The sequence below is a fragment of the Ictalurus furcatus genome, chromosome 7, assembly GCF_023375685.1.
Source record: "Ictalurus furcatus strain D&B chromosome 7, Billie_1.0, whole genome shotgun sequence".
NCBI lineage: Eukaryota > Metazoa > Chordata > Actinopteri > Siluriformes > Ictaluridae > Ictalurus > Ictalurus furcatus.
Window position 1 is genome coordinate 11,422,327 of NC_071261.1, and position 71,549 is coordinate 11,493,875.

The following is a 71,549-nucleotide window of genomic DNA, read 5'->3' on the forward strand; positions in this document are numbered from 1 at the left end:
TTAACAAATATGCATTTTGGGTAGAAACTTGTCACAGATTTGCCCTCTCAGAGTTGATGTGCTTTTGTTTCTGTTTTCCTGTCTCCATCCCTCTCCAGTCATTGATTTGCTACCTGAATGTGTTCATCTGTTTCGTGTTTGGTCATTGATTAGTTTATCTATTTAAAAGCCTACTGTTTCATTCTCTCATTGTGCAGTTTTATCAGGCATTCATGTCGTTAATTCTAAGCCGTGATTGCATCGTGCCGTAGTTTCCAGTTCAGTGTGTAGCATTTCCTGGTTTTTGACCTGTGCTCTGTCCCTGTTTGGATTTCTGACAACGTTTCATGGATTCCCCTTAAACTAAATTAAATTTAAATTTAAACTAAATTTTCACACTTCACTCGCTACATGATACAAAACTTTTGAGTTGTTATCTACAAGTGCAATACCTATATTTTTTGCATGTTTGCATGCCGGCTAACTGCACTCTGACAATTTTGTCAGATTTCCAAATGCAAATTACTACTCTTTATGTGGTATCTTTGTAAATCAGTATCAAACTATTCAGGCTACTGATATCATGGTTTTGTCTTCATACAGCTGAATCGATCCGCTTCTTCAATTAAGGCGGCAGCAGAGTTAGTGATAGACAATCATGTGATGCGTTTTAAAGGACAGGCTTCACAGACAAAGCTTGGATTCAAGCAGGCGTTGGAGCTTTACCACTCTTTACCTCAGGTACAAATGAAATTCTCAAGCATTAATACTGTAATTGAAGTCATGTAGATGAAATGAAAACTCTATCATATCAATATTTGTGATTAACAGCACTCTTTCTCTTTCTTGATCTTTATTTCTGTTTCTGTGCAGCTGATGTCAGTTCCCAGTAGTCTTGTAGTACAGACAGGGTATGCTGGGCACAACGGATCACATGTCCTCACACACCACACACAGTGGAGGGATGAAAACGCAGCTGCACCTAAGGGGTTACAACAATGGAAATCGAGACAGATAGGTACCAGTGCTATTATTAACTAAGGATTAAAACTGTGCTGTTATAAAAAAGTAATCAATGGCGAGGTGGTTTGACATAACCGTGTTTTCCAATAACAACAAATCCTGAAGTGTTTTATTCCCCTTATAGCAGAGCAGTTTCTACAACAGAAGGCTTATAGGTTGATTTTTTTGGTCCAAATCGTTCTGTAATAAATCAACATCAGTAATAAAACAATCCTTTTTTTTTCAGTTGATTTTGGGCCTGAGTCTCGGGGATGGGAGCTGGAAGTGAGGCTTGAAAATGAAACTCAGAGCAAACGTGGAAATGTTCTCATTGACTGGAATCTGATCGGAGTACAGGAGCAGGTAGGTAGTGGATGGAGATCTCTCCCTTACGTCTCTTCTCAGGTGTGAACTTTTCCCCCCCTGAAATATCCATGTCTGCTTCCCTAAATTCTTTTTCACAGTGAACACAAGCACAGCTGACAATTTGACGTTTAAACTTGAGAATGAAATGTAATCATTTACTGTGTGTGTGCAGATACAAGCTACAGGTTCTTGGAACTCTGCAGGAAGACAAACTGAGGCCATGGTCCAGCTCAAACAACCTTTTACATCCACTCTCTCCCACTTGAAAGTGCGAGTGCTCTCACATGACCACGCACAAGGACATGGCAGGAACAATCAGGTACACGTTTTACACACACATACACATACACATATCCTGCTCAGGTTGATATTCACACAAACATTGGATGAGAAATATATCATTCTGTCAATAGGTCCATCTGTCCTGGGACTACGGGACGCCTGTGAATGTCTCTGTGACAGTCAGTAACCGGAGCCATGCTGAGGACTACAGCATGACGCAGGCTTGTGTTTTTGTGTCACCTGGACAGGTAAATCATGCTTCCTTTTGCAAAACCGTAAAAATAAAACATTATTACAGATCAGTTTTTAAGTCTTACTGTCCAGCAGAGGGTGCTGATTTAGTGCATTAGGTGCACCCTCATGTATGAACACACAAAACAGAACAGAACGCTGGTTCTTGCTAAAGGGATCTGCTCTAGTCTCTATACAGTTATGAATTTAAATCCCAATCCATCCAGAAAGCCACCATTCCACTCTTGAACACAGTCTTTAATCCAAAACCGTCTATCCAAATGCTCAATAGGGTGTCTGCCAAACGGATATGTAAAATAAAATCATATTTAGAAGTGGAAGTTGAAATTATCCTTGGGGATAAACATAAACATTGCTCAAATGTAACTCAGATATTTAAAAGTAAAGCGTGAACAGATCTAATTGAAGTTCGACGTCAAGCCATGATTGTTTATGTATTTGTTTGTTTGTTTAGTTTAACAAGTCCCCCACCACACACACCCAAAAAAGTACATATTAAAAGTTATGAAGGCTAAAGTTTAAGGGAAGGATTAGCCTTAATACGACTTTATTAATACGAAATTGAACAATATTATCAATACCAGGTCAATATTTATTTTTACGCAAGTAATAAAACACTTTGTGCGTGCTGTTATAGGAAAACAAGCAACAATGGGGTGGTGTGATGTTGTCAGACATGAAGCGGAGTTACTAATACCACCACAAAGTTGATTATTCTTTCAATAAATGAAGCCCTGAAGTGTTTTATTCCTCTTATACAACAGTAATTTGCCAATTTATATGTCAATGAATGACGTCATACTCTTTTTTATTATTTTTTTAGTCTGTTTCGAGTTACAAGTCATGTCATCTACAGCCTCTTTCTCTCTCTTGAATTTCATAAGACAAAAAAAATGCAGCTCGACTTGTTGTATGGAAAGTGCAAAGTGGGGAAGGAGAATGTATTAGTGCATTAATATCAATCAATCAGCATTTCCTGACCAATCCGATTTTTTATACACACGTTTTTTATTTTGTTGCTTCAGGGTTCCAGTGTTGTACTGATACTATTCTAAACCTCAGATGTTCCCTAGCAACAACCATTTCAGAACAATTAAAATGTAACATGGATCCCATTTATCATGGACTAGATGCTGCAGGGATTTCACAAACCTGAAATGCCCTTAGATGGAATTTTGTGTGTGAAATGTGTTGTGTGTGTGTGTGTGTTTTGGGAGCATGAACAATGACTAACAAGAATGATGCTTGGATTTATTTTAAGCCTGTAGCCTATTTTAACCCTGAAATATGTCTAGGATTATTTCGATGGAAAATAAACAGGGATTTGACAAAAAAATCTTTTTTTAGTGACTGCAGATTTTGTAACAACGAATTTCAGATGCGGTCAGTTCTCCCTCTTGTGGAGGCCCACGGCTGCATCTTGATGGCTCAAGAAGGAAAATTTTCCTACTCCCAAAGCACAGAACTCAAGTGGGGTGACAAGAGAATTACGCAAAGCATGAAATATCAGGTAATTACAATGGCAAATGGAAAACTTGACTCATAATAATAACAAGAATAAGAATATCATTCCTTTAATCCCCACATGATTACTCAATTATTCATCGTATTATTTAATAATTATCTGAATCCATCTATTACCAAAGATATTACAATTGTTACAGAGTTATGATTACGCGTACTTATTAATTAGTTCAATTAAACAGTCAAGTAAGTATAAGACTGTTTGACTGATCCCTTGAACCGAACCAAATTTTGGTCTAATGTTCACGAATGAAAAAGATCTACAGCTCTAATAAAGAGCCAAAATATTATTGTACACATTTAAATAATTGTCAGGAAATAAATGGATTTGGTTTGGATTTATTTGATAGTTAAAGGATACAAAACATTTGAGCTTTAAGAGAATAGCCACACACACAAACACACAAAAAAGATCATATTAAATAAATATTACATATGATTCAAATGGAAAAGGACACGCACACATTGTCACATTCATGTGGTGCTAATGTAAAGGTGGTGATGATGATTCTGTGAATCCTCTACATCCACACTGTTCTTCTCCAGGAAGAGAAGGAAGTGTCCGGAAGCTATGCTTCATCTCTGATTGGCTCTTGCTATAGGCGGAAGGTTCCAAAATTCACCTACACTATCATCTACGCTTTCTGTTCTAAATAGCAGGAGCCTGAAAATCTGGTTGCATCTGCCAGGAGGTTAAGGCTTAGATAGATCTTTCAACAAAAAAACTAACTCCAAACAAGCATCCAGATCAACCCAAATAACTGCAGGAACACCCACTCGGTTTCGCAACACCCATCCCTATCTATCTATGGCTTAAATTTGAAATAAGAATATAAAGGAACTTGAAATGTTCTGCAGGAACATTAGTAGGGTCCAAGATCCTTTAAAGAAAGAGGCTCCATCTCTCCAGGGAAGGCTTCATCGTGTAGTAATATCAGGGTGATTAAATAAATAAATAACTGTACAATATCCCGATATGTTTCTTTTCAAAGTATCGCCTATTGCACGACTTTTGCTCATCTTCACGAAAGGTATCAATACTTTTGGATTTTACTTTAAGCGCTTAACACGGTGTTGTCTATTTGTAGTAAGTGAAGGTGATGTTTTTGGGGTAAGTGGCGTGCTGCTACTGGACAAGTTGAAGGAAAAGCGTCGTTAATGTTTGTGTGCGTGTATTTTCTTGCTATAATAAACAGAAAGCTGACAGAGGAATGCACACTGTCCAGATGGAAACTTCAGCCCAGAACATCTCGCCTGGCCCATGTTCTTCTCATACACTCCTGGCTCAGATACATTCTAACCTCAAAGACGTCCTGGAACACCATAGCCTTCTGGGGCTCTGTCCTCCACAACCAGTGAGTACACACACACATCTTTGTATACACTAATAAGTGTGTTTGTGTATGTGTGCATGGTATGAATGTCCATAAAGGCCTGGCACTTACCAGGGACATAATAACTTGCAGCACATTTCTATTTCTCTCACGGCGTATCTGAACATGATATGATTCCACCATGGCTGGGTTTAGAATAAGCTACCCTCATTTGCATAATAAACAAACACTTTAGGCTAAATTGTTTTCCCGTTAATGAACGGCACATTATAATTTATCTCTTGCAACTTTATAGCAGGTATAAACAGATGTTTCCTCACAGCTTATCACGTTCAGCTTCAGAAGTCCAGAAGACTTTCCCATGTTGGGAAATTTTACAAGTCACAGATTTACGTCTCCTGACAAAAAAAAAAAAATTAAAAACTCAATGACGATAGATGTTTTTTAATCCGTTTATGTAAAGCGTCAACCATAAAAATTACTGTGAATTAGCTGTTACCATGGAAGCAGTAACATAGCTGCTGTTATACAAAATTAATCAACACCTTCTGGCCAATCAGAATCCAGAATGCCTTCAAGTCAGTTCACAAATTAAGAACTGCTCCATTTCTTTGTGGTTAGTTTTGTTGTTGTTGTTTTTGTAATACAGGGCATGGTTGAATTTTTTTCCACAGGCTCTATCTTGGTCTGGTTCTCATAGAGTGAACTCAGGGAAGGACTTGCTCTACAGCCGCACCAGCGTATCACTATCTGGTCAGACCCAGCACAGCACACTTGTTTTGGCGGTCAGGAACAGCAGCAGCGCCCAACGCAGTCACTTCTCCCTGCTCACTGAGGTCCATTTGAATACCATAAAAACGGTTTGAATTGCAACCGGCAATACAGTCAAAGCTGCTGTTCTAGTCGACACTTTTGACCAATCAGATTCAAGATTGCAATTACACTGTCATTTAAAATGTGTAATTGTTATAATATTCGAAGTTCGGAACTTTGGAAAGAAAGAGTATGATGATGAATTGTGTGTTGCAGTGGACGATGGGAAACTGGAGCGTTGAGTTGGGAGGAAGCGTACACTCCGCAAGCAGGAGCTCAGCGCTGCAGGTTCAGGCGAAACTCGACCGTAGTGAGCTCATCTGGCTGCAGACCACACTGGGAAAGCGCTGCTTACAAGCTGCTGCTGGATATGATGGTGGTAAGAATTCAAAGCTTCTTTTTTCCCATTCTGTATGAGCTGATTATGCAAGCATAGAGCCCTCTTCAGTCTTCATCTTCACCCAGATTCATCTGATGACCTCCGGACGACCCTCTGCTTGGAGGGAAACCATTGGCTAACTTTCAAGACCCAAAGAGGAGGCAGTGGCATTGAGAACGAGACATTAGCGCTAATCTCCATGGGAGTGGCCGATCGTGGCCTGGTGTTTCGTGCCAAGGGATGCGAGGTGTGCTTAGCAGCAACAGAGGTGAGGTGAAAAGTATATATATGTCCATGAGGTCATATATCTGCTGCATTCCATGATTCGTCTGAGCTGATGATTTCCTGTCTCGGCAGGCACGGCTGCAGCAGTTAGGCACGCACATGAAGAGGAAGCTGCTTCAGAGAGTCCAAAGGCTGCACCATCTTCTTCTGGAATTCGGGAGACAGGTTAGAGGAGGACAGAAGAGTATGATAAAATAGTCAAGATTTATTACGTTCCACGAGCGCTTTTACTGTTTATGTAATGATTAAAAGCCACATTTTGTGTTTTTACTTATGGAAATAGATGCTTCACTAATTTTTCCTAATGGCCAGGGAATGATCACATTTGTGAGTGTCTATAAGAGATGCTACAAGGAGAAAGACTCAAGTACATAATGTAGGTCAGGCAGACAATTATAAACAGGGATAATCCATATTGGAAACAAGAAACAGGCTCAAACCTTAACGAGATGAATAGCATGGTAAGACTTCATGAGAGAGAAAGCGGAACAACAGGGTATAAATAACCAAGCTAATCAAAATGAAACACATAACTGCTGAACACATTAGGGAAATCAACCAATGATAAGACGGGTTGGAGACAGGACAGAAACCAAAACAAATGCATCTAGCCATAACGTAAACCAGAGCACATAGACTCAAAACCAAACAAAAGAGTGCAGTGATTGTTGCTATGGGAAACACATCATGGGCTTGAGAGGGGAAATTCATGACACATGCTACTGTAATCATAAAGGTATTAGTCACAATATGCTCATACCGAACAGTATTTACTCTTCTACACCTGCATATTGTAATATTCTATAATCGCACTATCCAACTAGTGAGTCTGTGTCCTCTTGAGGTTTCTCGTCATTCTTTCAGGGAGTTTCTTTCTTGCCATTGTCACCCCTGGCTTGCTCATCAGGGATCTAAATCCACATTCAGATATCTCTGTGACCATGGCAATTGTTAAAATTGCTATAAAAGTATATTTTAATTGAATTTTTTTTTTAATCCCTGTCCAGGCCGGAGGAAACGAGCCGATGCAGGAGCTGAGCCACGCAATCCTGTATGTGACCCACCGAGCTGAAAACCTGCTGCTGCAGAGAGCACCAATGCCGTGGGACCTCTGGACATCTGGTTCCATCCGTCACACGCTCATGCACAGCCTGCCCCAAACACTCCAAATTCTACAGCACATGTCTCAACTCGTCCAGCAAGAGCTCAAAAGTGAGTGGGGCCTCTGTGGACCAAAAGACAAGTAGAGTCGATAATGAATAGATGCAGGTGAGATCGGAAAATGCAGATCAGAACCAAATATGTTCATACAGAGTTTTCCAGTTAGGGAGGCTAAGCAACAAGTTCTTGTTGGAAAATGTTGAACATACATAAAACAACTGGGATTTCTCTGATTCTTGATCGAGCTGGAGAAAATCCGAAGTCGAAAATCGAATGCCGTGAAGTTGATTCACACACCAGGCACCAAGTTTATTCAGAATTGTACCACATTGACTTTCCTCCCATATAATTTACCGATCAGTTCATTCCTTGTATACCACAGCGATTTGCCAACAATTACATGTGATTTTATTTTATTAATAAATGACAACATACTTTCTATCCATTTCTAGTTACACATAATGTTGTGAAACATCTCTGAAACGAGTTAATGTTACCACTTATGTTGTTATACACTGTCAATCCCATACCAGCCACTCTAGGCTGACTGCTACAAACCACTGACACTAGAGACTCTTTCCATAAATAAACTTAAAACTTCACCATTCAGTGCATTGTATATGAGTCATCCACAAGAATAGTTGTATTTATATTCTGAGAAACAAATGCATTTTAACTAGGGTTTTTTTTCTTCTTCAACAATACTGATTACCGATTAAAGGCAATATGGAAGAATATTAGTGTACGCTTTAAGCAAAACCGATAATATCACAACAATTTTTTTTAAATGCCTAAGATTGATTTCTTATTAAACATAGACACATATAAAACTGGCTCTGCTTTAAATCACGTATTCTTAAATAAAATATTTCACATAAAATGAGATAAATGTGTACAGATTTGGTAATCTAACATGTCTACGCCCAGAGCCACTGGCCACGCTGGCCGGAGCGTACCATGACGTTACAGGAGAGCGTCTGGACATGATGTGGCATGGCTTACTGGACCTGTGGAGCCGAGACCTGGGGCAGATGCTGCCTGCAATTCTACATAATCACCACCTGAGGACGCCATCTATAACTGCTCTCCGCACTGCCATCACCGCACTGGACCTGGTGAGATGAGGACAGTTCATGTACATCCTGGCTTCTCCAGTTCTACGCTGAACACTGTGTGTGTTCCCTGCATTCAGTTTGACCCTGGGGTTACAGATCATTCGATATCACCGCCCCAGGACTTGCGGATTTTTTAACCTGCACATTTTTAAAGCCCAGCTTGAAACCTACCTTTTTACTCATTACCGTCTTTTGTTAGTTGCTTGTTTTTTTTTTTTTGTTTTGTTTTTTAATGATATTTGTTTTTCCATCAAAAAGCACTATGTATGACTGCTTGAGCATTCAAATTCCAGTCTAACTTAGTGCCATGCTGTTACATTAATCAGAGTAAAAAAAGAATGAATAAAGCTTTCCATTGGCACTTCTTTTTTTCAGGTCATGCAGCACACAGTCCAGTGGGCTGAATCCAGATTGGCCATGATGTTAGTAGGATTTAGAAGACAGCTTGCTTTCATGTACAAGTTCTCTGAAAGGTGGGATTGCAAAATGGGTGTGAAGTGGTTGGTACTTCTTGTGTAATGCATGAACTACATATAAAATATGAACGCTGTACTGATTTTTTATGATGACATGCAGGGAGGACCCATTTTGCTACTAATGTTCATGTACATAGTAATTTCATTGACTTTTTCATATCAGTAATCAAAATATATCATATATCTACTAGATACTGTATAAGCAGTACAAACAGTTGCTTAGGTCCCCCAAGCCACCAGGGGGCACCATGAGAATGCAGGTAATAGAAACAAAATAGCAAACAAAACAACAACATAATACAAAATATGTTTAAGGAACGGTGAGCCCATGGTTGTAACCCTATTTTCACACTAGCAACCAAGAAAGCAACATTAATTTTATTTTCTATGGACATGATCAACAGGGAGCCGTGATTTCAGTGACAGCAGCAAACAACAAAATGATGTTTGAATAGAAATTTTATTAATTCTGTTGATTCCTCAGAGCAATCCTATGGCGTATTTGTCCAACATTTCTTTAGTTCCTACCTGCAATTAGTTCCCATTGAAGTGGCCACAACATGCCTGCAAAGACAAAGTACAAATGCTTAACTTGCTGCTTGCTAACGTGAATGGTTACCATGGTTCATGCTTTTTCCCAATCTTTATTCCAAAAGATGAAACATGTTTTATTTGTCTTGTGATCACATTCTGTGCTGTTGCAGGGATGGGGAAGTGACGGTGAGTCTTCCTCTTCTGCGTAATCCATGGACAAAGCGGTCAGTGGTCGGGATAGCAGAAGTCATGGTGGAGGAGTTCCTCATAAAGCCTCTCCTCTCACTGAACTCAGCGAGTATCACAGCTGAGCTCTATAGGCTTAAGAGGAAACTGATGGATAGTCCTTTCAATCGTGAGTCTCAGGATTTCATTTCGTGATTACTATAACACCTGAAAAAACAGAACAGCCAATATGTCTTGTTATCATCTCAATTATAATTTACAAACCCATTCCCTTGGTTAGGGATCTTCCAGAATGTGCATGTATAGATGGGAGTGTATGAATTCCATAAAAATAAATTCAAGGACAGCTCTTACTGTCACATATACAAGTACAATACCGTGAAACTCTTTTCTTTGCATATCCTAGCTTGGGGTCGTAGTGCAGGGTCAGCCATGGGGCTGAGAGGGCTTAAGGCCTAGCTCAAGGGCCCAACAGGGGCAGCTTGGAGATGGTAGGACTTGAACTCACAAGCTTCTGATCAGTATACCAGAGCCTTAACCACAGAACAACCACAGAACACTAACCACAGAATAATCTCTGGTAGTCACATTACTACTCAAAGGCCATCATCAGAAACTATACAGATCTACACTTTTTCTTACACCTAGGATTTCCATTAGCCCTACAATAAATATTGACTGGTCCATCTACACGGTGACTGGATTTCACATCATGCAATGTGTCTATCTGCCCGAGTATCCTCTTCTTTCCTTCCACTGATTTCCTTCCTTATTGTTCAAGTTGCTCCTAGGAGCCGCAACGTTCACCAAGCATGACCTCTTCAAGTTCTTCCACCTGTTCTGCATCTGAGAAGGAAATTAATAGAAGACTACATTTATCACTGGTCAATATGATGTCTGGATAATGCCTTTTGAATGAAACAATGCTCCAGCCGTACTCCAATGCCTCTCATCTCAGTGAAATGTTACTTATTCACTTTCAGTACCTGATTTATCCTGGTCAGGATCATGGTGGATCCCAAGACTATCCCAGGAACACTGGGTGTGTGGCAGGAATACACCCTGGATGGGACACTTGTCCAACCAGGGCACTATATACATAAACATTCACACACTTACTTGCTCCTATGTTCAATTTATCTTAGTAATTCCACCTACTAGTTTGTTTTTAGGGAAGTGGGATGAAACTAGGAAACCCAGAGCAAACCCACACGAACATAGGGAGAACATGCGAATCTCCACACAGGCAGTAACCCGAACTCTGTATTGAACCAGGAACCAAACCTGGGCGTCACTCACTAAGCATATCTGCCATGCCTGAGAAGAGCATTACCCCCATTTAGAACTGTCTGTAAGTCAAACCAGACACACATGAGGTTTGCTTCTTGTAGTTAATCATCTCTAAGTGTCCAGATGCATCCTTGGAAGACTCAATATTCCGAACTACCACCTATCCATCCATCTTTCACAGAAAACTTATTGTAAATTTAGCAGTTAAGCAGCACCTTTCACTGCTCTGGCTAATAAATCCCACAAACAACATACTCCTGAAGCATAAAAGACATTCCTTTCAAACCCAAGCAGCATTTCAGTTTGGGCCTAATGTATAAGGTCTATCCTAATCCAATGCTTCCTAACAATGTAAACAAGGATGCATGTAGGGGGTTAGTAGAGGTGCTGCCTCAGGGTCATCCCTGTGCATTTTATTCATCATCTTTCCACTACACAGAGAAGCTATTAGTAGCAATTAACTGCTGGCTATTAAACAAGCCATGGAATAACAGCTGTTGGACCTAAACAAACCTAAACAACCCTGTCTTCAACAAGAATGTACCAGACGGCCTTTCCAAACAGTTTAAACCTTCAGAGCCAGAAAACTAACTTGGCAACACTGTCCCTAGTTCCTAAATTATGATTTCATCTTTGATGGGGCATAGAGGCCATGGACCAATAGGCAGCACAACAGAGAAACTGGTCCCACTGCCCATAGTCCAATAATTTAAGAGACAACAGAAATCATCACCATTCTTTTGCTGGATGGAGAATATTCTGAAAAAGATCTGTTAAATCAACATTGTATCGGTATAGTGCTTTTCATACAGGTTTGCACTTCAAAGAGATTTCCTTTCCCTTGACTCTTGGGAAGGGATTTAGAGAACATTCAGCAAGTATATCAGTCAACATCTCTTTTCATCCTGAATCCCATAGCCATACTGAGAGAATCAATTAAGGTATGAAAACAATCCTATACTACATAGCTTTGATAAATCATTCCTCTTTTAGCAGTCACACCGTATGAGCTGAGAATTTACAACACGCTTTATTCTCATCCTTTCAAGTGTCAGCCTTGACTTTTTCAGGACCAGGAAGATGAGGTAAGAGTCCCATCAGTGTCAAGATTTGCTTAATAGTAAGGACAGATTTGATGGTCCAAGAGCTTTAAGTCAGCAGTAATAGCTTTGTCATGGGCAAAACGGTTGCTCTCTGCAGGTGGAATCCCACAAACTGACTCACTTTAAAGTGTTCGAGAAGTGTTAATCCAGTGGTGCAATGGTGACTTGTAAGATTCTTTTTCCACCACAATACTGTTCTCTAACTCCTATGTGGTCTCTGCAACTGGATATAATTTGAGCTCAGGCCCAGATCTAGGAACAACCCAATTACAGAAGGAGTGTGTAACAGCAACAAAGACTTTTCTTTCCTGTTTTATTTTACTGTGTTGAACTCTGGTCAAAATCATAATCAAAAGAAGATTTTTTTTGTGAGTTTAGCTGAATCAAGCATACAAAGTTACAGATTGGGGAAAAATCCTTTGTAGTACAGATCAAGTATTTAACTTCTCACTTAATTTCATAGGACATTCTTGTTGTTTGTTTGTTTTTAATTCACTTTAAATCATTTTTTAATTCTTCACCCCATCCAGATCAAGCATTTCTTGTGGCAGATGGATTCATCGTGTCATTTGATGGACGAGTGTTAAAAATACCACATTCCTGTGACCTTGTATTAGCTGCTGCTGTCACCAAGAACACGTTTGCCATCACTTTAAAATCTGACTGGACAGAAAAACATCATTCCCTCATGGTTCAGCTGCAAAACACCACTGTAATGGTCAGTTCAAAAGAGCAGGTATGTGCACAATTAACAATAGTGTTTATGACCAAGTACTGGTTTTACTCCTTTCGTTATTTCATCAACAAAATGACCTGTACATTTTACACTGGCATCAGAGAGAATCATTTCTTGGTTGTGAACTTAAACCACGTTAGTAAGGTGTTGGGCCACCAGAACAGCTTCAATGCACCATGGTGTAGATTCTTCTTAATCTGTACTAGAGGGATGAACACCCTTCTTCCAAAAGCTATTCCCTCAGTTGGTGTTTTGAGTGCACTGCCAATCCCAAATCTCCCATCGGTGTTCGATTTGGTTGACATCTGGTGACAGTGAAAGCCATAATGCATGATTTGCATAATTTTCATCCTTGTTAAACCAGTTTGTGAGCCCTCTTTCCCTTTGGATGGAGGTGGGGTCATCCTGAAAGAGTCCATGCCCCTTAGGATTGGAACACAGGGCCAGTGTTTTTTTTTTATAACTGGTCACCCATCTTTATATTAAGTCTGTTGTTCTATTACCAGATGGAAGTGGATTGCTGTAGCGTACAGACACCCTTCATTAATCCTGATGTGACTGTGACCAGAGAGCTGAACCTACTTACAGTGTCAAATAGAAGAGGATTATTGGTGTCATGTGAGCCCTCTCTAAGCATGTGCAGTGTAACGCTAGATGGATGGCTGCACGGTAAGACATCTGCTCTTTGTTCTGCTCCTGTGTATTATTAGATGCTATACTTATACCAACATGTGTCTAACATTAAAATGTCTTTTGTTTATTGGTGCCCCATTGCTATATTCCATCCGCTGGCTTCCTGTAGCTGGCAGATTAAATACTGATGCTTTACAAAGCCCAGCCATGCTTATCAAAATCCTGTTCCTTTGAACCACTTGCATGGCTTGACTTGGAAGACAAGGAAGACATGCTTTATTACTGTTCGCTATACTGGCCCCCAGCTGCTGGAATGAACTTCCCGTGGCTGTCCCATCTCTGTCTGTTTGAAAGTATCTGTCTATATGTATGTCTATCTCTGACTGTGTCTCTGTCACTGTTTTTCTGTCTGTCTATGTGTATCTCTCTGTCTCTGGGTATCTGACTGTCTCTGACTGTCTTTGTCTGTACCTCTGTCTCCTGGTATCTGTCTGTCCTTGTTTGTCTATGGGTATCTGTCTGTCTTTATATGTCTGTCTCAGTCTGTCTGTCTCTGGGTCTCTGTCTGTTTGTCTCCCTTTGTCTCCATCTGTCTCTGTCTGTTTGAAAGTATCTGTCTATATGTATGTCTATCTCTGACTGTCTCTCTGTCTCTTTTACTCTGTCTGTCTGCCTGTCTATTTGTATCTGTCTGACTCTGGATTTGTCTGTCTCTGTCTTTGTCTAACTGTCTTCTTTCTCTGCTTGTCTCTGTGTGTCCATCTTTGACTTTGTCTCCCTAACTCTGTGTGTCTGTCTGTCTCTGACTCTCTGTGTCTATATCGCTGTGTGCTGGTATCTGTCTGTCCTTGTTTGTCTATGGGTATCTGTCTGTTTCTGTCTGGGTGTTTTGTCTGTCTTTGTCTGTTTGTCTTGGGGTGTTTGTCTGTCTGTCTGTGTATGTTTGTCCCCATCTTTCTATGTATCTGTTTGTCTATCTCTGTCTGTCTTTGTCTCTGGGTGTCTTTTTGTCTCAGCCGCTCCATCCCAGAGTGTCTGTCTCTGTATGTCTGTCTGTCTTTGTCTCTCTCTCTTTTTTCTGTCTGTCTTTCTTGGTCAACCTCTCTGTCTCTTCTGTCTGTCTCTTTCTGCTTCTCTCTCTCTCTCTCTCTCTCTCTCTCTCTGTCTGTTTCTAATTCTAACTTGTTGTTCCCATTAGGTATATCCAGTGGACTTCTAGGAACCAATGATAACGAGGTGGGAAATGACTATTTGCTGCCAAATGGCTCTCAGGCCCGCAGTGAGGACGATTTTATGCAAGGATGGAATGTGAGCTCTTTATCTTCTGTTTAACTTTAAAAAAAATTACCTGTTTGAATTTCTTTCTTTTTTTTACTAAAAGTGGAACACTATGAAAACAACTTATTCCAAATGTTTGTTTGCGTTTTGATACAGTAATACCTACCTAAATGCTCATATTTATGTCATGCCAACGTTTTTCTGCAGGTGGGTTCTATCTGTGTGAGTGTGGAATCTGAGTCCTGTGCAAACCAAACGGCAGCAAATCTGTCCTGTTCACTTTTCTTCTCCTCTACAATGTCTCCTCTCAGCTCCTGCTTCAGAGTGGCAAGTAGACACAGTCAAATCGAATCCATGAGCTCAGTGTTTGCTAAATGCCTTATGAATAAACAATCCTTTTTTTATAACCATACAGCTTCTTTAAAATAAAATGGATTTATTGTTTAGCACGAAACATTAATAACTTTGCATTTTTTCTGCAAATGTTTGAAATAAAAACTTTTACAGCCCCAGAAAATCCCTCATGAGCATTAAAAAGTTTGAAAGGTAGTGAATAAGACTTATGACCCTTCAAAATGCAGGCCAAGTATATATACAGTATCTCACAAAAGTGAGTACACCCCTCACATTTTTGTAAATATTTGATTATATGTTTTAATGTGACAACACTGAAGAAATGACACTTTGCTACAATGTAAAGTAGTGAGTGTACAGCTTGTATAATGGTGTAAATTCGCTGTCCCCTCAAAATAACCCAACACACAGCCATTAATGTCTAAACCGCTGGCAACAAATGTCAGTATACCCCTAAGTGAAAATATCCAAATTGGGCCCAATTAGCCATTTTCCCTCCCCGATGTCATGTGACTTGTTAGTGTTACAAGGTCTCAGGTGTGAATGGGGAGCAGGTGTGTTAAATTTGGTGTCATCGCTCTCACACTCCCTCATACTGGTCACTGGAAGTTCAACATGGCACCTCATGGCAAAGAACTCTCCGAGGATCTGAAAAAAGAATTGTTGCTCTACATAAAGATGGCCTAGGCTATAAGAAGATTGCCAAGACCCTGACACTGAGCTGCAGCACGGTGGCCAAGACCATACAGCGGTTTAACAGTACAGGTTCCATTCAGAACAGGCCTCGCCATGGTCGACCGAAGAAGTTGATTGCCCGTGCTCATATCCAGAGGTTGTCTTTGGGAAATAGACGTATGAGTGCTGCCAGCATTGCTGCAGAGGTTGAAGGGGTGGGGGGTCGGCCTGTCAGTGCTCAGACCATACGCCGCACACTGCATCAAATTGGTCTGCATGGCTGTCGTCCCAGAAGGAAGCCTCTTCTAAAGATGATGCACAAGAAAGCCCGCAAACAGTTTGCTGAAGACAAGCAGACTAAGGACACAGATTACTGGAACCATGTCCTATGGTCTGATGAAACCAAGATAAACTTATTTGGTTCAGATGGTGTCAAGCGTGTGTGGCGGCAACCAGGTGAGGAGTACAAAGACAAGTGTGTCTTGCCTACAGTCAAGCATGGTGGTGGGAGTGTCATGGTCTGGGGCTGCATGAGTGCTGCCGGCACTGGGGAGCTACAGTTCATTGAGGGAACCATGAATGCCAACATGTACTGTGACATACTGAAGCAGAGCATGATCCCCTCCCTTCGGAGACTGGGTCGCAGGGCAGTATTCCAGCATGATAACGACCCCAAACACACCTCCAAGACGACCACTGCCTTGCTAAAGAAGCTGAGGGTGAAGGTGATGGACTGGCCAAGCATGTCTCCACACCTAAACCCTATTGAGCATCTGTGGGGCATCCTCAAACAGAAGGTGGAGGAGCACAAGGTCTCTAACATCCACCAGCTCCGTGATGTTGTCATGGAGGAGTGGAAGAGGACTCCAGTGGCAACCTGTGAAGCTCTGGTGAACTCCATGCCCAAGAGGGTTAAGGCAGTGCTGGAAAATAATGGTGGCCACACAAAATATTAACACATTGGGCCCAATTTGGACATTTTCACTTAGGGGTGTACTCACTTTTGTTGCCAGCGGATTAGATATGGCTGTGTGTTGAGTTATTTTGAGAGGACAGCAAATTTACATTGTTACACAAGCTGTACACTCGCTACTTTACATTGTAGCAAAGCGTCATATCTTCAGTGTTATCACATTAAAAGATATAATCAAATATTTACAAAAATGTGAGGGGTGTACTCACTTTTGTGAGATACTGTGTGTGTATATATATATATATACACACACAGTATCTCACAAAAGTGAGTACACCCCTCACATTTTTGTAAATATTTAATTATATCTTTTAATGTGATAACACTAAAGATATGACGCTTTGCTACAATGTAAAGTAGCGAGTATATATATATATATATATACACACACACAAAAAAATTTTTTGTTTTTTTTTACCATAGCTTGCTAATCCTTAAAACATGGCAAACATGCTAATAAAAACACATCTGTTGCCAATTTGCCGATATGGTTTATCATTTATCGTATAAAAGCATGTTAATTTGTAATGCTACCACTTTCTCTCATTTTTCAGGTAGATCCTGAGCAGTTCTTTGCTATGTGTGAAAGGAGCCAGTGTGATTCTGTAGATGTTTCCAGAAGCTCTGTGTGCAAGCTGGCGGTAGCATACATACAGTTGTGCCACAGAAACTATATTCCTCTGGAGTTACCCATACAGTGTGGTTAGTATTCAACATATGATCCTAATAAACATGATTCACTGACTTTTTTTTTAACTCATTGAACACCACTTATTAGGCACCTTCCAGCTCTGAACTAGCAAACTTAACACAATCTGCATCAAAATTAGTGGTAACTACACCACCCAAAGATGTGGTTTTCATAATAATATACTGCTTTTAAAGCATTTATGTAAAAATAAATAAATAAATAAAATTTGGGGATAGACCGCTGTGAACACTATAGACTGCCATTAACCAACATGTCAACAGTTTATTGATGTTCATGTTTATTATACCACAGTACTGTTGAATTCTCGATTCTGATTGACTGGTTCAATATTAATGGAAGGAGTCTCCAGTGTCAGTGCTTTGTTACGTCTTTAGAAGAGATGACCTGGTGATACGACAAGTTATTTTTTTGTCTTATCAGTTTCAAATAAAGTGAGGGAATGACCGTCTATAGCTGTCTATAGCTATAACATAAGCGAGAACAGGAACTAAAGTGTTTCACGGATGTTCCTCGACGTTCAACGTAACTACTCTGTAAACAGACAGACAGTACTACAACAATGTAGTCATTGGAAAATTGTTGTGAGATAAAAGGAATAATGCTGTTATTGGAAAATAATCAATTTTGCAGTGGTAATAGTAGGTTAACTCTGCTTCATCACACCACTGTATGTTTTTTTACATAACCATGTTGGAATGAATGCTAAATACAACATGAACAATGAAAACAAAATGTGCCTAGCTAGTAAATTTATGTATATTCCAAAATAGTACGTAAATACAGTAAGGATGTACAATTACTTAAGTAATTTCCACAGATAACGTAGCTAACATTATGCTTTATTTCAATATACATAATTTGAATCATTTGAACATATGTAAACCAAAGGACTTTATCCGTTGCGTTATCCATTATGCACATCGGTTGCATAAATGCAACATTCAAAATTATATATGTTAAAATTATTATATGTTAAATATTATCTGCGTCTATACTATCTAATTAAGCAATATTTAATAATACTCCAGTAAAGTACGAGTATTATAAAATACTACTTAAATACTACTTAAAATACATTAACTGTCAAGTATTTCAACATATGTCATTTGAACATTACATGTACAGCTTGTATCTTTGATAAATTTTAAGTCAGATTCAATATTTTCAAGCGTTTGGGTGGTTTCTTTAAATGGCTGAAGTTCTTTCCATAAGGCAATGCTAGAAAAGGTAACAGGTGCTGCGTTGCCAGTGTATCATGGGCCTTAGTCCAAGGCACAGTGAATGATTAATAGATTTATTTGATGTGTTAAAGCTGAAATTTTATAGTTGAGGTACATCAAATTCATGAAGTGCTAGAGATGTGAATGTATCTATTCCAACTCGTGTCCATATTTTTTCTGTTTTCAGCGTAAAAAAAAGAAAAGAAAAGATGATGCCCTAAAAAGGCAGTTCGAAGAAGTTGAAGTTCTAACTAACATATATTCCTAAGTATAACCACTTTTTAACACTTTGTAAATGAATCACGTTCACGGAATTTCAGACTTCTTTCAACATCTGCAGCACAATGAATTTCTAAACATTTCTGAAAATCAAGGAGCAAAGACAGTTTCAGGATTAACAAGCCTCCTAAGCTGTGCACAAATGTATGTGAGCATTGTTTTAACCAAAACCAAGACACATAACATTTTATATGCCATATAAAAAAAATGAAACGAGATGTATCCCCCATGTGTCCAAATCAGCATGCCTTTTTCTTTTCTTCGGACTTGGAAACCGTAGCCAGGAAAACAAGTTGTAAAATGTGAAAGGTACTGAAGAAGATGTATGATGTCCAGTAATTGACCGTATCAAAGAGAAATATTTGTTGAAGATTGAAAAGATAAAGATGATATTTTTTTCCAGAACGCAGCATCAGAGTGAAAATATCTCGTTGGCAATAAATCTTGGTAATAAAAAAAACAAAACGCGAGATTCTTATTATCTTTTCTTTTTTTTTTTTGTCCTTGTTTATGAACTCTGTTTATTGATGCATAGATGCTAACTGGAGGACTCCAACAAGGCAACAAACCCTTTTTTTTTTTAACGTTCCCCAACTTTGTGGAAAAATCCCTAATAAAATCCACCTTAAGGAACTCCAGCTGCGTCGTCCTTAATTTAGATGTGTTCCAGTTGTTCTCGACGAGTGTTGGAGTCACCATTAAATCTTTTCTCAAATTTATAGTATATTGATGTTCTTGTTTTAATATGTTACTATTTCAATAGCAAGGTAAGGAGATTCATGGCAGGAATCTCCAGTGTCAGCACCTTGTAACAGTCATTCAGTTTTCTGCTGTGGTAAAGTGTTCACACAAGAAGCTGCACTTTAGAAAGAGAGAGGGAGAGGGAGGGAGGGAGGGAGGGAGGGAGGGAGGGAGAGAGAGAGAGAGAGAGAGAGAGAGAGAGAGAGAGAGAGAGAGAGAGAGAGAGAGAGAGAGAGAGAGAGAGAATGAATGAATGAATGAATGAATGAATGAATAAGTGATTGTTTATAGCTGCAAAAATAAAAAGTATGACCTATTGCTTGTTAATAATTCTTTACATACAAGTCTGGACAGATGTTTGCAGGGTAATATGGTAATAAAATCTCAGCAATGCTTTATAATCATAATCAGAGCAGCACACATTCTAGCATTTGGGATTTTTTATTTTATTTTTTTTAATGGCTGGGGGAAAAAAAGAAATACAACCCAACACATTGTTTATGGTCGGATTTGTAAATCAGTTACAAGTTGATGAACTTTAGATATAACATTAAACCTATTTTCAAAAGATGCTAACGTGTATATGTCAATTTCAACGGTTTGTTTCAATGCATTTTTATTTTTATTGACCCTTTGTTCAAAAAGCAAACTGAACAGATTTAATAATGAAGGTGTAATTTGATGCCTGTGTCGATTTAACAAATTATTACCTCAAGATTCGTCTAGCATTTTGCTTGAAAATGAGTTAACCAAATAAACTTCATTCTCCATTGGTGGTGTTTTTATTTTACCTCAATTTTTTTTTAATATTCTCCGTCCAGACTTCTATACATATGGCCCATGAGAGTACAAAACATGAACGGTGCCGGTCTCCTGTAATTGCTGGTTTTACAGCGTGTAAATGTTCTGGCCCATTTAAAAGTCCCCAGTGCCGTGTAAAATCTAATATAGTTTTTTTTTTTTTTTTTTTTTAAATATTACTGAAGTTAGCTAACTAGAATTTATTAAATTCACCAGTGACAGTCAGCAGTAAACTGTTTTCTGGTTGCACAGAAACATGTGTTACTATATATTTTCTAATTCATTTTAATATTGTTAAATATTACCGTCTTACAGTGAAATTTACATTTCAAAGACAACTTTGGATTGTAAAATGTGAAAGAGATAGTATTTTAGATCATAGAGAATACATTCAGAAATGAGTACATGTCTTCCTTGGATGTATTTATTGCCATATATTAGTTAATTAACAAGACAAAGAGATTGCTTAGTGAGAAACAGACAACTTTAATATAAAAAAAACAAAGAGTAACTAATCTTAGCGAGTAATAAGGTCCTATCTCTGTTCCATTATTTAAAAAGTTACAGTCTAATTAGAAATTGCCTGCTTTGTTAAGCTGCAAATACAGATTATAGAACTTTAGGGGTTTTCTAGCAGGAATGTCAAAACATTAATGTTCCATATCTTCAAAATGCTCTTCACTCAGACAGAACGTTATAAAATTAAGAAATCGTGAAATACAAAGTGCAGCAATATTAGGCTGTCTAAGAAAAAAATTGGCAGCTAGACCAAATGGGATTTCCTCCGAAGTCTCCAAATTGAATATTGATTTAACATTCCCTATTCTAGAGGAGCTTTTCATTTCATTGAAAGCATTCTGGAGACGTTACTCAGAATGCAGGAATGTTTAATCGAATTCCTGCATCTGAAAACCTCAGCGTTTCCAAAGTCTTTCTTCGAGGTTATGTCACGTGACAAGGGATTTATTAAAGGAAGATACTGTAAAGAAAATGTCAGTTAATTCACAATAGTTATAATAACCGACTGGAATTGAACAAGTAAACATTCTGAACAAAAATTGGTTTGGCTGAGAATTTTATTGGTTGGTGTAAGACATTGTACTCCAATCCTTCAACATTTTTACACACAGGTTTATATATATGTATATGTATGTATTGAACCACTTTCAACTTCCAACCAAAATTAGCTAATTAAATAAAGTGAGAAGAAAAGCAAAGCTGCTGACAAATAAATAAACCAAATCAATTTTTACCCAGACTGATTGAATAATGCTTTTGGAGACAATCAGATATATTGTGGAAAAAAGTACAAAATCAAAACATCTCAGCATCCCAAAATAATTCCCCTATTAATTCCAATGCTGCCATCAAGATGGTGGTCTTGAATGTCCAAACCTTTATAGGCATATCATTAGAGACTACATAGTCATTTCAAAGTGCTGTTTTGCCAACCTCAGAGCTACAGTACATAACTAATGAAGAGCATAAGCAGAGTGAAAGGCTTTCTTGAAGATTAATCTAAACAAACCAAAACATATTCCAATGTTTTTATTCTAATGCTTTATGTATTTATCAAAACTATCTTTATTAACCTGGACTATTGACTAGCTTACCATAATGAAGACAATGATCATTTAGGTACAAAGCAGTAATATTAGCTCTTCAAAAAAGACACTTTTCCCTTCTGCGACAGATGAACAAACAATGGACAAATTTACTATTGGGCACATCCTCGGCAGAGCACAGAATGCTCAGCAGGTTTCCTGTCATGGATTGCTGCACAGACGATAGATTGGTTAACAAAAGTGGGTGGTATGACTTTTGGCATAAACCCAGGGTTCAACCACAAGGTCACAAGAGTCAGCCCCCCACTGGAGTCTTTAGAGGACAGTATTTAGATAGATCCATTTCAGTTCATCATCCTGTACAGACTCATAATAGGTGGTAGGTGGCTTAGAGGACTCTAGTACTTGATGGTCTTGGGACAGCATGACAGACTTTTTTGTCACCTTCGTTGTAGTTGGGTGTTTTCCACTGTCTAGGTGTGCCTGTTGGAAGGCTAGTACGTGTGCACTAGATCCAGATGATATAGATAATGTAATGCACACCACACAAGGCTCTTTCATTCCAAGGGGCCAAACACATATCCATAAATAATTTGGCGAAGGTTACTAAATCATTTCGTCGATTGAGAGCAAGGCCCTTAATGTCTGTGAGGAGGGTGGATGTGTCAAGGATGACCTGATCCCATTCACAAGTTCATTCACATAAAAGCCGGCCAAATATGGAAGTATCGTTATACCTCTGGCCATCAGAGGTAACATCTGGAGAATACCCATACTGTTAGACAGAGTCCAAAGGATAGGGTAAGGCCTAGGAAGGCAAAGTTCAAAAAGTATCTGCGCTCAGGAGCAATACAAACATGAGAGTATGAGCTGCACAGATGCATTGCACAGATCCATTGTACAGATCTGTCTTGTGGCAGACACCATGAATAACATCTGATAGTGGAAGGGCTTTTAGGAACCAGTTCAGCCCTCTCAAATCTAGAATTGGACAGAAACCACCATACTTCTTCTGAACTAGGAATTACATTGAGTTTTGTTCTGAACCACAGGGTCTAGTCTTTAGATCACACTTCTGTCCAAGAAACTTCAAATGATTTGAAATTGCCAAGATCCTGGACCCCAAAGGAGTTGGGGTCAGAAAGCAGAATTTAAATTTGCATAGCTCCATCAGTCATCAGTACGCACTGATATGATGCAGTCACTGCCCAATGGGCAGTGGTTATGGCTGTAACGTTTCCCACCGGCAGCTCCCATCCTTAATGAGTGGGCCCTGTGGAAATCTTTAGTAGTGGGTAGGGACCTACTAGGGACTTGAAAGCATGACTCTTTCCATTTAGAGCTTGCACAAGCCTGACAGTGGATAGCTGACAAGCCAGGCTCTGGCAATTTGAGGACTCCATGTGACTGGTCCATTTAGCTGTGCTGGTTTCTAGTTTCTGAGACATGTGCTCCTCTCACCAGGGCTTATCTGACACAGGGCCAAATTGCTACCTGACACAACGGGTAGGTTTTGCAGGGCTGATATTCACATATTTAGCAGTGTGAACTCTGCCAACCTCACTTCCATAAACCAGGTTGGCGGGGAGTTGCCATGGCTACCAGTGTGTCCTGACATAGGTGTTTGAGCAGCAAGGTTTTGATTAGCTGAAAAGTCCTGACAGGAAAATTTCAAACTGTGTAGGACAAGGGGCCCTCAGGACAAGAGGTTAGAACCCGTGCCATGAATACAAAGCCACCATTCTAGTTAGTGCATAATGCCAGAAATGATCTGTTTAGCTAATGTTTTCCAGGCACTTTTAATCCATCATAAGTGTTTTACTGCCCATGTCAATAAACCTGATACACATCAGTCATCAGTCATCAGTGTCACATCACTGAAGAAAGCCTTCATTTACCATTCCTAACATTCTTTTTAGATAGAGTTCCAGCTTCTTAAAAGTGATTTTTTCTTCTTTTTTTTCCACCTTGGTTGCACTTACTGAAAATAGAAGCGAGTGAGTTGTTATCATGAGGATGTTGCATGCTGAGCTACATTTTTGCTTAAAATGCTGCCAAGTGACATCAGGTACAAGTAGACTATAAACTACAAAAGCAGAATACTGTAAACCATGATAAAAGGTTTGTGTTATTATCATGATTTGAATATTTCATGTTTCATACAGTATCTCAAAGCATTGCAGCTGACATACAAACATGTGACCAAGATACTATGCATACAACTCTTTATACTATTACATATACTATTTGCATTTTAGCCAAATATAAAGGATGCTTTATTATTTCTTTTTTCAGCGTGTGTGTCCTAGACTGACAACTTGTCGTGAATGGTTAATGTACAAGTTCATTCATATGACAGCCAACAAAAACATTCTGGTTTTTGTTCCCCAGTCAAAGTGAATTCCCACAAACTTTATGTGAGTGTGAGTCATTGTGTCTGCTCGAAATCAGTCTGGACCGAAGGGAATGCATTTATGATGTGTTAATAGTGTGCGAGCATTCATTATGCTTCACAAAGAAGGATGTAGTACTTAGTACTTAGTTCTTTCTTGAGCACACTCCGACTCTCCAGCACTGGCAGATCGTGTTAAAGAGTCGGCAATGGCACAGAGCACAGGGATTGCAGCAAGGTGCGTGTGCTGAGCATGTCTCCATCAGACGAGCACAGTGCCTCACCGAGCCAGAATTGGCACTGCCCGCCTCAGGTCTGGGCCTCTGCAACACACATGGTCTGTTTGTTTACATAGGAAAAGCTATAAACCAGAATTTGTAGGTTAGAAAACAAGAAAGGAACATTACTGGATCGTTATGTTTAAACAGTCTAATCCGGTGTAATCGTATTACAAAAGATATAACAGGACAAAAGAATAAACAGCACACAATACAATACAATTATGCAAAGTGCAGATAATAATATGAGAGACCTTTAAAACTACAGTTTTAATCTACAGAACTACAAACCAAGCAGACAGCGTTAAATGTAGAAAGCCAGTAAATTGGAATAAAAGGATTGCCTTGTTATTAGCAGGATGTCACCAGCATCTAACCTCATGGTCACTGTGTGAAATAACTTACCGGCACGTGCTGTCTCTGTGGGGGAAGAGAGCGCCTCCTACTAAAGATGCCTATTGGTTGATCCTCGTTCACAGTTCCTGACAGAGAATTAAGAGCTGTTCAAATGTCTGAATCAAAAAATACATTTTAGCACCTGACATAATGCAAGGTTTGACTGTTTTAATAAAGCAACCATGCTGTTATCAAGAGAGCACGCTTGTCTGTGACAAAAATAAATAAATAAAATTGATGTTTCAACCTCCAATTGAGACTACTTCGCTAAGTAGTCAGATGGAGGACTATGTACTGACAAAATGTTCATGTTTCTACAACTTGTGCTTTGGACTGCACGGTTCGTTCTAAGGCAGACGAAGAAGAAGAAGAAAACTCCTAGGAAATACCTTTACTGCATGGACCCCTAATGAAACAATTCATCACTTTTGTGTGTGTGTGTGTGTGTGTGTGTGTGTGTGTGTGAGTGTGTTGATTAATGCCATTAAATTTTTTTTTGCCAAATTTGCACAAAGGGATTATGCAATTTGGTTTGATTTCAACTTGAATGGGGTTTAATGCGCTGTAGTGTCATTCTCAGCCATAGATTTAACACTGAATATATCCTAATACATATGTATATATATATAGCTCTCACACTCCCTCATACTGGTCACTGGAAGTTCAACATGGCACCTCATGGCAAAGAACTCTCTGAGGATCTGAAAAAAGAATTGTTGCTCTACATAAAGATGGCCTAGGCTATAAGAAGATTGCCAAGACCCTGACACTGAACTGCAGCATGGTGGCCAAGACCATACAGTGGTTTAACAGTACAGGTTCCACTCAGAACAGGCCTCGCCATGGTCAACCAAAGACTTGATTGAGTGCACGTGCTCAGCGTCATATCCAGAGGTTGTCTTTGGGAAATAGACATATGAGTGCTGCCAGCATTGCTGCAGAGGTTGAAGGGGTGGGGGGTCAGCCTGTCAGTGCTCAGACCATACGCTGCACACTGCATCAAAATGGTCTGCATAGCTGTCGTCCCAGAAGGAAGCCTCTTCTAAAGATGATGCACAAGAAAGCCCGCAAACAGTTTGCTGAAGACAAGCAGACTAAGGACATGGATTACTGGAACCATGTCCTGTGGTCTGATGAGACCAAGATAAACTTATTTGGTTCAGATGGTGTCAAGCGCGTGGCGGCAACCAGGTGAGGAGTACAAAGACAAGTGTGTCTTGCCTACAGTCAAGCATGGTGGTGGGAGTGTCATGGTCTGGGGCTGCATGAGTGCTGCCGGCACTGGGGAGCTAGAGTTCATTGAGAGAACCATGAATGCCAACATGTACTGTGATATACTGAAGCAGAGCATGATCCCCTCCCTTCAGAGACTGGGCCGCAGGGCAGTATTCCAGCATGATAACAACCCCAAACACACCTCCAAAACTACCACTGCCTTGCTAAAGAAGCTGAGGGTGAAGGTGATGGACTGGCCAAGCATGTCTCCAGACCTAAACCCTATTGAGCATCTGTGGGGCATCCTCAAACGGAAGGTGGAGTTGACATCCGTGATGTCATCATGGAGTAGTATAAGAGGACTCCAGTGGCAACCTGTGAACCTCTGGTGAACTCCATGCCCAAGAGGGTTAAGGCAGTGCTGGAAAATAATGGTGGCCACACAAAATATTGACACTTTGGGCCCAATTTGGATATTTTCACTTAGGGGTGTACTGACTTTTGTTGCCAGCGGTTTAGACATTAATGGTTGTGTGTTGAGTTATTTTGAGGGGACAGCAAATTTACACTGATACACAAGCTGTACACTCACTACTTTACATTGTAGCAAAGTGTCATTTCTTCAGTGTTGTCACATGAAAAGATATAATCAAATATTTACAAAAATGTGAGGGGTGTACTCACTTTTCTGAGATACTGTATATAAACAGCACAATTACTTTCAGGACACAAACAAGTCACATGTTTTATTTTTAATTATCATTTATTTTATATTCATATTTTGGGATGTTTTTAGACAGTTATCTTCTAAAAGCAGATCCACGGCTCTCCACACATCTCGGTGGTTACAGCTTTGCCCAGGACTGGCAGAGGCCCATTCTTGGGCCCATGAGAAAGGCCCTTAAGCCCTAAAGTTTCCATTCCGGTTTAACTTGCAAGTCACTTTAAATAAAAGTGTCTAAAACCAGACATTCATAGAGCTGGCAAAAGTGCATAACATAATTGCCTGGCTTTATTTTTTATCTAGAACATCGCCTCCATATGGAAGCAAAGCGAGATACCAAATACTGTTTACAAAAACAAATCAAGTTCACAGCGGATACTGGTTTGGGAATTTATTTCATCTAATTCTGACTTTAATCCTTTTCTGGTAAGTTGTCCAGGTGCCCGAGGCACTTTGAGGGGATATTTCAGACGGAAATTGCACTCCTTTATTTATTTATTTTTTTCTTTTCAAGGAAATGAAAAATTCAGTCTTGGGGGCATGGAAAAATTTTAGGAGCAAAACACCTCATTAAAACTGTAACACCTCATATGGTTAGAACTACTGAATGTATAGCTGGCCAAAGTATGCAAAGATTGCACGAATTAACCAATTATAGGCCACAAATGGCATAAAACCTTTGTTGTTGTTGTTGTTGTTGTTTTAGTATAGTGAATCACATTTGCCTTGTTCAAACTTTAGGTCTTTCTGGTTATCAAATAGTCAGAAGGCAGTGATATTAGGACTCTGTAGTTAATTGTTATGGACTTGAACTGTTTAACAAGAAAATAATAAGTTGACCACATGTTTTTCATAGTGTTCCATGTTTATGGCGTTTAAAATATCCATTCTGAACCAATCACATTTATCCTTTTTTTAATTGAAGTCAAATTGCAATGCCTTACCTGGACTACCCGAGGTGGAATTGCGGTGCGCAACGGTGTTTAAATGGTTTTTGCGCAAATCTCCAGAAGCCACAGTTGATTGGATCAGTGCAAAAAGAAAAGAGATGCAGAGAAAGTATTTGCCAGCCATCCTCATGAAAAAAAAAACAAACAAAAAAAAAAAACCAAAACGGATCCTTGCAATGTCAAATGACAAAAAAACAAGATGAAGTGGGATCTTGATTGTACTGCGCTATCTAAAACCAACACACTGCATCACAACCGGTTCAGACGAAACCAATTTATACTGTAGCTGCGCGCTTTTATCGGCCACGCCCACTTTTACACCTCACTATAAATAGTGGATTGGACTCTGCGACATTGGATTCATCTGGTTCATTTCAGTCACCACGCTGAGTCTCCGAGTGGTCCAGTACATTGACAAGATGATTATTTACAACGATATTACCATTCAAATAAATAAATAAATAAATAAATAAGCCTGAATGAATCAAGTGCAAAAGTCTTAGACACATGCAAAAAAAAAAAGAGAAACTGTAAAGAAATACAGCAAAGAAGCATTCAAAAATGTTGAAATTAAATTCAGTTTCCACATTAAACAAAAATACTACAAAGAGCAGTAAACAGTAATAAATGAAACAAAGTAAATAATTGGTGTGACGACCCTTGGCTTTAGAAAAATATATATAGCCTAATTAGTGGTCTCAGGTACAGTTTGTTCAGTTTTATAAGGAAATGAGCTGTAAATTTGACTAAGCATCTTCCAAAACCAGCCACAGTTCTTCTGGAGACTCGGCCTGTCACACTTGCTTCTAATTTCCGCAGCAAAAATAATTCCAGCAGCCTTCATTATGTTTTTTTTTGTTTTGTTTTGTTTTTTTGGTCTGAAAAGTGGTCTCTTACATAATGTGCTGCTTTATTTACTGACATACAGACATTTTTCTTTAACATTTTATTTAAGATTTGGAAATCAAAAAAGGTTTTTTTTTTTTTTGTACTGACTTGATAATGTAGACGTCATAACAAAATTTGTACTTTAAAAAAACCCAAAAACCAAGGGTGCCTAAGACTTTTGCACAGTACATACACCGATCAGCCATAACCTTAAAACTACTGACAGGTGACGTGAATAACTTATTCACTTAATTGAGATAATTAATTATCTCGTTACAATGGCACATGTGGGGGGTGGGGGGGGGGATATATATTAGGCAGCAAGTGAACAGTCAGTTCTCGAAGTTGATGTGTTGGAAGCAGGGAAAATGGGCACACGTAAGTATAGTGATACATGTGTATAACTTGTGTATTGTGTACGTGTATAATTGTGTGTGTGTGTGTGTGTGTGTGTGTGTGTGTGTGGGCGGGGGGGGGGGGGGGGGGGGGTTGAGAACCCAAAGAAGAATTTCTTTCTCAGTATCTGAGCAACGCTGACAAATTGTGATGGCTAGACGACTGGGTCAGAGCGGCTCCAAAACGGCAGGTCTTGTGGGGTGTTCCCGGTACGCAGTAGATAGTACCTACCAAAAGTGGTCCAAGGAAGGACAACTGATAATCCGGCGACAGGATAATGGCCGCCTAAGGCTAGCCCGTCTGGTCCGATCTCACAGAAGAGTTACTGTAGCACAAATTTTTGAAAAAGTTAAGATTCATAATTGATTCAATACTAACACATATCTGAATAATGATAGTAATTTCATGCAATATCAAGGAGTTTAATCCAAATCATTCCAAATCATCAGATTCTTTTTCGTTGTTGTTCTGTTCTCAGATAGACTAATGAGCACTCGAATCTCTAAAACTTCATTGTAATGACTAAGTAATTTTAAAATACTTTTTGTACAGTTCAGAATCTTTATTTGCACGTAATCAGGTATTCTAGTTCACGTTACCGAATCTTTTGATTCAGACATAACCCTTTCATGTAAAATTACCTATGTAAATACACCATTTGATTCAGTAATAGACTAAACAGCGACAGACATCTATTTAGTAATGAATTTCTTTCTAACTGCTCAAATAAATAAATACATTTTATAAATGGAATATAATTTAATCGAAGGATTTGATTGAGCTAGCTTGCTCAATATGACATGAAACCAGGTTCGCTATTTATGTTAAAAAAAAAAATCTTGATGCTATGCATTAATCTAAATATAAATACTGCAGTGAATGCATAAATCAGCTTGTGCTTCTATCATTAAAAAATGATTTTTAATATAACCTATTAAGCTTTTAAACATTTAGTACTTTGAGGAAAGGGAATTGCAGCTTGACCTCCTTCCATATTTCTCAGAATGAATTAATTTTTCCAGGAATATTGTCGTGAAGTACCTCAAATAGCCTGGAGCTATGTTCTTGTGGAACTGAATGTGCTGTTAATATTGTTCTAGTGGCACATCCTTTATATTCTTATACTAAAGGTGTGCTATTGAGAGAAAATTCATTAAAATGAACATTAAAAAACAAAAGAAAGCTTTTGCCTACAGTAAGTTACAATCTTATTAGAAATAAATTCTAGACTTAGGATTGTTCGGAAGGCGATTCGTTTTCTAAAGTCAGTCTGGCTGCAAGGCAAATCGCAGCTTTAAATTAATGTGCTCGTTTGAATACATTATAATTTCTATAGTAACAATTTAAAGGAGAACTTGTATGGCAGATACTCCATATAAACAGGTTTTTTTAAAGAAAAAAAAAAGAAAAAAAAACTTGTGTAATTGTTGATATGGTGTAAGTTTTCTGTATGGAGATGTTTATTTAGCATTTACCTCTGAGTCTCCAGTGTCAGAGGTAAATGCTAAATAAACATCTCCATACAGAAAACTTACACCATATCAACAATTACACAAGTTTTTTTTCTTTTTTTTTCTTTAAAAAAACCTGTTTATATGGAGTATCTGCCATTTTCTGACAAGTCTTCTTGGTGGTTCTTGTCTTATTAACTAAAAAACACAGAGAGAGAGAAATGGGCTGGACGAAGCAAAATGTTGAACGTAATTGTAAATGGATAAAATGTACACCATTCCCTTTGAGGAATAATGCACTTCGGGATGGTGACAGATTATTTTCCTCCCCTTTGGTTTAGGCTGCTATTAGGAACCATGTTGAATTCATTTGGTCTGAATTCATAAATATCCTGGCGGGGGTTTTTTTTGTGATATTTCATTAGTTAGACAGATTGGCTCCTCAACATGTCATTGACATGAAAATTGTCTACGAAATGTTAATGTGATCTATTTAAACGTGGCAGGAACAAGGGATCAGATCCTTTAAAAAAAAAAAGCTCCAGTAATGCTTCTGTCATTTCACTAGACATGCATGTTCTCATTCTCCACATGTTCCACCCCGTAGCAATCAGTTTGAAGAAACAGTGCTAAAGGTGTAACAGTTTATCCTTGTTTCAGTAGTGCTTTTTCCTTTTTTTCTCTCTCTCCTGAGATCATATCCAATAATCTCCAATAGCACAAGATATAAAACAGAATATAATACTGGACCCCACGGAGGCATTGTGGCAAAATATGAGTGGAACATATTAAAATAGAGACATTTTTCTCAACCATGAAAACACTGAAACACTTCTTTGACAGTTGTGTTTACTGAAGAAGTTTTGAAGAGAACATTTTTTTTTTTAAATAAAATAAAAATTTGTTCTGAGCTGTATTTCAGAAGGAAAGACAAAAACAGATAACACTGAGTGATATGAACAGAGGGTTTTAATTTCGGGAAAAGTTTTCACGTAGAACCTGTTTAAGAATCTGTTTAGAGTTGTTTCCAAAAGCACCCTTGTGGAACCCTTTTGTAAGAGTTGAGTAGTTGAGTATACTATATGCTTTGATATTTGATCAAGTGTGAAGTGTTTTTATTATAATAGAATTCCTGATGCGACACAGCTTTCGCAGTCATCTTGGAATCATCTGCAGTGCTGTTCGTCTTTCTGGACTTCACTCTATGTCCCAGTGGTTGTGCAAGTTGACAGAGAATGGTCATCTGGGACAAAACATCTGGGGCACCATCACAGTCCTGCAATTCAGTCCTTTGTCTGGGATTCGTAAGCTAAATTGAAAGATGAAGATTTCAACTTATTCAGCCATGTCATATAGAACTGAAGACAACTACTGGGCATAGTACTTCTAAATAAACAAATCACTTTAATATGGGGGGAGTGGTTAGCATGTTAGGGAGTGGAATGGGGCAGAGTGGTTAGCATGTTTGCCTCGCACGAACAGGGTTGGGGGTTCAATTCCTGCCGCAGCCCTGTGTGTGCATGTTCTCCCCGTGCTGCGGGGTTTCTTCCGGGTACTCCAGTTTCCTCCCCCAGTACAAACACATGCATGGTTGGCTGATTGGCATGTCCAAAAGTGTCTGTAGTGTATGAATGGGTGTGTGAATGTGCCCTGCAATGAATTGGCACCCCATCCAGGGTGTACCCCGGCTTGTGCCCAATGCTCCCTGGGATAGGCTCCAGGTTCCCCGCAACCCAGTAGGATAAGTGTTATGTATAGCCTTTAAGACTGCCTTTGACAAAAGAAGAACATATTGAAATCATTCTCATAGCTGTGGAACGGGAAGATGTCGCAAGGTCGCAGTGGGGTTTGCTGTGGAAATTAGACAACACTCGCAGACTCGTCCTCTGAAGGTAAAAAGGTTTATTACAGAAAGATGGTTAATACAGGATAGAATAAAGCAAGATAGAATAAAGAGAGCGCTCTAAAACCCTTGTACTAAACCACTACTATATATGTGAAAAGCAGAGCATGACATAATTCTCGTACCGATAAGAAGCAGTTCGAGGCAGTTTAAATAGTGTTACATTTCGTGACGTAAAGGAGATATGGACGGATGCAATCGCAGGTTAAACAGTTTTATTGTAGGTGAGACACAGGCAGGAAAATCCAAAACGTGATCCAAAAACGTAATCCAGAACATGCAAGAGGTCAGGTGATCGGCAAACAGGCATACACGGGATTAGGCAGGAATCAAGGTCGCAGTCACGGGACACAGGGTCGAGACACGTGAAACAACAAACAATGACAGAACGGGGAGGAGACATAACAGAAACATAAACAAATGCACGTGTCGAAATGTCACGATTGTCAACAAGGGAAAAGCAGGTGCTCGCGCACCTGCTCGTGCATGCGCGCTCACACGGTCCACAGTGCGCTGCGTAAAGGGGAAATCGTGACAGAACAGCCCCCCAAGGGCACTCCTCCTGGAGTGCCATGAAACATCCATCTCCATTGGCGGCCCCGGCCCCCTTGGCAAAATGTCCCAAGCAGAACCAGGAGACCGCACGGCATTCTTAACGAAACGAAAAAGTAGAGCGACGTCCTCTGCGGAACAGGAAAGCGGAGTGACGTCCCCGGCTGAACAGGAAAGCAGATGGATGTCCCCGGCTGAACAGGAAATCGGAGCGACATCCTCGTTGGAGCAGGGAAGCAGGGCGACGTCCTCGGCGGAGCATGAAAGCAGAGTGACGTTCACAGCAGAGCAGGAAAGCATAGTGACGTCCGTGGCGGAACAGGAAAGGGGAGCGACATCCTCGGCTGAACAGGAAAGCGGAGCGACGTCATCGGCTGAACAGGAAGGCAGAGCGACGTCCTCGGCTGAACAGGAAGGCAGAGCGACGTCCTTGGTGGAGCAGGGAAACAGAGTGACGTACGCAGCCGTGCAGGGAAACAGAGCGACGTACGCAGCCGTGCAGGGAAACAGAGGGACGTCTGCAATGGAACAGGAAAGCGCAGCGAAGTACCCAGCAGAACAGGAAAGCGGAGTGACGTCCTTGGCTGAGCAGGAAAGTAGAGTGACGTCCTCAGCGTTGCAGGAAAGCAGAGTGACGTCCTCGGCTGAGCAGGAAGGCAGAGTGAGGTCCTCGGCTGAGCAGGAAAGCAGAGCGATGTACTCAGCGGAGCCTGCAGGCTGAACTTGGCTGGTCATGTCAGCAGACTGGGACGTGGGCTTGGTTGTCCGTGTCAACAGACACTTGGTTGTGCATGTCAGCAGACGTGGACGTGAGCAGAGCTTGATTGTCCCCGTCAGCTGACTTGGGCGTGAACATAACTTGGTTGGTTAGGTCATCAGATGTAGACATGAGCAGAGCTTGGTTGTTTGTTTCAGCAAACTCAGGCGTGAGCAGAACTTGGTCAAATGGTTTTTCTGACTCTGGCATGAGCATAACTTGGTTGGTCAGGTCATCAGACAGGAACATGAGCAGAACTTGGTTGTTTGTTTCAACAGACACTTGGTTGTGCATGTCAGCAGACGTGGACGTGAGCAGAGCTTGGTTGTCCATGTCAACAGACTCGGCGTGAGCAGAAATTGGCTGTCCTTGTATGCAGACTCAGGCGTGAGCAGAACTTGGCTGTCAGTGTCGGCAGACTCGGGCGTGAGCAGAACTTGGCTGTCAGTGTCGGCAGACTCGTGCGTGAACAGAACTTGGCTGTCGGTGTCGGCGGACTCGGGCGTGAACAGAACTTGACTGTCGGTGTCGGCGGACTCGGGCGTGAACAGAACTTGGCTGTCGGTGTCGGCGGACTCGAGCGTGAGCAGAACTTGGTCGGCCGTGTCGGCTGACTTGGACGTGAGCAGAACTTGGTCGGCCGTGTCGGCTGACTCGGACGTGAGCAGGGCTTGGTCGGTCATGTCGGCTGACTCGGGCGTGAGCAGGACTTGGTTGTCCCTGTCGGCAGACTCGGGCGTGAGCAGAACTTGGTTGTCCCTGTCGGCAGACTCGGGCGTGAGCAGAACTTGGCTGTCCTTGTCGGCAGACTCAGGCGTGAGCAGAACTTGGCTGTCGGTGTCGGCAGACTCGGGCGTGAGCAGAACTTGACTGTCGGTGTCGGCGGACTCAAGCGTGAGCAGAACTTGGCTGTCGGTGTCGGCTGACTCGGACGTGAGCAGGGCTTAGTTGTCCCTGTCGGCAGACTCGGGCATGAGCAGAACTTGGCTGTCCTTGTCGGCAGACTCGGGCGTGAGCAGGACTTGCCTGTCCGTGTCGGCAGACTCGGGCTTGAGCAGAACGTGGTCGGCCTTGTCGGTAGACTCGGGCTTGAGCAGAACGTGGTCGGCCGTGTCGGTAGACTCGGGCTTGAGCAGGGCTTGATCGGTCGTGTCAGTAGACTCTTGGGATTTAACAGAACTTGGTTGGCCATGTCAGTAGACTTGGGCTTGAGCAGAACTTGGTCGGCCGTGTCAGTTGACTTGGGCTTGAGCAGAACTTGGTCACCCGTGTTAACAGACACTTGGGACAGTAACTGGGCTTTACAGTGGATCTGTGGAGCTGAGACCCCCTCCTGAACCTCAGGCTGGAGCTCTGGTGCTGGGGCCTCCCTGTTGACCTCTAGCTGGAGCTCGGTAGGTGAGCCCACCTCGTGGGTCTCAGGTTCGAGCTCTGAGGTCACCAGGTTAACCTCCGGCTGGGGCTCTGATGCTGGGGCCTCCCCGTTGACCTATAGCTGGAGCTCGGCAGGTGAGCCCACCTCGTGGGTCTCAGGTTCGAGCTCTGAGGTCGCCAGGTTAACCTCCGGCTGGGGCTCTGCATGAGTTTGCCTGTAGTAGTGGGTAAACGGCAGGGCAGGTTTGCCTGCCAGACTTACCCCCCAAAAGTTGTTCTAGCTCGACCCTCGCCTCCGGACTCCCGAATCGCATCATGAACTCCCCCACAAACTGTTCTACACTGTCCAGGTTCCTACAGTGCTTATCCAGTTGGAGCTGCACCCACTGACGAGCCGGTCCAAAGAACCGGGACCACATGAATCAGAGCCATTGCTTCTCCTCTGGCTTAGGGTCTAACAGGCTGGAGAAATAGAATTGACAGTCTACCAGAAAATATTCCGGGGCACTGAAAAATCCGTCAAATGGATCAGGAAGCTCCATAAATGTCCGTTGTGGGAATTGGACTGAGTCCATAGCGGGGACGGTTGGCGTCGACTTCCGGGTTCTGCGTTTTCTCCGTTTTCCTGCTGCATCCATGTTTAGGCGGAATATTCTGTTACGTTTCATGAAGTAAAGGAGATATGGATGGATGCAATCACAGGTTAAACAGTTTTATTGTAGGAGAGACACAGACAGGAAAATCCAAAACGTGATCCAAAAACGTAATCCAAAACATGCAAGAGATCAGGCGATCGGCAAACAGGCATACACGGGGCTAGGCAGGAATCAAGGTTGCGGTCACGGGATACAGGGTCGAGACACGAAACATGAAACATAAACAATGGCGAGATACTGGGAGCGGAGAAACCAGCGTAAACTGACTATGACTATGACTGTGACTATCTATATTTACTCTAATCTAAACTACACTAATATTCCGCGCCGTTTGCTGGGAGGCGCGCGGTATATATACAAACATAATTAGTGTTGTAATGGCTGACGGCTGAAGGCAATTCAGACACACATGAAACAACAACCAATGACAGAACGGGGAGGAGACATAACAGAAACATAAACAAATGCACATGTTGAAATGTCACGATTGTCAACAAGGGAAAAGCAGGTGTTCGCGCACCTGCTCGTGCACGCGCACCTGCTAGTGCAGGCGCGCTCACATGCTCCACAGCGTGCTGCTTAAAGGGGAAATCGTGACAAATAGGCTTTGTTTTAGGATCTTGGAAGATGTTTAGACGAGCCTTGAACAGAAGAACATGTTTCTGTCTCTGCAAGCAGATAAACATTCTGTACTGATCTTAGAGACATGACATGAAATGAAATAGAACAAGAACAAAACTATTACAAAGTAAAAATGAGTAATTTCCCTCACATTTCCCCCATTTTATCATTACAAAATATGATAACTAAAATTAACAGAGAAATCACAATGCTGTGAGTACATCAGAACTTCAGAATCCTTTCACGGTTCAACTGAATTCAACATGATACAGACATAATGAAGGCGCTAAGGCTGTTTTTGCGGATATAAAGTATGCTGTTGTCAAGCAAGCTCATTTAGGATGAAATGAGAATCGTCATGGCCAAAGGAATATTTACAATAGGTTTGAAATGGATGTCAATGGGTCGTCATCCTCAGTGTCGCTGAGAGAATCTGATACCTAGTCAGGTTTAGGATACAAGTCAGGTTGGTCATCATAGGGATCATAGTCAGTCTTTGTCAACATCAGCGTTTGGTCATTAGTGATTTCAATGAGCGTGAGAGACTGCTCCGAACGAGAGAAACAATACAAGGCGAGATGAGCAACACAAGAACAATTATTGCACCTATTGATAGACAGACGGTTAATATCCACGAGCCTTATCCCCCAAGTACTGAGTTCAGCCAATCAAACCCCATCTCGCTAGTCTGTGGAGGGTTGCGTATCGCAGACTGCATATGTTCAATTATGAAATTACCATTATGTGTCTGCATGACAAGGGGATGTGTGACGTTGTGTGGGTAGCACTGTTGGCAATCATTCTTCTGACGAAAGGCGATACAGAACGGTTTACAGAGGTGGCCAATATCTTGGCATACGGGCTTTTAACTACTAATTGTCGTCCAATCTGCAGCAATAGTCTACTAAAGAACTTCGTAGGCTTATGTGGGACCTATAGAAATCCTGTCACCTTAGGCACTCAGTCCCATCACCACGATCAGCTAAATACCAAATTTTGGTAAAAGTGTGTGCGTCATGCACTCTTTCTGATCATTAAGTCTTCTACCCAATAAACTTCAATATCGCGCTTTGGTTTATCTTTCCAGCTTAAGGGTCTACCCCCGGACCCCCAGTGTTGTCGGGAAAGGTCCCAGTGATTTGTGAGTTTATTCCTATGACAGGGCTTACTAACAGATACCACCTATACCAGGAGAAGGGTGCACAATTAGGAATAGATTTGTATGTATGAGCGGATGTGCAGGTCAACATCTAATGATTCGTATCTAGTCTGCGACAGTAGTCTGTGGTCAGGGAGCTTTGGGGCATAAGAGGTGCAGTAGCAAAGTCACGTCATCTAATCTTTGTCCTGGTCACGTGGCTATATAGTACGCACTAATGAAGTTCCTTCCTCCTAAGAATACAGTTTCCGTCGTCAACATTTTCTCCAAAAACTACATGTCCGTGATTTCTCAGGCTACTAGATACCACTTAAGACCGTCTACTGTGGAGTCGCTTGGGATTGGTGTGTTGCTGTGTCGGGGTGTAGTGCGTCATGTGTGTGGGTGTTTATATGCAGATCGTTGCTCGTGAGCGTAGGTCCTCCTAGAGGCCTCTTGATAGAGAATTATGGTCTAGTTCTCCTATTGCAGTCCTGTCTTCTCTAGCTCAGTGCTCAGCTCTGGCACCCTCCTGTAGTGGCTCGCACACATCCATGTGGCTCTCTGGCTGGCCTTTACCACGGAGTGAGTGACGAAAAGGATCTAGAATGGCCAAGACCACTGTGGCTTGTTCCACCTGGTCCTGCGGAAGTCCTTGATCATGATCCACTCTCCGGGCTTCAGATCATGCAGCGGAACCGTGGACAGAGCTGGAAACACTGCCTTTACCTGCTTGTGGATAGAGTACAGAGCAGAGGACAGGGTTGCACACTAACTTAACATAGCATCATCACATGTTGCTGCATCGGGAAGAGGAACTGTCACAGGCCCAATTCCTGTGTGTGGAGGGTGCCTGAATAGGATTTCATAAGGACTGAGCCCATGCTTGGGTCTCTCTCTCATTCTCATCTGCATTAATACAACAGGTAAAACCTTGGTCCACCCTAAACCTGTGTCAATGCAGCACTTACTCAATTTATTCTTTAGAGTTCCGTTCTCCCATTCCACCGCCCCACCACTGTCCCACCAAAACAATGTTGTTTCAGATCAATGCCGAAATATTCACCAACCTGCTTAAGGGCCTGGCTCACAAAAGGTGTGCCATTATCACTGGAGATTATCATTATCACTACCCCGTCTGAGTCCTGTTTGGATGTAGGGACATGGCCTTCTCTACCTTCAAACCTCAACCCACATTATGAGTTGCGCAAACAGTGTAAACAAAATTATTATTTAATTTTTTTTTGAGTAATTAGAAAAACCAATGCTTTATCACAGCTATCCATTCCCCCACATTCACAAACTAGCGGTTCAGACAAACGTTCTAATAACGAATGTCCTGTCACACCCATGGAATGCAGTGACCGTGAACTCATTTTTGGGGATTCTTTTAATTCGCAGTGTTTTATTACTGAATACATTGCTCTACCAAAAATGTGACACTTTGCCCATTAATTACAAGAGACCTACATGGTAACTGTGTGAAAGGAGAGGCATTATACTTTAAAAGGTTAAGGGTCATGACTGGTTCAGACATTTGTGAATTGTCAGTCTGACTAATGTTGGATGTGGGTGTGTGCATATATTCCTGTTCTTTGTGAGCTAACTGATAGTTTGGGTGTCTGATGTCACCTCTTCTGTTCCCAGGTGCCTCACCCTTCCCTTAGCTCCGCCCGTCAGTTCGCTTCTGCTCTGGACAGTCTCTTACAAAATGTCCAACTTTTCCACATTTGTAAAAGTTTCATCCTGCTCCATAGACCTGACGGCTGGGTCTTCCTCATATGCGTGCTTTTGGTCTTCCTCTCTTCTTCATCTTTCTTTCCTTTGTCTCTCGTAGGAGCTTCTCCGCGTGGACTGCATACCTTTCCACTTGTGTGAGGTTTCTGGTGTCCCAGGTGATACATTGTTGTTTGATTATAGCTGCAATTTCTGGTTTCATGCCATTCATAAATCTGTTTCTGAGATGTGCCTCCCATGCTGTGACAGCCGCATGCTCAGTGTCGGGTTTCTCCAAGCCTGAGTTTGCGTCATGGATCTCAGTGAGCCTGGACAGGTACTGTGATACAGTCTCTGAGTCTTGTTGTTCACACTTTGCTATTTTTGTCATGTCCAGTCACACAAGAAAGGTGTTTGTCAGCCTCTGCTGGAGCGCCGCGATTTGTGCTGTGTACCTTGCGTTGACTTCACCATCCCACTGTGGGTTGGTCAGGCGGACATCGTTCTCTGGAAATTCACGTGAAACCTTGACCCAGTCCGTGCCAAGTTTCGCCATGAGCAGTCATCGTAGTTTATGAGTGGTGGGTCTGACGTTCGTCCTCTTACTTTGTGGAGCGCCAGCAGATGCGTCATGCTGTTCCCGATGTCTTCCAATGTCCAGGGTCTGTCAACTAGCATAGGGCCTCCTTCTCTGGCCACTTCTAGCATTGGGGCATTTAACATGGCGTGCATTGTCCCTTCTCTGTCCAATTTTGTTGGTCTAAAGCCCTCAGGCTGCAATGTTGTTGGACCCTTCACTTGGGATCTCGTGTGTAACGCCATCCAGCTGAAGCATAGTTCGGTGGGGGTTGGTGGCTCAGTTCTGACAGGTTTGGATAGAGTGGCATAGGCTGGGCCGCTTCATCATGAGGTGGTGCTTCTGAAACTGCAGGTTCCTCCCTCCTTACTGGCTGTGGGCGTCGCGGTGGGGCGGAGTCCAGGTTGGGATTGGCTCTCTGTAATTTAGCACACAGAAACAGGTGAGGGCCCTGCCTGACATTTTTTCTCACTTTTATGTGCCTCGCTCTGCCATTCAGCAAATGCCTTCCAGCCAGCCAAAAACTGTGCTTCTTTTTTTTTTTTTAATTTTAGGAATATCTCTCTCTCCTTTGTCTCCAAATTAAATTTCAGTTGTTCTAACTGTCTGAGGCTAAAACTACCTTTTTCACAGAAAGCACATTCTTTAACCCATACATCATATTGGTTCAAACATCCTTCCCCATAATTCATCTGCTTAAATGTGATATTAGGATCAACAGATGAGCACCCTGTACGTACCATAGCATGTGTCACAAGATGTGCTTTGCTACATGTTTTTCCCATATTTTATTTATTTATCTTTTTCCACCTTCTATAACTTTCAAAGTTTTAATCAATTTAACATGCTATGAAAATCAAGTGAATATGCATTCTCATGCACAGACAGAAAAGGTTCAAAATATGTGCCAAATCTCTTGACATTTAATTAATCATATAACTTGTAGGTTCAATAGAGCAAACCTTATGAATGTAAAAGAGTTTACCTGTGAGGGCAAGTCCACATACAGCAATTTGGTAGGGCTTACAGTTTTCTCTTCCTTTCTTTTTTTTTTTTTTAAATAATAATTTCTTTTTTTTTATCTCAGTAAAATTTACTTGTGCGCTAAATTTGCCAAATGTATCATGTACCACTGATTTGATGGAATGAGTCAAAGGGGCATGCCACTTGATAATAATCCACCGTAAAAATACTGTACTCTTAATAAGTACTCTCTTTTACTTATTTATTCCTCGAAATGGACTCCTTCCGTTTATTTTTACCACTTTTATCTTTCTCTCTCTATATTATATACCCGTCGGTATATATCTTAGTTTTGAAGCTGTGATCTAAGAAACACCAATCTCACTGCCGTCACAGAGGCGAAGTTCCTCGAACTTCTTATAAGAAATCACCTCCATGTAATACTTCTCTAAATGTAATACACGCATATCTTATATCATTGACTCCCTTCCATACACACAGTAATACACAATGACTTCATAAAATTCAAATTTACCTTTAGGCTGTTTTTTTTTTTTTTGATGATGCTTTCTACCAGTCAGTGGTAAGGCTGCATCGGTCTTTCACGCTGCACAACAAAGGACAAACCGCCTGTATCAACATGGACTTCAGGGTGAAAACTTTTCCACGGGCATCCTCCAACACTCTGTACTGATCTTAATGACATGACATGGCCTTCTTAGGCGTTATCCTCTGATGAGAATGAAACAGAACAAGAACAAAACTATTACAAAGTAAAAATGAGTAATTTCCCTCACAGGTTTAAACAAGAAACATGCCAAGCACATCACACATCGACACTGTTGTCAAACTTATTAACATATGCATTAACATTAACCCATTAACCCCATTAACCCCATAACATCAACCCCATCGCAACCTTGCGACATCTTCCTGTTCCACAGCCATGAGAATGATTTCAATATGTTCTTCTTTCTGTAGACCAACTGAGAAGAAGTGGACGTCCACGAACATCCACTGACGAAGGCCCAATTGACATGGTGCTGCCGCAAATAGTCCCCTACGTATTCAGACTTTTGGGATACCCTGTTGTTTCGGGACTTTTGTGTGGTCTTTAGAATGTAGCTGAGCTGGAAATTTAGCTGAAACCTTGCAAACTTGGTTAATATTACTATTAACAGTTCAATTTAGCTTCTAGACTGTATGGTTCTTGATGACTGTAAAAAAAAAATAAATAAAAAAAAAAAAAAAAAAAAAAAACCTATTCTATCCTAAAAAGTCATTAGATAGTAGCCTATAGTCAAATAAGTAAAATGGAATAGCCTCTCAACTTATTTTTCTCATGGCTATGTCGTTATTGATGATGTCCTGTATAGCCACTGCTGTACATTATATGAGTACAACCACATGAATGGTGAAAACATGTTTATAAAGTGAGACTATTGCATTACTCTTCCATTAAATGTTACCAAAGTTACAAATTAAATGGTTAGTAAAAAATATAATTCCATTTTCTAAAACTGAAGCAGTGTATTTAGAGCCCATATAAGGAAAGCTTGTTCAAAAATCCCAAGTAGTTCTCAGTGCTCAAATTCAAACACGAGTTTAGTGTCATAATCCCTTAAAATGAGCTTAACCTCCTATTTCACAATCCTTAATTCAACTTTTCTCAGTCTTGATTAGCATTGGGCACCTATGTTCTGTTAAAGACTAATCCCTAAGAGAATTAAGGAACTGCAAGACAAAAAGAACAATTGAAGTCACAATGTCTTTTCATTTACGATGTTGCAATGTTGCTGTTCTGAAACTCACAGTTTGTAGCTGAAGCTCCCATGCTACAAATATTCGAGCATCCAAAAGCATTCATCAAGCAACTCTGACTGACGAACGTCTCCTCAGTTCTGTTGTTACCTCAACCCAGAGGTCACGATTGAGTTTTTTTGTTTTTTTTTTTTGGGGGGGGGGGGGGGGGCATTGTTGTTTGGGTCTACATCTTCATAATTATCCCATGAAAGGAATAAGCTCTTCAAGTAACAAAGGAGAAAATGGCTATTTTGTGGCTGCCAGTAAAAAAAAAGTGAGGTCCTCTTTGTTTTTTGGTTAGTTAATCACAGCTAAACAGTTTAAACAACAAAAAAATCCACCTAAGAAAGTTGCATAGTACTCTTTGACCTTCTAAGTTTAAACTTCTTTAAATCTACATGTTACTTTCTCTTTGGTATCCAATAATGTGTTTTGACTGCCTGCTGATAGTGGTTTAGTTAGCCTATATTTAAGCCTCACTTCATCACTACCTAAAGAGTGCAGCACTTTAGTGCTTTCTTCTGTCCAGCTCTCTCACCTCCTTATTCATACATTCTCCTCAAACAGATCTTTCATTCTGGAACTTTGAATCTCTCGACAATTGCGAAAGGCACTAAGATTTTTGGATGCACTTTAAAGGTTGGCTTTGGAGATTATATTTAAATTGTAATTATTAGCACATAAAATCTAATAGTAAACATGTTCACCATCCTGCCTCATGGACCGATAACCAACGCCAGCCGAGCTGAACTGTCGTGCTGTCAAGTTTGTTTTGATCTAAAGTCACATTTCTTTTCACTAGAACGTGATTCCAGGTTTTGATAGTCGGGGTCATTACGATTCACGAGCGCAATTTAAAGTGTGCTGTGTTTTATTCTGGCTGAATCTTGGTAGTGTGGATGTCTGATGACTGGATGATATGAACTGTGTACTGTGGCCCAGACATCGATTTCAGGGAAAATAAAGTAATTACTGATAAAATGTTTGTTGGGAAATTCAGGAACAGTCATATGAACCGTCCAAAAACAAATACAGATTATCTGTCACTGACGTTTTGTTAAAAGAAAAGCTCCAGACATGAGAAGCAATTGGCTAGAGTAAAAATGTTGCATTGCATTGCCAAAGACCACAATTTACATAGAAACATCCAACGGTCATCCCAAGATTGACGGTCATAGCATAGCTGGTTTGAATTTAACCATATAGGTGTTTGTGGTATTTGTGGTCAGAGTTAACTACACAAAACAAGGTGATTAGAGGAAAAGCACTAATCCACATTGCATATCAATAGTTGGTCTACAATAATATACCACAGGAATTCAAAGACAAAGCACAGTGAGGGGAAATAAATATTGGGACACTTTTTAAAAAAATATATATTTCAAGTGTACACTGTTGCGGTTATATTAGGGATCATAAAAACAGCATTTTGTTGTGTATTTATTCCTGCCCTAAATAAGCTATTTCACATAACAGATGTTTACATACAGTCCACAAGACGCAATAATAACTGAATTTACACAAATGAACCAGCTCAAAAGTTTACATACGCCTGATTCTTAACACTTTGTGCTGTTTCCTGGATGATCAACTACCGTGTTTATATTTTGTGATAGTTGTTTATGAGTCCCTTGTTTGTACAATTTTATGTTCCCTTTTATTTGTTTTTATTGTTTTACATGATTTACATTTTGTAGATTCTTCAAGGAGTATGTAAATTTATGACCTCAACTGTAAGCCTTCTGCAAACACTTCCCCAACCATTCCTTTGAGATGCTCTGCAGAACCTGTCATAAGACACTCCAGACTTTTGTGGAGCAAGTTGGACAACACTCTCGAACCATTTGTTCCAACTCATTCCAAAGCAGTTCAATCAGATTCAGGCTGTGTGACTATACAGGCCATTCCATGACATTTGCTTCTGAGTTCATCCTCTCCAAATATGTCTTTTACATTTTGGAGGTGTAAGGTTTGAGGTGTGAGGTTTGAGAAAACACCATCCTTCTTCTGAACAAAAAAGTATGCTGAGCAAAACTCATTTTCATTCACACCTCTATCCTATGTTAGGGGCTGACAATGAGCCTTGAGATAGTTGGGAGATAATGCTGAAAGTAGAACTTGTACCACTGTGTCGTTGTCCTCAGGACCCCACTGTGGGGGGGGCTTTGAAGGACCTGTTAGTGGTTAGGGGTGCTGTTTAGGACCCTGAGGCTGGAGACCTTGACCTTGTCGGTTTTGGAAAGTAGAACCAGACCACAGTGACCTTGTTCTGCAAGACCGGTCCATTTTGGCTATCCTACTTTCGAGGTCCTGCAATCAGCACTTTTTGTCTGTGCAAATTGCATCAATCACAAGCATAAACCAAACTGGTGGAGAGCTACCCCATGTCCTGGCCCAGGTGTCCCACTGCAAGGAGTGAGCAATGGCAGGCAACAGAAGACTCAACCTGGCAACGAATATCAGGGGCAAATGGAAGGAAAGTATGAAGTATGTTTTTCACATTATTGGTATTGTAGGTGCTGAGTCTCCAAATGTTTGCAGTCATATGACTATATGTAAATGCACAATTACCAAAAAATTGCAAGATGTCCCCAAAAACATTTTTAGTCAAATCTTATTATGGTTATGCAAGAGAAAGAAAGTTCCATAGATTGTGAGATGGTTATATCAAATCCTAACGATTCCACAGCCACCCATGGCTGGGAGTTCTACAGAGCAAAATTTTCTGTTCTCTCTGGGTGGGAGGGATGGCATTACTCTGAAGAGTTACTCAGTTACACTGTCCTGTCACTTAGCATGAGCAAATGGGTGGGAATTGCCAGATGATCAAATTGGGGAGAAAATGGAGAAAAGATGTAGGTGAATATTAACAAAAATAAGACAATTTTCTATTGTTTGTGATTAAAATGAAGTCATAAGAAACTGCAAAACTGCAGACTTCAATCATTCATGACCTAAGTGTTATTTAGCTCATCAAGGAGAGCTGGGAGTGGTGCACTTTGGCTTCTGTGTTATCAAAAAATTGGCTACTCATTCACGAAATAACTGAGATCTGAAAACAACAGACTGGAAATGATTATTATTGGTGTTCTGGAACAAAGAGCGGCTGCCATCCCTTATTTCACTGATTTTACTCACAGCTGTTTTGGCTCAGGAAACAGACAAACACAGTACATAATGCTGCGTTTAGTCATGTATGTGCTAAAACTTGCTGAATGGCGGAACTAAATGGTGACTTTTAGGAACTTAAAGGCCCTGATTAAAATGTTGTGGGTTCAAGCCCCAAGCTGCCACTGTTAGACCCTTAAGAAAGCCTCTTAACCCTATACTCTCCAGGGATGCTGTATCATGGCTGACCCCAGCTATCTAATAAGCTGGGATACAATATCTTAAGAATGAATTTCACTGTACTTGATTTATATGTGATAAATCAATTCTTCTTCTTCTTCTTCTTCTTCTTTTTCTTCTTCTTCTAAAAGGACAGAAGAGTTTGGTCCTATTTCAAGGTTTCATCGCAGGGAGTTTTTCCTTGCCACTGTTTTCCCTGCTTGTACGTTGGGGATCTAAATCTATACCAGGATGTCCGTAAAGATGTTCTGTGACAATGTCTATAGACAAAAGTGCTTTTTTGAATTGAATAAAATAATATTGAATTGAAGTTAAGAGGTTATGATCACTCATAAACCATAAGCTAATATGAATTTCCATTCAGATTCCATATTACTTGGGAAGGTGGAAGTATACACCAATCATCACTTGTTTATCCAGCCCATCCCTCAGATGATAGAATAGATAGAGATCTACGGAATTTGGAGGCCAAGTCAACACCTTGAATTCTTTGTCATGTTCCTCAAACCATTCCTGAACCATTTTTGCAGTGTGACAGGGCGCATTATCCTGCTGAAAGAGGCCACTGCTATTAGGGAATACCGATGCCATGAAGGAGTGTACTTGGTCTGTAGCAATGTTTAGGTAGGTGGTACGTGTCAAAGTAATATCCACATGAATACCAGGACCAAAGGTTTCCCAGCAGAACATTGCCCAGAGCATCACACTGCTTGCCTTCTTGCCATAGTTCATCCTGGTGCCATCTCCTCCTCAGTTACATGATGCACATGTACCTGGCCAGCCACATGATTTAAAAGAAGATGTGATTAATCAGGCCAGGTCACCTTCTTCCATTGCTCCATGGTCCAGTTCTGATGCTCACATACTCATTGTAGGTGCTTTTGGCAATGGACGGGGTCAGCATGGGCACTCAGACCAGTCTGCGGCTACACAGCCTCATAGACATGTGCCACAAATGTTGCATAAGCAATGACAGGAAAGCAGAGTTGCAACTATAGGCAAAGGGATTCAAGAATGAGTTTCACAAATGTGCCAGTCTGTTATGTGTGAACAGTTTTGAAGATCATATCTTTTGTTTAGACAGGTCTCAAGATGATGTGAGGCGAATTTGGTGAAGATTGCACAAAATTTGGAGGAAGGGTAGCAAAAATGGCACTCTGATGCAAGCATTTTTGGCATGTTATTGTAACTTTTGACAATGATTTGTGTCAGGGTGCAAGGTCGTTGCTGAGATACAGCCTCACTTCCTGTTTGGCAGCTTCACCATCAGATTTGTTTTCACTTTAAGGGCTCTTTGGACTAGCAACATTTTTTTAAATAATTTTTGTCCAAGTTGGTCTGAAGATTTTGGTGTTGATCAGACAACATTTGTAGGAGAAGTAGCTGAAAAAGCTGCTTTTAACAAAATCCAAGATGGCCAACAGGAAGTACACTTGAATTTCAGATATTGGTGTGCATTCACTTCAGCATATTCCAGGGAATTGTAGGAAAAATGAACTGTAAATTGAGCACAAATTCTTCAAATGAAAAAAATGAAAGCTGTTACAGTTCTTGACTGCAAGGTGGTGTAGTCATGAAACGTCTTGGGTACATTCAGGATGTGGTCCTGAAGATACTTCTCAAGTTTCGTTGATGATATGTAGATGAATTGCTGAGATACACCCTGCTTCCCATCCTGTCTTTTGCCTTTGCCAGCACATTACAGGAGAGTGGTTTTGAATAAAAAAATTCCTTTGATTTTTAATTTTTGGATTCAAACTGGTTCAAAAGTAATGACCATAAACATACTTCCAAACTAGGACCAAAATCACAACCTTTTGTGAGGTAGAATAACAATAGTGTGCCTAGGCACCTTCTGTGCTTGGTCTACTAAATGTGTAATTATGTAAGAAATAAGGGTTACTTGGCAATGGGAAAGAAGATAAAATGTGTGCACATGGATTTATTACAATATGATGCCGCACCGCTGTGTTTGATATTTGTTTTCTGGCCATGGATGGCTGTGGTATGGTCAGGAGTTGAACTCGCACTCCATAATTTTAAGAAATAAGACATAAACATTGTTTATTTATACAATGTGATGCCAGGCTTCTTGTGATTGTAGGATTTATATTTCTAAATGTACTTATTCCAACATATTGTACCTTTTTTTAAAAAAAAAAAAAAGTCAGTACCAAACAATTAATGACCATTAGAATAGAGTCAGCCCCAAAACAGCCATGGTATTACTCAGGGCTCAATCGTGGGAACATATATGGATTGTTTCTGTCAGATTGGAGTTAAAAGCAGAGGCACAAATCTGTCTTTTAGAATGGGCTTGTATTCATTAGCGTTCTTGGCATGGCCTACAGAAAGCAAAAAGATTTCCAAATCTAGCACACAAAATTGACTCATATTTGGAGAGGAATAATTTGGCATTCGGGAACAGCTTCTGTCTCACATATTCACATGTTCATTGTATTATGTTTAAACAAAATAGCTAAATTAATTGAATTTTATCAATTTATTTACACTACTAATTACACCACATAGCAAATGCTAATTGCAGATGCACATTGTGCTGTTCCACTCTCTTATAAAAGCATGCCATTAATGTAACTGTGTCTGCCAAGCATCTCTGGAAAAGGGAAAGAGATTTTGAAAGGCCACCTGCTTGTTCTTGCTGCACTGGAAACTATCATCCCAAAGGCATGTAAAGTTTAACGCTGGGTCAGCCATGGATTTGGAGGCATTGCATAGATGCATTTAGCTCCAGAATCCACATATACACAAAGGTTTTTCTAAGTTATTTAAAGGGAACCTCCAGCCTGAAAGACATTAAACATGTTTATGTTGAAATATTTGTGATATGTTTCGTGATTATGGTGCGAAATTATTCTTTGGTGCTGTATGTTGGTTACGCCGCACTGAAGTTACTGGGTGATGCTGCGGGCGCCGTTACAATGGTGTTTAATAGGAGAAAATAAATCCCGAGCATAATGGATAATGGTATGGTTGTATACAAGAACGGCATTGTATTGTTTTAAGGCAGGCGAGACCAAGTCAACATTGAGTGCAAAAACATCAAATCCCTTTCAAGCCTTTATTTCACAACTATTTGGCTTCATTCGTGCACTAAGCCATTGATTAGGCTGTTTTCTAGAACAAAGAATTACTGCTGTCAACTTTTGTGCATGTGAAAAGTAAAAACACCATCATTACAGTTCTCAGTTTAGACCAAGACCATATTTAGCGAGAACAATGCCTAAATACAATGGCAATAAGTCAGACACAAGTCCACGTCAATATAGAAAACATCTTGTGATTGGACTCGAGTCCAAGAGCTCCACCTACAAACAAAATAGCAAGAGCATCTTTTTTTACTCACAATTTTCTAGTGATGTTCAACATCACATTAATAAGACGTGTCGTGGAGATAATTAGTCCAAACGTTGGATTTTCCAGTGCAGCGCAGCTGTACGGCAGAGACTCGGCTCGGCTCGGAGCGTTGAAGCTTTGGAAGTTTACATAAAGATGAAGCAAGGGCTAAGTCCCATTGGCACCACTATCAGCAGGCAGTCAAATGGCATTGTGGGTAATACGTGGGGAGCGTGTGTGCTGTTATAGTAAAATAATCAGTGACCGGGTGTTGTGATGTACCAAATGCAGCAATTTTTCCAAAATGACCAATTTTACTTTATTAGTCAAAGACACATCATAGTTTTAACCGTTTATATTTCCATTTAATGTTGTTGGACATCTGTGAAACAAATATTTTTTTCTCTCTCCCTTATAAATGAGACAAAAGATGGAGATTGGTGATGTTTCAGAGAAACTGTAAAGTCAAAGTGTCGTAGCGGAAAACTTACTGACTGTTACAAAGCGCTGACAGTGGAGACTCCTTCCATAAATCTCCTTACAGAAAACTTCGCCATATCAATGATTGTACATATTGTTCTTTGTTAAAGAACAGCATTGAAAATCTATTTATTCCCTGAACGAGCTGTAACTATGGAAACTATAATGCACAGTATTACTGCAAGCGAATTAATATACACCTTAATAGCAATAGATTAAGTGCACATACACACACACGCAAAAGCACTCCAAATACAGTCAAGCCCTCCAGAAAATAAAATAAAACCGACTCCAGATGTACGCTTCTAAAAATCTGCTGTTTGGTGAATTTAAAGATAAAAAAGGCACTGCTCAAAATCTGCATTCGGTAACATCTAAGACGCCATCACTTCTCGCCTTGTAAATAGTTCTGATCTTTCTCATCCCAGCTGTTCAGACCACTCCAACATATTTCTGCCAAGAACAGAAAAAAAAATAAAAACAGTTGTGGCTTGTAAATATCACCAGAGATCATTTTTGCTCCAGGTGTTTAGATCTGTTGAAGTAATTTCCAAGAATCCAAATATATCTTTCCAGAATGCAGATGATGGAAGTTCTAAGCCTGGTCCTTAAGATCTGCTGATCTGGGGAAGCTCGAACATTTGTTGTCTTCGGAGGCCGAACCGCTCCAGCAAGCTGCGTGGCTTCTCTTTGCCAACTGGAGGTCCAAACTGGGGAGGACAATAAACATGATTTGTGGTACAAAATTGTCACATTTACGACATGTTAAAGTAAAAAAAAAAAAAGATCTACCCTGAATGACTTGCATATTAACCAACGGTGTCCATTTTCACTTTCTTCGTTTAAACATCTTTCCATGACGTTGCTTTGTACTGTATATAGCTGCATTGCATTCTGGGAATGAGTCCAAAGTTTGCACCAACATCACTACTTCTATGCTGGATTTCTCAATAAAATGGTGAGTTCACCAACCAACAAAATGTATTAATTTGTATTAATGTATTCATTTTTAATGTGTTTCAGGGTGGAGTTTTATACAATTTTCATGATATGGTATTAAACCTTTATTAATTTCTATATTAAACAGAAATTTTTATGGTTTCCACTACAAATACCATTACAAAACCATCAGCTAACCATTAAAACCAATAGCATTATTGGTCCTTAATGGTATCCACTGGATATAATATGCTACCAATAGAAAGCAACAAATTACTAGTAGAAACCCACATGGATCATTATGGTTCCACTAAAACCAAAACAATTTCCATTATAACCATTAAAACCATTACAAATTCTATGAGGGTTTCTATTGTTTTGGGGTTTTTTTCAAGCAAGGATGTTAAGTGTTGCCTGGCCATTGTTGAGCAACACTGTAACTGAAACTGTTCTTCCACATCATCGTAAACCATTAATAGAGTGTGTTCTGGATATTTGGACAAACAAACAAACAAAAAAGTTTACATTTTATTTATATAATTTATCGAATCATTTATGTAGTGCTGGTTCTGTGTTGTTCCATAACATGTTGTTGGCATTGCCACACTTCTGACCAATGAATGAAAGAGTTTTACGAGAACTAAACACTCCTTAGCTGCAGTTTTTTTGTTCTTGTTGCTGTTGTTGTTGTTTGCTTTTTTTTAGTTTGTTTAATTATTCGTAGTGAGAACCTAAACCGAAGCAAATAGCAAACAAACCAAACGCATCAATTTTGCTCTGATTCAGACATAACAAAGAGACAAAGTGTGAAGGTTTGTTCGTTATAGAAGTGCTCTTGTACACCAGGTATACATGTCTTTGTCATGTATCAAGAAACTCTGGACTCCACTTCCCATCAGCCACTGCACTGCACTAGCTGTCACATGACCACCTGCACCTGACTCACGTTTTGTTAATGAGCACTCTAGTGTATATATAGTCCTTGTCTGCACTGTTTGCTGGTCTTTCATTGTCCTAGACTCTTGTTGTTTATGTCTTGGTGTTTTGTTTCATGCCACAGTGTTATACCAAGTTGTCTTAGTGTCTTTGTTTCATAGTACGTTTGTTTAAATGTTATCTGCACTTGCTTCTGGCTCAACCTCGATATGTGACAGTCTTGTTTTCATACTAAAGCTTGTTCTTACTTGTAGCTATAGCTTCAGGGGTGAATTTACAAAATAAACAACCACAAAATTAAGAAAACCAATCTTTTTTTTTTTTTTTTTCCTCATGTGCTTCTGTTCAGTTAATTGGGACTACAGATCAAAAATAAACTTCTTTAAATGAAAGAACTCTACATTAATAAAGTAATTGGGCAAATAAATTTCCTACTCATTTAGCCTCTTTATCATAAGCAGCTGTAAGCATTTGGAGATATTGAGACATGTTAGTGTGTTTGAGTTATCCAGACAGCTTGTTTCATGAAAGAGTAATATTTTATGGCTCGGCAGTACAAAAAAAAAAAAAAACACCAAAAAACAGCGGTCTCTTTCCACTCCCTAGCGTGAATCCTAAAACGGGCCAAGTCTCAGGAATACGGGTGGTTACTTGAAAATACTTGGAACGCGTTTCTTTTGTATGTCCCGGGCAGACTAATGATATTCTCATTTTTAAAAAAACAGTGGTTCACATATCTCTACTTGTGTTGATTCCACACGACGGCCCTATTTTCCATGTTATCGCAAACTGACTTTTCTAGTCCACAGAAAAGTTGTTTATTTGTTGTAAGATGCTCATATAGAAATTAGTCATTTAAGTAAGGTGGGATGCCCTGTGTCGCAGGGAAGTGGAGTTACTGTTACCATCCCAATATTTTCCAATAACAGCATGGCCTGAAGTGCTTTATTCTTCTGAAAATTGTGTTTATCTCCCATTATGCAAGTCCCTGTGAATGAGCTGTTACTATAGAAATGATAGTTTACTCAAACAAGTGCAATGCCATAAACCAAATAGGTCAAAGCTGTCCAGACAATGAATCAACACCTTTAGAGCAATCCAAATCCTGAATTCAACAGTGTTGTGGTAGAAATCATGTGGTACAAACATCATAAATTCCAAAGAATGAGCACCTGCTGCCTGGGTTGCCTGCATTGTCTGTCCCCGCTGCTTCCGTTTCAGGCTCTGTGTGAGCGTCTACCTTCACGGTCTCGCTACACACATCGTGGACTTCACTTAACTCGTCGCAGATGCTGCTGTGAATCACAGAGTGTGCAACTGATTTCAGAAATAGAGCAGAAACCAACCAACAGCCTAAACAGGGCAGGATTAGGTTAATAACAAAAGTCCCATGGTCTTGGTGCCGTTACTTCTTGGTTTTCTCTAGCCCGCTGATTTGGAGCTCTCGAACCTCCAAGATTCGTCTAAGAGATTGGATTTCCTGCTGCTTGTCCTGTAGCTCCCTCTGCAGCCGATAGTTTGTCTCCTCCAGGGTCTCACAGTAGGCCTGTAACAGGTGAGAGCTGTAAAACTCCTACACAATACCTCGAAAATGTCAGGATAAAAGGATCTAACCTTGCTCTCTTCCAGACTATCGAAGGGACCAGGTGGGTCGTCCAAGCACAGGAACCCTCTCACTAAATCACTAGGAAAAAGAGAGAAAAAAAAACATATACTGCATTTACATTTATTTGTTTGGCAAGCAAAGGAATCCCTTGAAGCCAAAGGATTCAGTCCTGACATCCAAAGACTCTCCGACTTCAAATTTTTCTCTCAACCTACAACCAAAACACACATTACACCAGTTTTACACAATCCTAACTTGTGCTGCTGACACTGGAGACTCCTTCCAGCAATGTTACATAAACATCTCCTTACAGAAAAGTTTCCCACATCCACACTTACTTGTCTTTTCTGTGTTAATCAACAAGAATTATTAGATTTAAATTGCGTGGAGGATCCACCGTGTAAGTCCCCATGAATTCTATATTTGTTACTACAGAAATGATAACGTATGAACATAAACGAAATGAACGTTATAAACATTAAAAATGTGATCAGTGTCACGTTAGCTGAGCTGCTGTCATAGAAAAGTAAGCAATACATTTTAACTTATCAGTGCTGTAGTATAAACAAGCCTTAAGTACCCAATGGAAGGTTTAAACTTACAAACATTATTAGCTAATTCCAGCTAGGTTGTCAAACAGTCAAAGTGTTGGGTACAAAATTTCGAGAACGATATATTGAATTTAAGAATGGGTATATCCTAAAACTTCTCTACAAAAGCACTGGTATTCTGAATGATCTGACTCACTGTGTATCAGACCCATAGCATTAAGTCAAATTTCGATCTAACAGTGCCCCCCGGTGGAACCACCTGGAAATCTTTATCAACAAAAAAAACGGTGGTACTGCATTTGGCATTTTGCATTGAGGTAAATCGCAGGTTTCCAAAGCATTTAGACCGTCCCTCCAGGATTTTGATCACAGAAATGAATGCAAAATCAAGCAAACTCTGCAATATTTGGAGGAGCTTGCAATTTTTCTAAATTACCGCCGATTTTCTGCAGATTCGGTCCAAGAAGCATCATGTGGCATTCATTCAAAGCCCTCTTCGGTTCATGTGCATCGAACATGAGTACAGTGAAAAGGTCTCATTTACCAACAAACATCACTGCAAAAGAGCATGCAAAACAATTTTGTGCGATTGCGATTTTGCCAATTCGAGTAGTTTTCCGCAAAAAAAAAAGCCACAGCAAAATCAAGCATTTTGGGCTGCAACAATCACAAAAAAACTCTGCGAAATCCTGTGCGGACTGTTTAGACCAGGGGTGTTCAATCTTATCTGAAACGGGCCAGTGTGGGTGCAGGTTTTCATTCCAACCAAGCACCTGAGTCTACTGACAGCCAAGCTCAACTGATCAAACAGGTGGAATCTGGTGTGGCTCCGGCTTGATTGGAATGAAAACCTGCACCCACACCGGATAAGATTGGACGGCCCTGATTCAAAGACTCAGACGAATGTTCTAAATATGTAATTACATGAATCTCATTGGTTTTAGGAGCTGGAGCTGCATGTGTTCTTAAGTACCTGTTAGTCATGTCTTTTTGAGCGACCAGATTCTGGAGGAAAGCCTGCAAGCCCACTTGTCTCTCCTCCAGGAACTTCATGTCATAGTTGTCTTTAAAGCGACGCTTGGGTGGCAGAGAGAGTCTAAATTTGGGAAATATCTCTTTGAGCTGACACACACACACACACACACACACACACACAACAAAAAGAGAGGAACTATGTGAGATGGTGACAATGCCTGGATCGCTTTACTGTCACCTGACTCGAGTCACTTCCTCCCAACCTTGTCATTGAGTCTGGAGAAATCTGTGTAGCGCCGAAAAACCACCCAGCTCTCGTCAGGCGCTCTCCTCACCAAGATCTTGTAGACCTGGAAAAAGCGATCTTATCAGGATTTTAAGCCATTATTACAGTCATAAAGGACATGTTCCTATCCAACATCACGTGTTGGTGACTACTAGACATGCCCATTATTTTCAGGTTGGCTTCAGCATGGCAAGAATTACTCACACCTGTTTAGTCATGCATACTCCTTCTTCCACATGCGCCGGTTCCCTTACAGCATTAATACATGAGGAACAAAACACTTCAGGATGTTCTGTTATAAAAGTGTAAGCAACAATGCACATGTTCTCACCCTAACATTGATTGTTTTCCTATAACAGCACATCTTAAGACAAGCATGGACAGTTTGTCATTGTCAAAGCGTAAAATTTTATCTGTCTTGTGTCCGAAAAAATTTGTCACAGCTTTACTGTACAATTTATCAAGCACTGATACTGGAGACTCCTTCCAAATGGACGATTACACTCATTTTGTAATCTATTTATGCGAAAGCCATAAAAGTCCCTGAGCACATGTGAAAATGAATTAAAACAAGCGCATGAATAGAAACTACTGTCTGAGCAGCTGTTATAGAAAATGTATCATGACCTTCTGACCAGTCAGAATCCAGCGCTGTAGTGAAACAGATTTTTTTTTGCTATCTATCTATATATATATATATATATATATATATATATATATATATATATATATATATATATATATATATATCTCCAGTGTCAAAGGCTTACCGTAAACTTTGCCCTTTCTTCCATGACTTCATAACCCAGTAAGATCGGTAAAGGTGGTCTATCATGCCGCTTGTCTGTACTGGTTCTCATCCCATTCTCTTTCCTGGCATGATCTGAAAGACTACCCAGAGATGCGGGTCTCCTAAGCGAGTGTGTAGTGTGTCCAACCAGGGAGCTCTCCATAGGATGAACGCTTACCATTTGAAGGAAGAAATCTATAGAAACATGACACACATTCGGTCACATTGTTTGGAAGATTCAGGATCTGTGTATATAAAGGATTGCACATAGAACCCTGTAAAGCCAGAGGATAGAATGGTAATATAGGATGAAGAAAAGGGAAAAAAAAAACATCCAAAGCTTTAAGGAATAACACCACAGCTGTTTAGCATGTTGAACTTACCAGCAGTCAAGGGTGATCAGCTGCAATCAACATTAAATGATTCCTTTAATCAGATTGAGGTTGGTCAGATGACTGTTCCAGCATCCTCTCCCACACTGGACTGGTTTCAGCAAGAGGCGGGGCATCTGTATGTCAGCCAGACCTTTGAACCAATCACATTTCGGTAACAGCGACCGCAAATGCGTGTAGCCACGTGGTCACTAATGCCGGAAGAAATGAAACACCACTGACAGATTAAACAGGCTACTTGATGATTTTTTTTTTTTTAAGCTAACATGTACTGTAATATTGATAAGACACAACTGTCAAGTCTTTAATTGTAATTTTAGCACATATAAATATGACTGACCCATATATATTAACAAATTATCAACATACATTAACGATATTATATATTTATACAAAAATGAAAACACTTTTCCATATAATTTGTGTAGAAATCATATTTGCACCTCATAATTTCACCTTTTTTGCCACAAATTATTGAATGTCCTAAACAATAGTGCTCTATTACTTTGATTATATGCGTTTTCATTCTTTGTTTTGTTTCACTTTAACGCCATTTTTAGTGTTAAATAAAATGCTGGAATTACTCCCCCTGCTGTTGAACCTTGGAATAACATGACCTTTAATATTAAATCGAAAACAACGTAAAAAAAATAAAATAATCCACACACACCAATTATCCCAAAAATAGAAGAAAAAAACAGTTTTCATTCTGAATGCTACACAGTAAAGACCGACTTTGATTGATACTGCAAAAACTCATTATATAGTTACTCTGCATATTGTCAAAAACAAAAAGTCAAACAATGAAAATGTAACATGCATTGATTGGAAATATTTATGTACTATTAAAAAATATATATCTGGATTTGAAAACATTAATACCCAGAAAAGTCAAAGTTGATTGAGAGATATCTGGCTACACTGCATCATTCATTTACCAATTATTTAAATAATTATGACACTGCCTTTTGACAAATATGTTCCTATTGTATACTATTTTTAAAAATTCCCAAGCTAATGTTTTAGACTCCCAGAATAAAATGGGAAATAAGACAAATTCTGGGTATAAGTTTTAAATGGCTGGTCATTACTCCTAGGCCATCTAGTTTCGGATTTCATCCTGTCCACATGGGGAATACCAAGAATGATTTTTTTTTTTTTTGTCAATAATTGCTACACATTCTTGGACATGTTTGTTGCATGTTTGGTGAATAGTTGCTTTATTTTGTTCAGTAAAATGGTCATACTCCCCTTTCAACCACAGAGGCTAATATAATGCTAAATTTTACATACAGTAGGCTAATTTACAATATTTGGAGTACAATAAATGCCGTGTGTAATATTCTTTGTATTTCTGGACATTTCCCATCCCCATGTACTAGAAAATATTAGATACCATTATTTCTGAGGGTTTCCCAGAAGCCCATTATAAACTTATTACATCATGGGAATTCCCAGACCAGACCTACTTGGCCTAGGACTGGATTTACTGATTTAACTGTTCAACATTATCACATGATGAGAGAGTTCATCAGGTTTTCTTGGTAAAAGCCTGTACAGTACATATTCAGAACTTCATTAATACCCTAAATAATATATAGCTTTGTATAATGTAATCCATTTGTGAATGGAAAATGTTATACTTTTGGATTATAATGTACACTGTTACAAGTCGATAACTTGTTCTTTCTTTTATATAAATGATGCTGTTTATATACAATCAGTTCTCTAAACCAAAATAAACAAATGAAAGCTTTTTTTAATCCTCGCTAGATTTGGCTGTTTCTTAAATAGACAATGCCTAGTTGTTAAACCCGGAAGTAACTCCAAGTAAATATTCCGCTCCCAGCACTACGATTGGCTGGTAGTAACCCCGCCTCCTCTTAACTGATTGGACAGTTAAGATGTCGTTTACATCACTGTGGCAACCAAAAAAAAGTGAAAGCGTACGTTAACGGTTAAACTAATAATGAATAGTTTGTTATAGAAACGTATATTAACCTATTACAGTACTAAATATTTATAAAGTTATGTACACAAATACATATAAAGGTCTAATAAAGCTTGTTATTTCACTGGTTACATTTCATTTAATAAAAATATCGTTTCGTAGAAACACTAGATATATTCACAAACAACATTTTGTTTCTTTCTTCTTTTTTTTTAATATAAAATGATGTTCCCATTCACAAAAATATACAACCTAAACAAACGCACAAATATTTAGTTGTATATTTTTCTTTTTAAAAGGAAATCGAAACAGTATTTTAATTAAATTTGGTCCTTTTAACAACATTAACAGCAAGAAGAAGCACATCATCAACAACAACAACAACAATAAAAGCTATAATGATGTACTTTGTTTATTTTTATATATGTATATAATTTTATTCCCATTCATAAAGATAATATGTACAACAAATGCATATAATAGTTTTGTTATAATAATGGATACATTTCATATAATAATAATAATAATAATAATAATAATAATAATAATAATAATAATGCGTTTTAATTGAATTTTTAAAGGAAATGTAAACATTTGTTCTATTCCAATTAAATTTAAAAATGTGTGTTGTTTAAAAATAAAGCTATTTGTAGAATATACTGACTGTACTACTTGCTGTTTTAAAAAAATATATATTTATTTAATTAATCATAAGACAAATATAACAGCAACAACAACAATAATAATAATAATAATAATAATAATAATAATAATAATAATTTTTGAACATTCGGTGTTTTGAACGTATGAACTACTAGCCAATCACATGCCAGGGGGCGGAGTTTGCCGGAATATGGGTAGGGGTTAAAAAAAATAAGAATAACGCAGCAAGCCGTTCGAGACTGTGATATTTCGAACGCGTAAATGCGCACCTGCGAAAAATCCTTAAAGATCCGATTTTAGACGATCACACGCCCTAAAGAGGGTCACATTCACATCAGTGTGTGTGGACAGGAGTGTGATCAGGTAACTGTGTGTGTGTGTAGACGAGTTATTTTGTAGCTGATTGTGTAAAGATAGTGTTGCGGGGTTTTTATTCGGGGGAACAGGGAGGAGCGGGAGGACGACGAGGAGGAGGGTGAGGGTGGTGGTGGTGGCGGTGGTGGAGGAGGAGGAGGAAGAAGAAGAAGAAGAAGAAGAAGTGTTAGGCAGATTCGCCTGAAAGTGTCGGTGAAGTCCTGATCTGTGCTTCGCTCTCTTCCCTCTCGGAGTGACTCAGTGTTTCTGCCGGAATGCTGTTATCTCTCTGAGCGTTCAGCATGGACCAGGCGGGCTGCGTGAATCTGTGCAGTCTGACCAGCACGCTGCCGGTGATCCCGTACCGCAAACTCACCGACCTGCACTACATCAGCAAAGGCGGCTTCGGCACCGTGTTCCGGGCGCAGCACAGCGACTGGCGCACCACCGTCGCCATTAAGTGCTTAAAGCTGGACTCCCCGGTCGGGGAAAGGTAGGAACTTCCACTTGTGTGTGATTGTTTTTAAATAACGAAAAACTTGTTTTGCTGAAATGTGTCACACTGTGAAGTTATAGTGCTGTCAAAAACATCAAACGTACGCCGACTTTACGATTATAATCTGTACAACAGTTTCAATCTCTGCGATTTTACTGTTTACATCTGTACGACTTTACGATTACAACCTGTACGACTTTACTCTTTTAATCTGTACGATTTTACGCTTTTAATCTGTACGACTTCAATCTGTCCAACAGTTTCAATCTATACAACTTCACGATTTTAACCTATACGACTTTACGATTTTAATCTCCACGACATTACAATTTTAATCTGTATGACTACTATTTTAATCTATAGAACTTCACTGTTGTAATCTGTTTGAGAACTAGTTTTATAAGTATAACTTTACGATTTTAATCTCCACGACTTTACGATTTTAATCTGTATGACTTTACAATTGTAATCTATAGGATGCCTATTTTAACCTGTACAAATTTAAGATTTCAATCTGTACCAAATCTAATCTGTATCAAAGACATGCAACAACAGTTCACAGAAACTCATCATGTGAGCACTGCTATGAAAGTCTTCTAAAATCCACCAATAGGAGGACAGTGTAGGATAATGCTAACCTCATAAGATAGTTAGAAATATGTTAGTGGTGATGATTAAATGTAAACGAAATGCACAGCTACGGAAAAACATCCTTATTACTTCAAGCTAACATTGAAGAACGTTCCCAAAACATCCCATAAGAAGCATGCATAAGAAACTGCTTACAGAGATTTTAAACTGCAAATGAATAATCTAATTAGTAATGCTTTGTAACATCGCGTTTGACTATTTGTAGCTTAAAACTGGTTCATACAAGGCTTAAAAGATCTGTGATCCAAATCATGTTCATTACAAATACGTTTTACTTCATATGTATGTGTTATATGATGTATACTGGTGTCCAGTTCTGGCTAGTGAACGTTATCCTGTAGTGTTGTGATGTTTTCTTCCTGAGTTCTCGGTCCTGATTGGTCAGAAGGTGTTGATTTATTAATTATATATAAAAGCATCTTTAACAGTTTGGACTGTAATTTAAATCAAAGTACAGGTTCTCAAGTTATTGTTTCCATAGCAACATCATGCTTGTATGGCCTAATAATATAGGAGATGTTTATTGAGTAGTTTTGGAAGGAGTCTCTAGTGTCAGCACTTTTTTAATGCTCAAAGGTACAACTGAAGGAAAACTGAAAGCCTTTTGTGGAACATCTGAGATGCTGAGAGAGAGAGAGAGAGAGAGAGAGAGAGAGAGAGAGAATGAGAGACACCAGAAATGAAACTGAAATGCAGATCAGTGTTGTTGCTATTGTACAATCTGACTGACCAGTTTAGCTGTAACACAGGCAGCAGGGGAATCCCAAAGTCCTTTCATCACGTTAAACTTCCTTGCAGAGAAAGGAATTGCTTACTGAAAGAGGCCGAGGTGCTTCACAAGGCCAGGTTCAACCACATCATCCAGATCTTCGGCGTGTGCAACGAGCCCGAGTTCTTCTGCATCATCACTGAATTCATGACCAATGGCTCTCTGGACGAGCTTCTGCATGAGGTACGGACTTCTTCTGCATTGTGTGTGTGACACTGTAAGTTAAGAAGTTCTCGACTCCAGTTCCTGCTCTAACGTTCCTGGGTCCAGATATAAAGCTGATGAGCATGAAAGATGTGTTTTCGAGTATTTTAATTAACACATCATGTATACAGGCCTGGAGTGGAGGATCCATCTATGTGTTAAAGGTTCTCATTAGTTATTATTCATTCAGTTCTCAGGGGAAAAACTGTTCTGTGTTTTCCCTTCTGCAATATCCTTTATCCTAGTCCATGATGAAGGGTTTGATATTGACATCATGAGCTGTCTAACATTAAGCTTGTTAGACCATAAAAATAATTATTTAGATATTGGTTGCCTAAAGCCGTATTCAAACTGGATTACTTTTTGGGAATGTTCATCTGGTAATTATTACCAGAGTATTTCTGGGATGGGTTTTTTTTTTTTTTGATCTTCTTTTTTATTGTCCCATTCAAATCCGTCATATCAGTAGCTTTTTACAGACTGTGTTTGCGTGCATCTGGAAAGACCACTTACCAGAAGTCGAATGTGAGGGCTAACTCGATAATAGCAACACCTCCATTTTATTTACTGACCACAAAGACCTGTTTTGCTATTGGCTCACAAGATTTATGTTGTTTGCGAATTCACAGGTCAAAGTTCACCTCAATAAAAGTTGAAAGCAAAAGTTACTGCTACCAGAAGCACACGTGAATTCACAGAGTAAATAGTTTTTTTCACCAGGCAAATTTTAGCTGAGAAAGCATATCATTTGCGTAAATATTGGCATCTCTGTGACTAAACGATTGTGTAGATGTGTTAACAGGCCACTAGATTTCTTCATGTGGATCTAAATGACCGCTCAAGCGAACGAAGGGCTTTGTAATGAGCTCTTGAGCTGGGGAAGTCGCAAATCACTGCCATCGCAGAGGCTGGATTATCAGCTGCTTATGAAAAGTGCCTAGGCAAACCTTACTGTTGAACCCAAAATCAAGCCCTTTTAAAAAATCAGTTAATTATTTAATAAATCCTAGTCTTTATTCATGCCTAGAAGCTAGAATATGTCATGAGGATGGTATGATATGCAGTATTGTCGGAGTTGAGAACTTCAAGTCTCAGGCTTGTTGTAACAATGTTTATCTCAGTTTTAGCTCATTTTCATTCTCTGTTCTTTCTTTCTCTATCTGTCTCTTGCTCAGAAAAACATGTATCCAGTGGTGGCTTGGCCTCTCAGGCTGCGTGTTCTGTATGAAATCGCTCTGGGCGTTAACTTTCTCCATAACATGACTCCACCGCTGCTCCATCATGACCTGAAAACGCAGAACATTCTTCTGGACGGCGAGTACCACGTGAAGGTTTGTAAGCTTTGTCTTAACCACAAGCCCGGAGCTCACCAGAGGTTTTACCATTTTCATCACAGCTTCCTCAATTTCGCAATTTGCCAGCACAAAGGAACTGGTTTAATAATTGCTGTTTCAGTGGACCATTTCCCCCCTTTATTTATTGACTTGTGCTTGCTGTACTTGGCTGGAATGTGAGTCGATATTGGAGCACTTTTGTGACTCATGAGTCATGAGTAAGCGTTCCCAAAAACCTCATGATTCCTTCCCAAGCCTCTCGGTTCCAGAAAGGTCTTGGCCTGACTGAGGATAATTTCTAACAAATACTTGAAGAGGGAAAGCTATACCCCAAAAAAAAAAACGACTACATATTTCTTTTTTAATGAAGGACTTCTTTAAAACTCATTTTAACAGGATTTACTTTTTGGCCAATCCAAAGAACCCAGAACAACTCTTGTCTTATTGCCAGCCATTAATATGAATAGGCTTTCTTGACCGCATAACCATGAAGTTATTCATTTTCCTTTACAGATAGCTGACTTTGGTTTGTCAAAATGGCGCCAGCTCTCAATTAGCAAAGGTTCTGGATCGAAGCCGGCTGAGATGGGCGGCACCGTCATATATATGCCTCCTGAAGAGTACGAACCCAACAAGACTCGGAGAACGGATGTCAAACAGGACATGTACAGGTCTGTCTCGTACTGATTTTATGCTCAATGGCGCATTCATTTTGTTGGAGTGTGTGTGTGTATGTATGTATGTATGTATGTATGTATGTAATTACAAAGGTAACGTATTCAAATTGACTCGCACCCTGTCCAGGGTGTACCCCGCCTTGTGCCCGATGCTCCCTGGGATAGGCTCCAGGTTCCCCGTAACCTGAAGAAGGAGTAAGCGGTAGAAGATGGATGGATGGATGGATGGATGGACATATTGAAATTGTAGTGCTGTCGAATCCTCTATTCTAATTGGTCAGAAGGCGTTTCAAGGTGTTGCGAAGTTTATACATAGTAATGCACTCGTCTTAATATGTCATTGTTTCTATAACCACGACGGGACGTTTATTTAGCATTTTTTTGGAAAGAGTCTCCAGCATCAGAGCATTGAAACAGTCTGAAATTTTTCCACCATGGGGAAAATCTTCAGGACAGTGGAGTTTACGCTTCACGGTTTCTCTGTAAAATTACAAACACTTTGTTTTATCATCTTCTTAATGACGCAGAAGGAGGAGAGGCTGGTGAGAGAACGATCATAAGTGACCTAACTAAGGAAAATTATTAACTTTGCATTTGATACCACCCTATTTTGGTTTATTGGCGAAGGAAATATTTTTGATTAAGCATTTCCTCTTATTCGCTCACTAACAGGAAATATTTTTCACCAGCACTTTGTCTTATTTGTTTATTTATTTTTTTGATTGGGAGAGAGAGAGAGAGAGAGAGAGAAACAAACACTTGACATCACTCGTGCATTTATTTTATTTTATTTTTTGACTTTCTGCATTCCCATGTAAACCATGCATGAATTTTTTTTTAAAAACATTGTAAATTGTTCTGATTTCCCTCCCATTCATCTGTCACCTTGTATCCATTACTGCCTTTAGCCAGTGGGCGTGTCACATTCAGACATTCAGACATTCTCATGCTTCGTCACGTTTCCCAGAAATGGGAACCGCAAACAATGTCCCACTAACCATCACACCTGTGCGGACTTCCCCGTTGCTGAGGCCGCGTCTTCCAGGAAACTAGTTGGAGTTTGAGAATTCAGCTTCTGAACAGAATGAGTGCTACGTTCCTCAGTGATTTGTCCCAGATTAGTCAAAGGGGCCTGTTGAAATCGTTGGGCTTGGAACGAAGTGAAAGTTTTAATTCCTCTAAGGGGATTCCCGAGGGGCAGCTTCTCAGCCGGTTTACCCTGTTGTTCTCTGCTTCCTCTTTCAGTTATGCCATCATCATGTGGGAAGTGCTGTCTCGACGGATACCTTACGAAGGTAATAGAAGTAGAAGTCATGCGTGTGTGTGTGTGACTGAAACATGCAGGCTGACAGACAGGTTTTTACCAGATCGATCTATCTATCTATCTATCTATATATGTATATATATGTGTGTATATATTGATGTGTGTGTGTGTGTGTATATGTATGTGTGTGTGTGTGCGTGTGTGTATGTGTGTATATATATATATATATATATATATATATATATATATATATATATATAATATGAAATGTGTGTGTGTGTGTATATATATATATGTATATGTATTATAGATAGATAGATATAGATCTAACCCTGTCCAGGGTGTACCCCGCCTTGTGCCCAATAGGCTTCAGGTTTCCCCGTGATCCTGAAGGAAGGATAAGCGGTATAGAAGATGGATGGGTGTGTGTGTGTGTGTGTGTGTGTATGTGTATATATATAATACAGACTCGCGGGCCACTTGGAACACGTGTACAGCTACTCATTCGCGCAATTGTTCGGTCAGTCAGCCATTTCACATTGCATGTTAAAGTTCACATCAAACATCAGAATGGGCGGAGAGGGATGTGACCTCACTGACTTTGACTGGAGCAGAAGGGCTGTCCAGAAACTGCTGATTTTCACACAAATAACGGTGTCTATCCACCGAGCTGCAGTTGTGCTGGCAGAAATGCCTCATTGATGAGAGAGATGATTAGGAGAATGGGCAGAAGGGTTCGAGTTAACAGGAAGGATACAGTAACCACTCTTTACAGCCATGCTGAGCAGAATAGCATGTCAGAACGCACATCATGCCACATGCCACTTTCAGGTGGATGAGCTACAGTACAAAAGCAGAAAACCACGCTGGGATCCACAAGAAATCCGATGCTACCACTGAAGATTGGAAAAAAACTTGGCCTGGTCTTTTGTAACTGTTGTCTTTGCATGAACGAGCAGGGCTACGGGTGTTCTTATTAAAATGGTTCAATAGATAGCCCAAAGAGCAAAGACGTCATGCCTTATTTTAATTCTTGAGAAATCTTAAATTTGTGTATTGTAGTATTTTGCTCATGAGAGGTCTTATCGAATACAAATCAGACAGCTTAAAGAAAGTAATATCTCATCGGCGTGAACTGCGTGACCGATTCAAGCTTGGCACAGCACTTTAATTCATAATTTTACTTCCTTCTCTGTTTCTCATATTGTGTTTAATTTTTTTTTTTTTTTTTGGGTCAGATGCTACAAACCCCATGCAGATAATGTTCAGCGTCCTGCGCGGCTCTCGGCCCGACACCGGACTGGACAGCCTTCCAGCAGACATCCCCGGCAGAGAGACACTCATCAACCTCATGACATGCGGCTGGACCGCTAATCCCGACGAGCGCCCCTCTTTCCTCAGTGAGTGGTGGAACTTTCACCTTTTAACCTGTTTAATAGTATAACTAGCCTCTCAGTTCGCTAGTCTATGAAGGTTTATCAACTCACCTGAGCACTAGACTTGTACCAAAGCAATTCGCCGACGGTTACGGTTTAATTTATTTTTACCAGAGGCCAAATAAATGGAATTTCCGCCTGTTTTGGAGGTCCCCATGTTCAGCATTTAATTCATTTGTGATGTCGCTCATATAAAAGTTAGACACTCAGTGCTATAAGAATCTGCAGTTTTTCATAAGTATTTATTTATTTTTACCTAGCCTACCAGGTTTAAATGTTATAATTTCATTGTGGCAGTTGTATATGGTGTTTTACTATCAAAAAAAAGCTGCGGGGGGGCTCACACCCCTCCCTTTTCCCAGAGTCATGATACTCTACACACAGAAACCCAACAGTGTCCTGACTCATCTTAAACCAGACTTGCAGTGATATGTATGTATACATATGTATACATACATGTATTTGTATTTTTCTCATTTGTTTATACTGATTTTTGAAAATGCCCTATCAGTCGATTTCCATTCCGGGGACTGAATGGAATGCCAGGGTACTGCGAGAAAGAGTTCAAGAACATCATACTTATCATACTTATTATATTTCTGTAGTCAAAGTTGATGTTTGTGGAATGTCCACGAAGTAAGTTAGTTCCTGTTTTCACTTGCGTTATAACAACTATAGGCCTATGTTCCCTCAACAGCCTTTTTTTTTCTTTTTTTCCCCTTCTTTCTTTACGTTACCAAGAAACCGCAACACACAAACCTCTCTGACCCTGTGTCTGAAAACTTAGTTAAAGCTTTACTTCGGACGGTCCCAAAGCGCTGACATTGGAGACTCCTTCCATAAATGTATTTTGCCAATGATCCACCGCAAAGAGTTTAATTAATAGTTGTGTATTGATTGCTGTGGACTTGTTTTTACTCAGTTATTTAACTAACCTGACCCACATTTGACCTGTGCCTGATCTTTGCAGTGTTGTTTCTTAGAGTTGCGACCCGGGTCGTGCTCCGTTTTGTAACGGCCACACAGAATTGTGTCTATTTTCGTGTTCCCTTCTCAAGACCCTACTCAATCCAAAGATCTGCTTCCTGTGCAGCGGCCTAGTTTTATAGTTCGTCTTTGGTTCCTCTTTTTTGCTCAGACGCACATTTTGTCAAGCACTTCCTGCCTGTCTTGCAGTGAACAAAGCGGTTATTTCTGATTTTGTGTTTTTGGGTGCTACTTGTTCATGTACAGTATATGACTGGGCAATGTGACAAAAAATATCGCGTCACGATACTTGATCTGCATCATGGCGTATTGATTTGCTAACAAAATGGCAACAAAATTGTAGTTTGCATGTGGGGGGGGGGGGGGGGCTAATTAACCTATTTATAAAGAATTAACCTAATATAATTTTTTTCACTTTACAACATTTTACAGTTTAAAGATTCAGTACAAAACGTTCTCAAATCAGCTATTTCCAATCAGATTTTGTAATTGTTTAAAAAATAAAAAAAAAGACATTCCAGTATTTAGAATATCTGAGAAAGTGTACTGTGAACTTATTTATCATGATATTATTATTATTATTATTATATCATGTATAACATGATGCCTTGGTACTATATACTATGCCTTTTTGCCCGCCAGACTGTCTTATCGAACTGGAGCCCATGCTGCGGAGGTTTGATGAAATCGATGTCCTGGAGGCGGTACTGGAGGTCAAAAGGTCAAAAGTGAGTGTAAAAGAGGAACCTGAAATGGTTAAATTTCAGTTTATTCTAATAATTTTGAGCAATACGTTTTTCATTTTCGCTTCAAATAACAGACGTGTTGCTATCTATGGTTTAGGCACGATGTGGCTGTGGCGAAATGGGAGATACTTCAAAATGGTCTTTTTCTGCTTTTTGAACTAAACCAGCAGTTACAACAATTGAGAATAAAATCGGCTTGTCGGAAAAGGCAATTCACCGAAGGGGAAAGGACGTGGGACATGGTAGTGGTTACTTTTCCTACATGATGACTTTTCTAGGTGAACTTCGCAATAGAGCGAGTAAAGGGGCATAAATTTATTCTTTGGTCAGTAAAAGAAGAATAGGCAAGCCTGGTTTTACCAGGCTGTCATCCACTGCAGAGCGTTCGTCACGCGAGTATAAACGGCATTTCAAGAACAGCGAGGCAGTCATTTGTGTAGGGTCTAAAAGGTGTATCATTTTTATTAGAAGTCCTTTTTTAAAGTTTTGGTCAATGCCCAAGTGTTTCAAAAGAGGTGCTGTGGCACTATTAGCTAGAGCGCTGACGTGCATGTAATTAATACATGAATACACTATAACGGTCAAGATCATTTAAACCACTGTAGCTACAAACAAATTCATGCCACAGTACATCCTCACACCACTTCATTCAGTGTAAGATAATATAAGCTACAATAATTTCCAAGCATTTCAAGCATGGGCACACACCCTTATGAAGCGACGCAACTTTAGCTAACCTAGCTTTACTCTCCGTGACCAGTAAACGAACACATGATGGCAGATGCGCACAAATCATTCAATACTCACTGGCTAATGTTCTCTATGTTGAAATATGACTATCATTAGATAGCTAAGCGAAGAAGGTGCATGTAGCCTACAAACACAGAATGTGCCTGTTTGCTAGCTAAGGATAGCCGGCTGGGCTTTTTTTTGTTACCAGTATTGGCACATCTGGATTTGCTATAGTTTCACTTAAACACATTTGAAATTGCTTTCAGTTGGCTCTAAATATAAAACCCCATCTCCCTCTCTCTCTCTCTCGTCTCTGCTGTTTTCTTTTTGTAGTTCATGCGACCTATTAGCAGCCCTTCAACAACGACAACGACAACGACTACAGCGAATGTGAAAAGAACAGATAAGAGTCTGAAGGAACAAAACACTCCCTGGCCAGTCAGTGTCTTCATATCTTCTTCTCATACCTCTGCTCTGTGACCTGTGAAAACAGCCATTGTGTTGTCCCACGTAATATCCCACATAGAGTTTTTATTAACGATTTTGTGATGGCTCTGTGACAGGATACCAGCTCTACATCAGGTTCAGGGTCTTGCTCCTCCCAGGACACGGATATCTCCCAACCAGGCTACCTTACCATCTCCAATCCCTCTCATGGTAATCCTTACACTTGAGTTTTGTGTTCGAATTGATGCCATAACTACAATGTGTAAAACCCTGTGATGGTTCGAGATGCAATAGAAACAATTGTGACTGACTTGATCTTCAATGATGTTCTTCCGTGATGTTTTTTTAGACATTTTTAGTTAATGCTCTAAATTCTGTTTAAGTTTAATGAGCGTTGCTTGGAAGCTAAAGATGGCGGCACTGTTGATGAGTCATATGGGGAAGGGGGGAAGCAATTCCCACTTCTGTCATTTACATTGACCTGTTGGTGGGGGAGATTTCCATGTTGGAATTTTGGGAGCTTTCTGACTGCCTTGAATTCTCCAACCGAACCCAAGAGCAAGGCAATTGACCAATGTTTGCTAATATTGGATGGCAATGGCAATGAAATGGCAGTGTGTGTGAATTCTCAGACCTCTACCTTTTCACATCTATGTGTGAAAAACCCTGTCGCGAATATAGTATGTAACAATGCCTCCTTTTCTTCTTAGCTGGACCATTGTCATCGGTCATGTCCATACCACTGGATGCTCCAAAACCCTTATTGGATCAGGGCTCTCAGAACAACCTGAATCCTAATTATCAGACGGCCCAGTTCATCTCGGACTACAGCATCCCCCTAAGACCACACCTGCCTCAAAATGAGAGCAACCTGCCCATAAACATTCATCCACTCACCCTACAGGCACATCCACAAGGTACGTCGCATTGCTCTACAGCTAATTCCTAAACCAAAAAAAAATCCTTTTTTGGTTCATATAATGGTTAACTTCTGTCCAGAAATCATTACCAGACAGAACAAACTTAATCTCTAGCTATCTCCAGCCTAACAAAGAGACGCCAAACTTCCTTATCACTCACTTTCACATTGGCAAATAAAGTGAAGAAATGTAAGTTATTTCAAAAATTAAAACAGTCCCTATTTGTAACTGGTGCATAATCTGTAACATCCTCCAGATTTCCCCATGGCGTCGGACATCCAGGGCCCAGCAGCACGATGGATCAGCTCTCGACGGGAGGAGGTTGTGCGCCAGATGACGGAAGCATGTCTAAACCAGAGCCTGGATGCGTTGCTGGCCCGCGAATTGCTTATGCGTGAGGACTACGAGCTGGTGGCCAACCAGCAGACGCGCACCGCCAAAGTTCGCAAGCTTCTGGACACGTGCGAGCGCCACAACGAGGAGTTTTGCCGCGTGGTGGTACGCAAGCTGCAGGAAAACAAGCAGATGGGCCTGCAGCCGTATCCGGACCTTACTTCCCCGACGCCTCCACCGCCCTACAGCGCCGCCAGTGCTCCACCACTGTCCACCTCCAGCAATAACCTCCGCAACATCTTCTGAGATTTTCGCTTCCCTGAGAATTGGACACTTTTGGAATAGACCGCTGAGGGATTTTCCTGCATTGCTGCTTTTTTGTCATAGGGAAAAAATTGTATTGGCCTTGCACCGGCGCGATTACGCTCTCCCCTGCTGCGGATGTAGAACTCGTTCATTTCATCCAGATTATACCCAAGCTCTTTCACTTTTTTTTTTTTAGTTGGAGTAGATGGTTCAAGATATGTCATTTGATCAAATGTTTTGTTCCATCGCTGCTTTTGTGTGGTAGGTCCAGTGACTTTGTCCATGTCCTGGTTGAGCAATCCAGATTACACCACCGTATCTTCTCATTTTTAGGCTGAGCTGGTCACTTGGGTTTATCGGACACGAGAATGTTCAATCCGTGAAAGTGAACCAGGATCAGACGGTGAAGTCGCCAGCACTGTTTTACCACGGCTTGATGGGAACTTGTCTTCCTGTTTTTATTTTTATGAAAACTATGAAGTTTTCTGGAAGTTCTACACCAGTTGGCTTTGTGATAACCGGATCTCACTTTTGGTATTACACGCTGCCATCACAACGACGTCTTGGCATCTGTGAGAAAATTGGTGGTTTGTCCTAGGTGCATTTGCAGGGAAACGATTTTTAAGTGAAACGTACGTACAGACCTGGGGGCCAGAACAATGCTTAGAGATTTTTAGTGCTGGATCATACAGCTCTGGATATAACTGACAACTGATTTCTCCTCCTTATCATTGGAGTCAACCAATAACCGAAGCCCCATGCAGTTACAGTTTCTAACTTTCTCCTCCATACTATGCCCGATTTATGTTGCATTTTTTAAA

The 71,549-nt window shown here is 40.1% G+C and overlaps 4 protein-coding genes and 1 long non-coding RNA gene across 5 annotated transcripts in view; 3 read left to right on the forward strand and 2 right to left on the reverse strand.

Annotated features, from left to right (window-relative positions):
• The first annotated feature begins 545 nt into the window (after positions 1-545).
• LOC128609695 (uncharacterized) lies at positions 546-1,985 on the forward strand. The gene is made up of 3 exons (XR_008386274.1): positions 546-997; positions 1,229-1,344; positions 1,520-1,985. It is a non-coding gene; the product is annotated as an uncharacterized LOC128609695 (long non-coding RNA).
• Positions 1,986-12,220: 10,235 nt separating this feature from the next.
• Positions 12,221-15,255, forward strand: LOC128610683 (apolipophorins-like). The gene is made up of 5 exons (XM_053630101.1): positions 12,221-12,817; positions 13,324-13,486; positions 14,649-14,758; positions 14,936-15,068; positions 15,236-15,255. Exons 1-5 carry the CDS (start codon positions 12,770-12,772, stop codon positions 15,253-15,255), a joined length of 474 nt encoding a protein of 157 aa, XP_053486076.1. The 5' UTR covers positions 12,221-12,769.
• Positions 15,256-24,431: 9,176 nt separating this feature from the next.
• asip2b (agouti signaling protein, nonagouti homolog (mouse) 2b) lies at positions 24,432-39,643 on the reverse strand. The gene is made up of 3 exons (XM_053630102.1): positions 39,499-39,643; positions 25,107-25,218; positions 24,432-24,779 (listed from the first exon to the last, which is right to left on the reverse strand). The coding sequence occupies exons 1-3, from the start codon at positions 39,641-39,643 to the stop codon at positions 24,587-24,589; spliced, it is 450 nt and encodes a 149-aa protein (XP_053486077.1). The 3' UTR covers positions 24,432-24,586.
• Positions 39,644-49,112: 9,469 nt separating this feature from the next.
• On the reverse strand, positions 49,113-57,621 carry LOC128609696 (sorting nexin-16-like). The gene is made up of 8 exons (XM_053628380.1): positions 56,450-57,621; positions 56,047-56,261; positions 55,254-55,340; positions 54,989-55,137; positions 53,473-53,542; positions 53,268-53,404; positions 53,031-53,153; positions 49,113-50,693 (listed from the first exon to the last, which is right to left on the reverse strand). The coding sequence occupies exons 2-8, from the start codon at positions 56,245-56,247 to the stop codon at positions 50,579-50,581; spliced, it is 882 nt and encodes a 293-aa protein (XP_053484355.1). The 5' UTR covers positions 56,248-56,261; positions 56,450-57,621; the 3' UTR covers positions 49,113-50,578.
• A 1,683-nt stretch (positions 57,622-59,304) lies between these two features.
• The window catches only part of ripk2 (receptor-interacting serine-threonine kinase 2), a 12,275-nt gene continuing 30 nt past the window's right edge, over positions 59,305-71,549 (forward strand). The window contains exons 1-11 of the mRNA XM_053628392.1: positions 59,305-59,919; positions 61,372-61,525; positions 62,722-62,877; positions 63,394-63,551; positions 64,803-64,852; positions 66,060-66,221; positions 67,887-67,972; positions 69,056-69,160; positions 69,286-69,379; positions 69,880-70,086; positions 70,346-71,549. The exon at positions 70,346-71,549 is cut by the window's right edge and continues 30 nt beyond it. Coding sequence (XP_053484367.1) covers positions 59,729-59,919; positions 61,372-61,525; positions 62,722-62,877; positions 63,394-63,551; positions 64,803-64,852; positions 66,060-66,221; positions 67,887-67,972; positions 69,056-69,160; positions 69,286-69,379; positions 69,880-70,086; positions 70,346-70,728 — 1,746 coding nt within the window. The 5' untranslated portion in view covers positions 59,305-59,728 and the 3' untranslated portion in view covers positions 70,729-71,549. The remainder of the gene's footprint in view (positions 59,920-61,371; positions 61,526-62,721; positions 62,878-63,393; positions 63,552-64,802; positions 64,853-66,059; positions 66,222-67,886; positions 67,973-69,055; positions 69,161-69,285; positions 69,380-69,879; positions 70,087-70,345) is intronic.

What these genes read in the sequence shown, in the direction of transcription:
- LOC128610683 (XM_053630101.1), top strand. Translation starts at nt 12,770, where the DNA reads ATGGTTCAGCTGCAAAACACCACTGTAATGGTCAGTTCAAAAGAGCAG. An exon ending in GCTAGATGGATGGCTGCACG is followed by an intron (nt 13,487 to 14,648) that starts GTAAGACATCTG and finishes TGTTCCCATTAG; the next exon opens with GTATATCCAGTGGACTTCTA. An exon ending in CAGAGTGGCAAGTAGACACA is followed by an intron (nt 15,069 to 15,235) that starts GTCAAATCGAAT and finishes AAACTTTTACAG; the next exon opens with CCCCAGAAAATCCCTCATGA.
- asip2b (XM_053630102.1), bottom strand. Translation starts at nt 39,643, where the DNA reads ATGTATCACCTGGGACACCAGAAACCTCACACAAGTGGAAAGGTATGC. An exon ending in GAGGAAGACCCAGCCGTCAG is followed by an intron (nt 25,219 to 39,498) that starts GTCTATGGAGCA and finishes ACATTTGAACAG; the next exon opens with CTCTTAATTCTCTGTCAGGA. An exon ending in CCGGTAAGTTATTTCACACA is followed by an intron (nt 24,780 to 25,106) that starts GTGACCATGAGG and finishes GTAAACAAACAG; the next exon opens with ACCATGTGTGTTGCAGAGGC.
- LOC128609696 (XM_053628380.1), bottom strand. Translation starts at nt 56,247, where the DNA reads ATGGTAAGCGTTCATCCTATGGAGAGCTCCCTGGTTGGACACACTACA. An exon ending in CAAAAAGACATGACTAACAG is followed by an intron (nt 53,543 to 54,988) that starts GTACTTAAGAAC and finishes TCTTTTTCCTAG; the next exon opens with TGATTTAGTGAGAGGGTTCC. An exon ending in ATAGTCTGGAAGAGAGCAAG is followed by an intron (nt 53,405 to 53,472) that starts GTTAGATCCTTT and finishes CACCTGTTACAG; the next exon opens with GCCTACTGTGAGACCCTGGA.